This window comes from Hippocampus comes, unplaced genomic scaffold (genome assembly GCF_001891065.2).
Source record: "Hippocampus comes isolate QL1 unplaced genomic scaffold, H_comes_QL1_v1.1 scaffold164, whole genome shotgun sequence".
NCBI classification, from domain to species: domain Eukaryota; kingdom Metazoa; phylum Chordata; class Actinopteri; order Syngnathiformes; family Syngnathidae; genus Hippocampus; species Hippocampus comes.
In genome coordinates this window covers 5,515-77,014 of record NW_017805005.1, presented here as the reverse complement: position 1 = coordinate 77,014, position 71,500 = coordinate 5,515, and the positions used below count along the sequence as shown (strand labels likewise).

Genomic DNA, 71,500 nt, shown 5'->3' with positions numbered 1-71,500 from the left:
ATGACAGATTGCTGACACGCACGAGGAAAATGTTACCTTGGCAGGGGCGAGAGCTACGGAAGAGGCTTTGGACGCGGAGGTGCGAATACATCATCTGGACCGCTCGGAAGTCCGACAGGTGATTCTATTGGAATGTAGCAAGTTGCTGCAAAGAGCCCAGCGTGTTTTTCTGACTACTGAGGCTTAACGAATTAAATTAATTAAAGGTGCTGTAAACAAGTCGTGACTTGCAAAAGACTTTTCGCCTTGAGTCATAAAGGCGTTTTCTTCTACACTGGAGAAACCAAGCAGGTGAATGGCGCAACATCAGTGAGCAGCTTCTTCAGTTTGTTGGCTATGAAAGAAGGGACATTCCTTTGCCGACATCTCCATTCAAATTCTAGATAGGGAGGCGGAGCCTATCAATCGGCCAGCTGATTTTATCGGCTGATATTAGCTCTTTTAAAGTTGATGAAAATTGACCAGTTTTTGCCCCTTTTTTTTTTTACTGCATAACACGCTATTGACATTCAAACATCCCTTACCCTCCAAAAATGCAAAAAATAAAAGTACATTTGTCAATATTTCTCTAAAAAAAAAAAAAAAAGTACATTTGTCAATATTTCTCTCTGTTGTGAAGTTAAAGAAATCATATCTTTTAAGTGATAACATACCAATTATAATAATTAAACATATTCTAATTATTCATCGGTTATCTGTATTTTGTTGAATAAATCGGCATCGGCCGAAAAAAATCGTCCTGGCAATATTTTTTAAATGATTTTTTTTTTGTAAGATGCGTTGTATTTTTAATGAATTTATATCATTTTTTTTCTTCATTTTCCCCCCCGGACAGCCATGCAATGTAATAATTCCAGCAAGACCCATAAAATGCCACTGTGACCATGGTGCTCCGCTTTCCATCATGAGGCGGCTTCAAAAGGGTGAGTAGTTTGACTTTATTTTAGTTTTCATATGACAGTGGTTCACTTAGTTTCATGCTCATTTAGCAGTTCAGTGTGTTAGTTACTCAAAACGACATAGTTCCACTTGGACATTACATGTCGGTTCCGGATTTTTTTGAAAGACACACTGTAACATTTGGATGACGTCCCGCTTTCCGAAACCTCCCTTTCAAAGTTAGTGCACCCCTAAAAATTTTTTTTTTAAATCAAGGCCAAAGTTGTCAACTCTACATCAATGAGTGCTCGTTACAGAATGAAAGTGGTGGAGCATATGAAGGGCTGTTTGTTGGTACTTGATGAATCATTCACATGATGATGTCTGTGACTCCACCCGTTGACTTTGTTGCCACGCTGAGGACGAGCTGCCTTTTGCTCCGTGTAAGTGCGAAAAGGGGAAGGATTGCTATTTATTTCCATGATTAATGCAAGTTAAACTTTGCACGGCTGAGGTCATTTCAGTAGTTGAGGTGACCACTTTTTGACAGTTTTGTCTCGTAAATACACCTCTTCTGTGTTCTTGTTTTCCTTCAATATGAGTGAAGTTTTATGTACCCTATGCCAAATGTGATGGTTACACCTGAGTAACTTTGGGTTCAGAGGATGTGCAAAAACCTGGAGGTGAGTATTCTTTCCAGCAGGGGGCAGTGGTTTACATGCTACTCTGAAAGGCTTTGCTGCAATTCTTTCCCTACGTCAAGTGAAGGCCGTGCCTTTAATTTTTAGTCCCCCCCGCGTCCCCCACCCCCATTTGATTCATAATAATTGTAGAGGACAGTGAAATAATTGACAAGCCATTGTTATACTCATTTATGATGACGTGTACTACTTTATTCCAACTCTGAGCAAAGAATTATCAATATTATGCATTTTTACTTGAAAAATGCAGCTTTATACTCTTGATATGCATTTTTGCTCGAAAACTTTAGCTTTATTCCCATTGTATTGTATTTAATTGCGCGTAAAAACAAATTTTCCTCCAGACTTTAATCCTTTGACATCACACACTGGCTCACAACTTTATTCTCATTGTGTACCTGATGTGTGACTTTGCCACCAGGAGGCAGTAAGATGTATACGGACAGAATGCGAGTAGGGTTGATGACGAAACATGGAACACCTTTGCAACAAAGCTGGAATAAGATTAGTTGGCGTTTTTTTTTTCGCGCAGGAAGTTTCTGAGTATTTTTATGTCGTCTCTTTGTGTGTGTTGCCGCCATTTGCGACCAATTAAGTTATTTATAGCTTTATAAATACCGCAATATCGATGCTAGTTGCTTGAGCTCTCCTAAGGCATTCCCCCATTATGCGTTAGCATTAGGCTAAGACTTAAGTCTCACAAGATTACCACTTTTCCTTCCTCAAAAAAGCTTACGAGGGTATTCTGTTAGGTGCATTTTCTCTCTCTCATTCTTCCAATGAATCAGGGTTGTATTACTTTGAATGTTGTTGTACCTGCATCCTCGGAATTCCTCGCGGCAGTCCAGGAATGCCAACTTTGACTTAAAAAATATTTTCACTGTCGTGCACTCATTTTTCCCCCCCCCCCCAGAAGAAATATTTGCTCATAAATAATGATGAGCTACAGCTGGCAGTGGCGGCGTGTACACAAAGTTGGTCATTGATGGCTCGCACTGGACGGCAGAAGCTTTGTGGCTTCTCCCTTTGCGCTTCAGAGGCTTCTGCTCATCCTATTTGGGCAAATATTGATGTTTTCTTCAATAGGAAGTAGCCCACTAGGTAGCGATGTGTGTGACGGAATGTTCAGGCCACTTCAAAGTGACACCTTTGCGCCAAAATACACCTGTGTGTACTTGCTTATGACACAGAACATCAGTCCGTTTCGAGAGGATCAAAGGATGGACGATGCATGTGTACATGGTTGTGTTCTTCATTTTATTTATTCATTAATCTTTTTTTCAAAGAATATATGCAGCAAATTCCGGGAAACTGGCAGTAAACCTGCAGCGCCACTGTACACATCATTGAAGTTCAACTGTACTGGGAGTAGTTGTTAGCTTATTTGATTGATTCAAATCCGATCCCAAATTCTCCATTTGGGTAAATGTTAGGGCTATCCTGTAGCTTTGGACCCCAACTGCTAACTTTTGACTCTTTCACTGCCATTGACGGCTTAAGGCGTCAAAGATTCATATTTACTGGGCTGGCATCGAATGAGTTGCAGTATTTTAACACTTATAGGCCCAAATCAATGTTCACCTTGTAGTTTATACCACCACCTGTAATCCTGCACTCTGTCATTCACACAAACCCTGACACCTAAACCTTAATGCCACAATCTACAACATACACCCTGACCTTCCAAAACATCCCAGAGGCTCCTCCAGGCTGGAAAACAGAGCGCCTTTGTTCTGGTTCGATAATCTACCTTCGCCCCTGTAATCTCCTCCAGTCCCCTCACTTCCTGCTCACCTTTGCGCCCCAACCTATTGTCCTTGATTTTGCATTAACAACTATGAGACCACACATGTTCTTTGGTACTGCTAGGCCAGCGTTTTTTATGGGGCGCCAAAAGGTGAAAGTCGTCTTCAAACAAACCGTTTTGAAGTTTAAATGTCGTCTGGGTTAAAACGGCCCTCGTATGTTTGCAGAGAATGTCGTAACCATGGAGGAGAATTGCGGGGAGACCAACGTGACCTCACGTGATGCCACGCATGTCGTAACCTTTGCGACCAACCCTCGCCGTTGGTGGGAAAGAACGATGGCGATGACTCCAAGGTGGCCGTGTTGTTCCTGCGCAGGGAAAAAAAAACAAAGAAAAAGGATGCGGTCAGACCACACATACAGGTACGTGCGCGCACACACACACACACACACACACACACACACACACACACACACACACACACACACCAAATTTCAGCTCTTGCTATTGTGTTGGGCTTCTCTCGGCCTGTCACCATAATTATTACGTCGAGTTATATTTTGATAAACACGATAATTGCCATATCAACTGATTTTTTTTTCTTTCGGACTCGATAAATTGTCATTTACATGCGTGTTTGTTTACATACATCATCAACATTCAGTCTCTTCGCTTCGTTCCTGCTCCTGTCAATCAACTTCCTGGCTGCTGTGTTGTGAGAGGCAGGCCTCACACACAGACAGCATTGGAGCACAGAGAATGAATGAGCCCTCTTGAAGTTTTCCTGACAACTGTCGGTGTACAATCAGCGAACGTTCAGCGGCACGAATGGAATTGGTTCCAAATTCTTAAGGCCGCGCCAGAGTCAGAATCACATTTATTTGCCATTTATGCAAGGAAGACACAAGCAATTTACTTCCCAGTGACGCCCCCGTTGAGAGGAACATAGACAAGACAGCAATAACCAACATGGGGGAGACAGAACGGGAAGCCTGCCGGGTCGCTGTTAAGCGCTCCGATATCTTAGATGTGAAAGGAAAACAGTTGGGAAGAGGAGGGGGGGAAAAAACTGAGAGACTCCAAACATTCTCCTCAATGGGTGGATGGTTTGAGCAAGAGAAAAAAAAACTTACCACACTTAGCGTACATTTAAAAACACAGCACAGTAGTTCTCAAGACTTAAACGGCGAAGACTTTGACATTACGCCTGCGGCTGTCTGAATAGTTTGGATTCAAGCTCAATGAACGCAAAGTGGCTTGCTAACATCTACGCCGCCTTGATCCGAAGAAAAGTTATAACACAGCAAAATACAACCATCTTGTTTTTTGTCCTCGCAATGACGTGTAGCACTTTCCTATCATCGCAAAGGGCTCATTTACAGCTGGCGGCCTCTTGAGTCCAAGGGTGGATTATTTGCATTCATTGAAGGCAGTTTGACGTCCGAAGTGGACAAAGCTAACAGGACGTACTGGCGAAAGAGCGCCCTGGAATGCACGGGCCGGCCCGTCTGGGTCAGAGGCTAAGAGGGGAGGGCCAGAGGTTGGCGAAGATCCGCTGGGCAAACAGGACGCTGGAAGGCAGGGTGAGGAAGCAGCGTTTACTCGCAGCGGTGTGAGATGTTCGTCACACCAGCTGGAAGCTCAGATGACATTTTCCCCCCCTCCCTTTCTCAGGCAAGAGTGTGCTGTCAGGATGCGGAAGGGCCGCAGGTACATTAGGAAACGGAAAAATAAGCAGTGGAATTTTTCAAAATAACATCAAAGTGTAGTCCAACCGTAAAAGTACTTCTTTCTCAGAAATTGAGTACGTAGCTGCTTTTCAGCTCTTACCCGCTTTGTGAAGTGATGTCAGAGTGGAAATGAACTGACGTTGGCCATGCTAGTTCGTTGGACATCTGCCTGGGAGTGAGTCTAAAGTATTTCGTTAACCGGTTTTAGATATGCTAGTTCACATAGCTGGTAGAAAACGTTCACTTCAAGGTAGCGTTATAGGAATGTATTTATGTTGACTTGAGTCTCTTAAGAGTGGTTGCTATCAAAGGAGGTGGCTTTTTCAATGGTAAAAGTTATTAGCCTTACTGACTGCTCGCACCAGCAATGAGTGGGGTTGTGTTACTTTGCCCGCCCGATTCCACACAAAAAAAGAAAACAAAAGAAAACAAAAAAAACCCAAAAACGATACATTGAATCCAGTTACCTGTCACCAATGGGAGCCCTTCAGTTTATATAAAAAAAAAAAAAAGTTCAAAACCTTACTCCATATTAAATAACAAAAAAATATTCATCTATATTTTTACTTAAATATGTATTTTGAAAAAAATAATGCACTTACAGTCATCATTTAACAAATAAGTACAGGAGTATTTATTTTTTTCCCCCAAACTAATAATTACCAAAAGACGTCGGGTTTATCTATTTGCTTAAACATTACCTCTGGTTAGACTTGATGAATGCACAGTATTTGTGCAAACATAACTTTTGGTAAGGATTAGTGAGTGTTAGTATTTTGTGTTTTCCAGTAAAATTAAAAAAAAAAAAATAGTCTCCTCAGTTTAAGCAGGAACTGGTCCCAGGCCATTTGCGTTTTTTTTTTTCCTCCACATTTTGTACTGTGACCTGTTCAGTTTGACCCTCAGTTATAAATCATTTCACCAGATCAAACAAAGCTCTTAATATGGACTCCTCTTTTTACGGTGGCCTTAATATATCCCGATCCTATTTACCAGACTCACATGCCTTTCGTTTAGCAACACAAACTTTCACACATTCCTGACTGGCTTTAACAAAAAAAAAAAAACAACCCCAAACCCTCTTTTAGGTTAATACGTTGGCTTGAACGTTGTCTTATCTCCATTTTGATGTTTTGCTCCTTCAGCACTGCGCGAGACGAGCTTTTTAAAGTTTGTTTTTTCGCTCACATTGGCCTTGGCCGAGGTATGCAGCGCCTCGCGCGAATGTGAATGGACTGGTTTAAATGTTATTTTATGTCTGATTCTACCTTCCGTTTGACTCAGTCAAGAAACCAAACAAATAGCCTTCTTTCCCGCCGGAAAAAAAAAAAAAAAGCCACAAACACCCGCCAACATCTGTTTTTTGTCTGCACTGGGAAAAATGGTACACCCTGCATTACAGACGATGAAGTAGTAAAGTTAATTTATTGGCTGGTGTACTGCATGTTGGAAACGGTACCTGACAGAGCAAACCATATCTTGTGGTCCCACAAAAACGTGCTGAAAAGTGCAAAGGTACCGTTTGGACGTCGTTTGGACACTTGTGTGTTGCGGGCCTTACTGTGGAAACACTGAAGAACGCTTTTAAAAGATTTCAAATTGTCTGCTAGGGATGTGCGAGTACCGATAACAGGTATCGAATCAGGACAATATGGTCTTAATTTAAGTTTTCTGGTACTCATGGAGGCTGCCGAAAACAGAAAGTACTTCTTCGGCCGTAGTTGATGCTATACTGTGGCAGTTTACTATCTAGTCAGAAAGAAAGGTCTGTTCATATTTTTGGACTCATTCATTGCGTTGAAGTACTAGAAGTTTTGGCTCTCGGTATTATCAATGAGTGAATACGCTTACTGATATTGGTCTGGAAAGAAGTGGGATCGAACTTCCACCCCTATTGCCTATCGATGCCATAGAACAGCATAGCACCACTTTTCTGTTTGACAGGCCTAAGTGGAGCTCCTCCCGTTACCTCTACATAGTTCCTCGGTGCCAAGATGCCACCAGATGGAGCCAGAGCAGTACTTTTATATTAGTCGATTCCCCCCAAAAAATCAGCGAAACAGGTGGTTTCGCGAACATGTCAGGGGAACGTTTGTGCCGCTTGGTGGAAAACCGGGCATTACGCAATGCAGATTGAAAAAAATCAGTGTAATTCTCTTGGACACCGTGATGGTTTTCGGTTATGCTGACAGACAGTTCACATCACAGTAATGGAAGAGGAAATGTTTGGTCGCCAGAATATGGAAATTGGGAAACATGAACATGTCTTCAGGCGATCCATCCACAAGAGTTGAGATGTTTTTGTCTGGAGCAAATGTTGCATTGACTGACCGGTGTTTCCATCCGCTGATGACATGCTGGAATACTGTTGGCACATTGAGCGGTGTGACATTTCGCAGCTTCGATTATATAATTAAAAAAGTGAAAGCGGGACATCAGCCCTCAATCGTTTGACTGTGGCTCCCTTTTCCACGTTGATGAGAGGCCATGTTGTTCATGTGGCTCTCGCTCAGACCGGTCTGAACTGCCCCTCGCTAAGGGCACGGGGCATCAAACGATATTTTTAATCAAGCGGTCAAGAAAGCTATTGCACAAACATTCTAAAGTAGCTTAGGTCAACAGAGTGGCAGAGCCCCTGTTCTGTTCGCTGGAACGGCGGAACTCCACGCCAAACAGGCCCCTCTTTGTGTCGGCGTCCAGCGGCCTCACGCCACAGCGCAGCGCTCAGGAATCCTGTTTGTTTTCTTTCAAATTTCTCAGCCCGGTCCTTCGCTTACGAGCGCGTTTTAAGGCGCGCATCTGTGTTTGCGTCCCCAGCGCTGAAACAGTGCGGCTCATTGAGCGTTTGCTCATTTGGAGGGCGAGGGCCAAAGTTGACAAGCTTTTAAAGTGGCGCATGCAAGAGCGCCCCGTCGACTTTTAGCTTATGTACCTCTCGGGCCCACTTGCAGCTTGTTTGTATGGACACTGACACACGGCAAAAAAAAAAAGAAAAAGCAAATACGACTAAGATTAAAGATCAAGGCAAAATATATGTGCTTGTTTTTTTTTTTTGTCCACCATTATATTTTCTCTTACGCGGGAGGCTTGAAGGTCATCTTTAGGCGTGTCATGAAAACCGGTTTTGATTTCACCAAACAGAATCAAATAGTTTGATTTTAAAACGTGCCGTCCTGCACAGCAGGTATACATCGGGTTGATGTTGCGGATGCTTTGTTGTTTCTTCGAATTGAAATCACTGGAATAGTTTGGGCTTGTACCGCCATTGAGTGGCATCGTATGGAGATACAAATCAAATCATCTTTTATTGCAGAGATGTGTCCATAATAATGACCTCTTCTCCATATACTCACATTTTTACTGACTCAGTGTAAAACCGAGCTATTGCGTAACGGAGGTTGGAAAGAATTCCACACCCAGGCCCTCAGTTGGATACTGAGCCTTTATTTATGGGACACTCTCGAATTTTTTTTTTTTTTTTGGCCACTTAAAATGATCATTAAACCTTGATGCTATGCTCCATCCACATTTAATGACATAGGCAAAAAAAAAAAAATCATCCATCTGTGTTTCACAACCTTTATTGAGCATTTGCAATTATTTTACATTGGAATGTCTCACAGCACCCCCCCAAAAAAAACAAAAAAAAAACCAAAAACAAAATCCAAACAACTCAAAATAATGATCGTGTAACTCGGTGAGGGCGGCCCGGTGGTCGAGTAGTTAGCGCGTCGACCTCACAGTGCAGAGGTTCGATTCCAGCTCCGGCCTTCCTGTGTGGCGTTTGCATGTTCTCCCCGTGCCTGTGTGGGTTTTCTCCGGGTACTCCGGTTTCCTCCCACATTCCAAAAACATGCATGGCAGTTTGATTGGACACTCAAAAATTGTCCCTGGGTGTGGATGTGAGTGCGAATGGTTGTTCATCTCTGTGTGCCCTGCGATTGGCTGGCAACCGGTTCAGGGTGTCCCCCGCCTACTGCCCGAAGACAGCTGTGATAGGCTGCGGCACGCCCCGCGACCCTTGTGAGGACAAAGCGGATCAGAAATTGGATGGGTGGATGGTAACTCGGTGTGAAATCTAGTTGAACACAAAGCTCTTAATCTGTGGTGTGAATAGCAACTAGTGCCATCTAGTGGACGGGCATTTAATTGTTCTGCCTTTTCACAAAACTGACATGGATGGATGGATGGATGGATGTGTTGCATTTGTCTTTGTACCCTCGTGCAGTAACAGGGTGGCTCATTCAGCGTTATTTATGTTCCAGACTCCCCCTGGCTTCGTTTTGAGTAAATCGGCTTATTGGACATTTCACAAAGCTCACTAACACCATTGTTGCTGACTGGACAAGGTCCTCAGACTTTATTGTTCTATGCCTGATGCACACAAGTGCACCAACATGTTTGGCAAATCACCATCACGCCTCTGTCATAGTTTCTTACACATGTACAAAGAATGATGACACAACATTTCCAGAAATTGCCTCATCCATCCATGACTCTTGTGCATATTTTTGAGATGAGTGATCCCTCTGACAACATTGTAACGGCGGCCAATGAAAAGCATGTGGTCCACACTTAGACCGCTTGCAATAAGTCCTCCGATAATTACAGATTCTCACATTAACAAACGTGTGTATTAAAACAAAGCATGCTTAAAGAATATATAATGGCTTTTCTGTTTTGGGAAAGTGCAGCTTCAATAATTTGTCATATATTTTTTAGGAAACGAACAATGAAATGTAACCGCTGTGATTAGGATTTCAATAAATATATTAATTTTATGCTACATAAACACAATGGCGTTTATTATTGCATTGCGTCGATTTGAAAGTCCCGGAAAAATGAAAGTTGCGTGATATTTATGTTGTTTCATGTTTCACTTGATCGATACAGTTGTACCAATCAAAGTGTCGTAAGCATGCTGTGTTGGGAAGCGTACCTTGGCTCAAGCACCCCAAATTTAAAAAAATGAAACAACCTCTGCACAAAGTTAACAAAAATATTAAAAAAAAAAAAAAAAACATGCTCAGTAACACCATGTCCGTGTGTCCATCTCGTGCTTGACGCTTAAATATTTCTTTCCCTAGCGTGACATGTTTCTAACCCTTTACCGCTCCATTTCCAGTAAGCTGAGGAAATGCCTTCTCTGGGCCCGGCCCAGTAAAATGCCACATATAAAGGCGTCCCCTTTTCCAATTGGGCCGCTGTGAAAAGCAAGCCCTCGCGTCCCGAACGTCCAGCACCTGCATAAACACGGGCAGGCCGAGGAGCGCTGAATGACCGCCCTGCCAGGCGCAATAAAGCAAACATACCTGCGAACGCTTGCCGTGAAAAGAACGCGAATACGGTCGACCGCAAGAGGCGTGCGCTCAAGAGACGCCTTTTCAATTTGGATGGTCAACGCGAATCAAAGTCGGTGTGAAAAGTAGATGAGGCTATTAGAGCTGTCAAAACTTCGGGAGTAACACAATACAAGATCAGTGCGGGGCAGGGGGATGCCCCAGCCGATGGGGCAATTATTATTCTTTCGAATTCCAATGACCCTGAGATTTTGGCGCCTGGCATTAGAACAAAATAAGTATAAATCGAGCAATTTCAGTTCCCTACTCTGTATTAACTCATTCACTACCAGCCAAATCGTTTGGCACACTGCCACCACTCGTTTTAGGACATTTTATCAGCCTCGCAATTCCGTTTGGCATTTCAAAATGTCGTACATCTGGACTTTTGTAAACCAAGGTCCCTGCTGGCTCTGATACGCAACGTAGATGATGGCATTATTTGTAACAATGTACAGTGGTACCTCTACTTACGAACGTCACATGAAATTTTCAAGTTGCGAAATGCCTCAACAGGAAAATATTGCCTCTTGTTATGAAAGAAATTTCAAGATACAAAAGGTAAAAATACAGTATGGGCTGCGACTCGCAGCTCCGAGTTTCCTGAACGCAACATACTTCTAGCTGCTCTGCCATTGGCTATTACCTAGCCTATTCCTGGCTTCCCATTGGCTAAGAGATAAATCTACCCTATGTATCTGTGTGTAGATAGATGAAGCGTTCCTTAAATGTGAATCACCCAAAAAAAGTGTTCACCACTCGGGCGATCGCTCACTATGCTAATGTTTGCCTTGAATATTTTCGAAGAATTGTTAAAAGCTGACAAAAGCAAACATCCTCTGATCAGTTCTTGACAAAACGCCAGGAAAAACCCCCATCTGAGAGAGAACATGAACTTAAGAGGGCAAAAAAACGATGAGGACGCAGTTAAAATTTAAATGACCATCATTTTTATTCTGTACTCTATTCATTGTTTTTTCCATTATGCATAACTCCTTTATTGTGCAATAATCTAATTGTAACATGTATTTGTTACATATTTGGATGCAGTTTTATGCATACATTTATGTCTGAATTTTGGGAGGCCTTGGAACGGATTAGGGCATTTACATGGAAAACGCGTCTCCACTTACAAACTTTTTTAATTAAGGAATTTCTTCCAGAACCAATTAATTTCGTAAGTAGAGGTACTAATTTTCGGGTGAGGAAAAGTAGATCCCTCAAAATTCACAATCGTGTGTTTTCCCACCAAACTACTCTCTGTGTAACATGTTGGTTACACTTGTAATATACAGGTCAATCCAGTTTATTCACTGAGTGCTGTGCATTGGGACTGTCAGATTTTGTGAGTTTCTAGTGAGGAAAAGCAGTTAGGACTCTTGTGGGGGAATTGGCTACTGTAAATTATTTAAGTGTACAAGTTTAAGAACAGGTCCGCCGGAGGACAGGCTATGTTGTGACAGAACACCTCGCGGTTCAAACCAGCCGCACCAACAGAGGCAGACAAGTCCTCGTATTCACATGGCGTCACACAACACCTCCGCGTTCCGTAACCCTCGGGGCCGCACTTTTCCATCATTGTATACCATGAACGTGATATTTTTGATGTTGGGGACTTCGGGCTTATACCGCAGCGGCTAAAACGTAGCTTGAGCTATACGGCAACGATGGAGAATTGATATAATATCCGGAGGTTTTAATGCAGGCATGTCCAGCTCCGAGCCTGGAGGCCCGCCTTCTATATTTGACTCAGGTGTGTTGCAGCCGGGAGAGATGGAAAACTGTCAGGACAGCCGAGTTTTAGACACCCGTTTGAATGTGTGAACTCACTGGAACTAGCATTGAAGCTAGCAGACGTCAGGTTTTTCTGTGATGGTGAACGATATCCAATAGATCATTTTTTAACGCCACCTTTTTATGGGTATGTGGTTAGTGGACGAGCCTAAGTGCTCTGTACGTCAGCAAAAAATTTTTGGCTAGATGTTATCACCATAGTTGAACTTAATCTAGCAGAGCAAGTTTAGCATCTTTCGATATGTGGCAAATGTAAGTAATCGTAACGGAGGTGTGTGGCTATTTTGGTGATGATCCAAATTAGGATTGTTTGTCCTCGGTGGAGGTCTGTGCTGCGCAAACATCGCCAAATGGACAAAACGGGTCACCCGCCGCTCGTTTACCACCTCCGTTCGACATATTAGCTCATGTTGTGAGCACCCTCGAGGTCGGAGAGGCGTGTGAAACTTTTGACAGCGAGATGAGCGACGGCGCCGTCCTGCGTCATCACTTCCTCCTCACCTTGCCGAGGAATCCGCCATCACCCCCCACCTCACCCCCTCTCTGTCTCGTTCCGTGTTGTTGCGAAGACCGCTGTGATGGCTGTATTATTTTTATTTTTTTTCCACTGTCTAGCTCCAGCTGACTGTTCGGAAGCAGAAAGAACACTTTACCATGAGTCATGTTGAATTTATATACATAGTTTGATATTCATGAGCAGGAAGTAGACCGCTTTTCACTCTACCGGCCATATTGTTTAAAATAATTAGTCAATGGAGGTTTCGTGGAACCTCATTGTAATGCAGTGTCAAACAGTTGCTAACGTCATGTTTGAGAGAGTAAAATCCTGGCAGAGGCTTTTTGAGGATCAGAAAAGAGGATGTGTGGTCGCTATATGCCTTTTGTTAATAGCGTGCATGATGTGTGTGTGTGTATATATATATATAAAACTAAATAAATAATAACAATAATAATGCCATCCGAAATGAGAACTCGGGGCCACTCTAGGCTTTTTGTTGACGCGAGTGAACAATGTCAAGAATTGGGTAGAGACGCGCGTCTAGGCCCCAAAACGACCCGCCGTGACCTTCCCCCGGCTAGCTGACGCAGGCACGGACGAACGAGGGCGGTAGCTTGGACGGCACGAGGTGGCGGTTCAGGTTGAGCGTTAGTGTTTGGCCTTGTAGCTCACACTTACATGAGGGAAAAGCCCAGACAGGGAGGGGTCCTTTTGTAGGCACTATGCAGGAGAAAAAAAAAAAAACCAAAAAACGTCATCCTGTTTCTGGAACCAATTATAACCTTGCATGGGAACGCTGGTCAGGTGGTTACAGGTTGATTCCGTGTACAAATATATATGAATGACTTCCACAACAATGAATTAAAAACGTTTTTTTTTTTTTTTTTTATGCAAACATTATATTCAGTGCTGCCTTATCTTATTCGAATGCAATTAATCTGTTCTGGCCTAGCCCTTAAAAACAAATAAAATAAAATAATACAATCCAGAAAATGGCACTCGATAATATTGTGACCATGTTTTTGTTCACCCAAAACAGGATTTGTTCGAGCAGCGTATTTTTTTTAATTCAAACGATATATTCAGTGGTGTCTTTGCCTATTCGAATGCAATTAATCTGTTCTGGCTTACCCCTAAAAAAAAACGTAAAAACAAAACAAAAAAAACATCCTCTGAAAAGAGGTCATCCGGTCACTTTCCATTCCTTCTCGCAATCGGGCAACGTAATTACAAGCTTCAAGAGCAACGTTGGACCTTGGACGTAAAAATCTAAACATTTTAACCTTGAGTGTACCCTTGCCCATCTTTGGCAGGATCTCATAATAACACATCCTGACTTGCGGCCGCAACTTCCTCTGTGCGCAGCACGGGTCGAATCGCGCACAAACCAGCTTGTCAGTAATTTGCACGTCCACATTGAGGTCGACGTTAACGGCAATTTGGCCCAGCGCCGCCGGTATGAGTGCCGACACTCGATGCGGGCTAAGGCGACATGAAAGCTGCGATGAAAAAAACATTTGATATTTGAGGAATGTTAAAGTGAAAGTGTTGGCACGTCACGGACAGAAAACACCTGCGAGAAAACATCAGGTTTGAGCGTCAACATTGACTTTGGAAGCGGCTGAGACAAAAGGAGTGGCGAGTGATTAAAGGCCGTGTTTTCATCCAAGGCGCTTACAGGAAGCTAATTAGGCCCAACTATGCTGTTGTGCGCCAGGCTAATAGAGGCGAGGGGAGGAGGGAGGCCGGTGGGGGGGACTCGACGTTCCTGCTGGGAAGCGGCCGCCTCAAAAAGCAGGAATACGTATTTGCTTCAAACGGCGGTGCGCTAGGATGTGGTTCAGATCGCCGCAAGCTGAGTAAATTTGCCGCCGCTGCCAAGGCTGCGAACCGGCGGGCCAGTCGATTCGCTTTGAAGCGCTCGGATAAGTCTGAACTGCAAATATTCGCTACGCGTTTTTGCGGTCCTCGGTCTGGCACTGGGGCAAAGTGTTTTAAAAGTACCACCGCCAAGGCCAGACAATCTGAATTCGGATCAGCGGTAAATAGTTACACATCTCCTGTATTTGTTGAGTTATGTTTGAATCAAAGAGAAATGAAGGAAAGCGGTTGAAACTCTCGCTTATGAAGTCAAAGCTGGCGTTGGGAACTTGGTTCTCACTGGGTACCAGTTCGGAATGGTTGCCCACCAATGGCTAGATCGTCTGTACAGTCAACCGACCATTGACTGCTATGAATAATTCAGCCTTCGGTTCACCTAAAGATGACTTGACATCTTCCCAAATGCTTTCTCAACAATCTTAGCGCCATGTGATGCTATGGATAATTTAAAAAAAAAAACACGAGTGAGCTAACTAAACAATTGAACTCATTCACTCCCAAAGACGTTTTTAAACGTCTTTTCAGACTTGGTCCAAAATTGGCTGGTACTGAATGAGTTTTAATCGGTGGAAATGAATGCGGATACGCTTACCTTCGTGGCTGACCAATTCCTTGTGCACCGAAGCATTCCGGCGGAGCCGTTTAGAACAAAACAGACCGGCTGAAATGCATCCAACTATTTTTCACGATTTATTGACTAAATCCGTGATTTTCAATTTACAAGACATGAATGTGGATCACGGGCCCATTTTTGGTGTTGTGGACATGAACTAAATGAAGAAATTAATGTATTTGTATTCAAATTTTTCACTTCCGGCATACACTATCGGACAAAGATCGGGAAACGTTACTCACTTGTGCTGTCGTTACGAGGTACTCTGGAAATACAGACAGCGCAGCTCAGCCTTTGGCTAGTAGGCATCAGAGCTAGCAAGATACTTTTGGCGGCTCATCAAACCCATTTGAAACTGTGTTTACAAATGGAACACACTGGCCAGGTTTTTTTAAACAAGAATCACGCTTGATTGTTCTTCTATAAATTGGGTCACAACTTTGCAATAATAGCAAGATGCCAGTTCCAGAGTGACAACAGTTGAGAATCTTGAGGCGACATAATGCAGCAACAGGGATATTTTGGGCACTTTTCAAGTTATTTTAACCACTTAATTTCATTAGTATTGCAGAAAAAATAACACGACGACGCAGTGACAGACCAATCTGATCTATTTGTGAAAAATATGAAACCAACCTTATTTGGACATATGTGGCTTCTACTTGACAATGACGATTATTTAAAAAAAAAAATTAAAAAATCGCACACGCATGTGACGTCTGCAAGTTTTCCTGTGAGTGTCTGAGGCAGACAGCAGCCCCGGCATGAGAATGCTCCCTTTTTGCTGTTTACTTTAACTGTGGCTCTCCTTTCCCACATACCTGGGCATTACTTTAAGTATACTGTAAAAATGTTTGGAGAAAAAAAAAATACAAAATGTGAACCGCAGTAGACCACGGTATTTCTATTTCCATTATTCCATATGGAGGAAATGCCATCGCTGAAGGGAATGCGTCAGCCCTTGGGAGATTACAGCGCATCTGTGCATGGCGACGTGGGTGGGATCGACCCTTGACTATATTTAGAAAAACCCACTCGGGGTCACCGACACAGAGTGACCTCGCTTTGCGCGTTGGAAGTTTGAAAACAGCGGGATGTTCCGACAGTTTTGTGCCTCGTGTGAGGTCCGGAAGAGGAAGTAGCCCGCGCTTTACACGGCGTCGAACTTGCGAAACCCGAAAGAGGTCAGTGGAACAGGCAGCGAGTCCATCCGGGACCCACACGACGGAGACCACCTGACAACGGGTGCGTGCATGTGCGCAGCAGCTGAGGCGTTATGTTGAAAGTGGAAGCGATTGTCGTCCCGCTGTCTGCACTGGGAACACGAAAGCAGAAGTTTCCAGCGGGGCCTTAGTAGCTAATCCCCCACCCCGCTCGTGTTGTGGCTACATGTGTTGCCATGCCTTCTGCGTCTATTGCGAGTGTCCACCTGCGCGCCGCCTTCACGGGGTGTCACACTTCATTGCTTGTCGTGACATATTTAGCGGTGAAACCGCAGAAACGTCAAGTCGTACGTGTGAAAAATTAGATTGGTGACTGTGGCTCTCCTTTCCCATATGCAAGGGCATTGCAGTGAGTGAATAAAATCGTTTGGTGACTAGCGAACAGCGATCCAACGAGGGTCCATCGCGTTCGTTGAAATCATCATGACTCGCTTTTATAAAAATTTTGGCCGATCGAGAGCTTGGTCTCTTGTTATCTGGCAACCAAAAAAAATCACACCCCCTCTTAAAATGTACCTCATGAAATGATTAATGAGGAAAGCTTTACACCCAAAAAATGCGACCAAGCTTCCAAGTATGTGCCGGCCAGAATGGAGATGCTGGGGTGTATAATATATCGCCGCCCATTAAAGTGCCGTAATTCTAAACGCGGCCCGAAGAAGGGGGGAGGAAAAAAAAAAAAAGACGGCGGCTGGGGTCTCATGCATGTTTCCAGTCTGGATGTTTTTCCAGCCGGCCAGCCTTTAAATAGACACCGTTTCCATCTTGACAATTCATCTGCCCACCAACACCCCCTGAGCATCCCTCAACATTATTATAACCCGAACCAATCACTCAATGCTCTACTCCCCCTTACCCGCCTAACTCCCCTCCTCTGTTATTACTCCCCATCCTTCCAACTTTCCATCACCGACTGTTCGACTTTCACCCGTCAACTCTCAACGGAAGCGTTTAGAATTAATAGTTAGCCTCAAGATACGAATGACATATCTCGATCAATTCATTTCATGCCACTTCCGGGTGAAGTTTATGGTCAAACTAAACATATAACTAAGAGGATAACACCCCATGCGTTTGAAACAACTGCATAGTGGCGCCTTGGGGGGGGGAGAAATTGCTTAAAATTAAGAAACGATGTCGTTGGTGATTGTGATTGCTCTTAAAAGAGACGGGTCTTGGGTTTCCCGTTGTCGAACTCATCCAAGTGAGTGAATATTTGCAATGTGTACAATCATTACCCCCAGTTGACCAGTGTGTCTCGATAAGACATTCGCGGTGAAAAATGTCTCCGTTTGGGGATGATTGACCGCGTAATGGTTGAGAAATTTCAAGATGATGAACTCAATGAAACCCCAAATAGCTGCTGTCCGTATTCACAACACGCGGGGCGTGCAAAAATTTGCCAATGCCAGGCGAAACGTTCTATTTTTTACTATTTCAGCACTAGAACGTGTTTCTTCGGGTTCTGCTGTGTCATAACTTGCCCTCTGTTCTTCATCGGGTCTTTATTTTGAGCCTGCAGCCATTACAAAGGCCACCTAGCAACAAGTGGCACAGTTAGAGTAATATTATGTAGCCAAGTGTTTGGTGTCATCATATTAAAAAAAAAAAAAAAAAAGCCCCCGGGCACATTTCAGCATCTTGTTTACAACTTTGAAGGTTCAAAGCCGCGGAAAAAATATCAGGGAAAGCCATTTGGAGAACGTGCCGTTGAAACAGCGGAAACATTCCTCCGAGGGCCTCGCCAACCGCCGCTAATGTAATATATAGCTCAAAGCGTAGCCGGGAGCTGATAAAACGAGACGCGTTGGCACGGGCGTGTGTCAGACTCTAGACTTACACAGTGGAACCTCTCAGGGCCAGCGCGGTTCGTTCCAGGATAACCGGACTTGTTTTGATGTCGCAACATTTTTTTTCTTTTTTTTTTTTTGCCTGTAGGGAGGAATGGAAATAACGCCTCATTAATGCTCTTCTTGACTGCACGTGTCAAATATTTAAGTTGATGTTGCCGTGACGTCATACGAGTGTAATTGTGAGGCAAGTCTCCGCACGTAAACGTTGATGACTTTCTGGTGTTCTTTTCGGAGTGGCGGAGGACATGTGGCCAGCCGTCCACATCAAAGCGTATGGTCACATCGACCCCCCCTTTCCCCACCCGACCGATCAAAAAACATTTAACACTTCACAAATTGTGGTGACTTCATCTTCCTCAACTCTCACACACTTACCTTCGTGTCTGACCAGTTCCTTCTGCACCGAAAAGCATTACAGTGATGCATTTTTCAGAAAACCGGCTTGCCTAAATCGATCTCACCTCACTATTTTCACTTGCTAGCCTAAAAAACACATCCAGACGTTCAATCTTGTGGTCACATAATGTTCCACAGCTGTATACTTCAATCACTTGAGTGTCCAAGAGAGCCGTTTGATTTGTAATGAAGCTATTTCCAATTGAATAGCTCATAAAAAACATAACAATGCAGGGACAGACCGAAACGAGCATTTTATGATTAAAATACGACTAATATGGTTTCCGCCGGACAGCAACAATTTATGCGATGTGTGGAAAAAAAAATTCTAAGATACAGAAACATGAGTTCAACAAAAAAAAAGGAAAGATATAAATGCAGTATAAATGTATAAATAAATACAGATTAAATATTGATTCAATATTTTGTGCTTAAAAAAAGGCTTATTTTTATCCAATTTTGTTGATTTTTTTCGTGTCTAACGAAAAGCATGAAATCTGGGTTGAAATCTGATTGGCGAATTAAAACCAAATGAAATTAAACAAATTTAACTAAAAGTGACTTGAGCCTGCATTATTGATTGCGAAGACCCCCGACTGATTAGTTTCACATAGGATCACATTGACGCTGAAATCTAATTGGACAAAAAAAAAAAAAAAGACCTCTACACGGCCCTACTTGAAGCAGAGCCGCTATGAAATGAAGAGAATAGACTGTTGAATTCAGTTTGTAAAAATGTAGGTCAGCGCTTCTGCCCGCCCACTGCGTTTACATATAGCCCACCTCACGAAACTAAAGGCCCCAGTTTTGTTGCGTTCATGATAGCCCGAGACCAAACTCAAACACGCTGATCTGAAAAGTGTGCATGTTGTGGTGGGAAGGCGTGACTTCAACACTTTGAAATGTGCAGGCCATTACACAGGGGGCTCTCTGTCGCGGCGACGTCACCGATGACATCAGCGAGCGTGGCGTGATGGAAGCACCCGCTCTGGGAACAAGAGGTGCACTTTCCACGAGTGCGTCACGCACTTCCTTCGGCCGCCCCCCCCCCCCCCCCCCTCCCGACCCTTTCAACTGCCTGGCATGACACCACCTGTCGACTTCACAGGTGCCGGCTACATTTAGACGGCGCGGTGATGTCACAGGGGGCCAGCTCATGACCCAATCCAGACTCGGGGAACAACTTTTTGCGGTAATTGTTAGCTGCCATCGGCAATTTGACCGGGACTGCCGCCATTTACGTATTATTACTCCGACAGACTTGACTCACCCATTTCTGAATTTGGTCGGAATTTTAATACTACAGTGGTACCTCTACTTACGAAATTAAGAGGTTCTGGAAGAAATTTCTTAACTAGAAAAGTTTGTAAGTAGAGACGCGTTTTCCATGTAAATGCCGTAATTCGTTCCAAGCCCCCCAAAAAATGTTTCCTAAATCATAAAAATGCATCAAAATATGTAACAAAGACATGTTACAAAAAACCGAAAAAAAAACCCCATTAAAATTTAGGGCATACGAAACCTTGTATCGACAGTACAGTATATTTAACCCTTTCATGCACCGATAATGAGAACCTGATCACATGATAAGCTGCCCACTGTAGTAACCCCCGTCCTCGAAAGGGTTAAACAAAAAAAATGTTCAACAATATTTCGTCTGCTAAGCGTAATGTGAAACCTCGCATGCCCCAAAAATTTACATAGATGTTAGCGATGATTATAAAACCTTCAAATTTCCATACATGGGGCAGGAACACAATGTTCACAGTATTTCTAGCATAGGGTTCAGCGTACTGTATCTTCCAAGTCGGATCTGTTATTCTAAGGGGAGAAGATTATCACATGCTGAACTTTGCACGTAACAGCTGACATGTTTTTCGACGGAATCGGCTCCCCAGTCAAGCTGCTTCCGCCCGATATCCTCGGGTTGAAGTTCAGGCGGGGAGCCCTGCGGCCGCGACGATTGACAGGGCGCACGCTTTTGTGTTGCTTCCTACTGTGCCAATCCAGCGTAGAAAGGGAGAATTCGTCCTTATTAGGAAAAGAGCAGGCGCCCTTATATGGCATGCTTCCTGTAAATAGTAACAAGCCTGTCTGCTGGCTCTCTTCGCACATTCCTGCAGCTCCAGGTTTGTTCTTTTCTCCCCCCCTTCTCATTTCCGATGTGCTAGCTGGCTGGCCGGACGGCTGGCTGGCTGGCCGTGGAGCAGGCCTGCCTTTCATAAGAGTCTAGCCCGGTGTGTGATCCCTGCCACCCGGAAAAAAAAAATACACAAACTTCTGTCTAGCCTTTTTCCTCAAGTACTACTTAAGCCTGGCCCGGGTACATGTTGCACCTGGTCTTTCGGCCTTTTTTCATGTCACACCAAAAGCTCATTAGGCAGGTGAGCGGAGAACAAGGAGAGTTATTCCCGGCAATATGGCCGCACATTACTGTACGTGCTTGCCGCGCCGCGGCTGCGTTTTCGCTTAAATGGGTCCCTGGCCGCCATTTGTCCTGACTCGGGCGAGCTGAAAAACAGAACGTCTAAAGGTTCGCCTTGTACCAAACATACTTCTTTTATGTCAGACTTTGACGGCACTTTTGAAGTGGACCGCACGTTTGAAAAAGAAAAAAAAAAAAAAAGACATCCACATGCTGGAACGTTAATGCGATTTTTTTTTTTTTTTTTTTTAATGCTAGTTCACTCATTAGTGGCGGCAAGTCCATAAAAAGATGTGATCAGGGTTTGACTATTTTTGCAGATTTTAAAGTAGGACAAAGGGACATCATTAGCCAGCTATTAGTAGTCGTAGAAAGTTTCAACTTCATAACTTCATCGCGTTTTTTGAAGCGAATGTTTTTAATGGCTTTTGACTTGCCGTGATGCATTCACGTGGAGAAAAAGTTCGCCGCAGTCACCGATACGCATAAACACACTGGTGCAGAAGCTGCTGTCGGCCCCAGCTCACACCCAGACACTCACGCACACACCGCTGACATCACACGGCCCCGCCTCTTCACTCATTAACCACCTTGGACCTTTATTTCCGTTGTTGGAATCCAACCGTTTGTTGCCACCGATCGATACATTTGTCTGGTGCGTTCGTTCAGCTTGTCTGTGAAATTCCGATTTGTAAACCAGTGTAATGCCTCACACATCTCTGTAGATGGCGCCGTTTTCATCCCAATATTCTGTGGGTCTTGAAAGATAAAAAAATGCAGTAGCCTTGGGTGCCAGTGCCAACAGTGCCTTTTATTTTTTTATGGGCTACCAACACCGACAAATACCTTCGAGTGTTTTTCGGCGGGCCGCACGGTGGCCAACCGTCCGTCACATCTGCCTCACAGTTCGCAGGTTCCGGGTTCAAACCCTACCCCCTGTTCTCCCCTGTCTGTGACCAGTCCAGGGCCTACCCTCCCTCTCGCCTCAAACTGTTGATCGGCTCCAGCTCACCCAGCAACATAATGAGACCAAACGTTGTAGAAAATGGATAAACAGATGATTCCCCCCCCCCCTCCCCCCACGCCCTTTCAGATTCGCTCATCACAGACTTCAAAGGTGCTCATTTGTCACATTCTCCGATTGATGGGACCGCGGAGCGATAACGCAGACGTTCTAAACCGCCCGTCAGTACGTCGGAATGATGGAACGCTGTGATTCACGCGTCAGCGATCTTACAATGACGCCGCCTGACAAAAACCCCCTCCAGACGCGACCACACCATCAACCGAGTCCAAGCCCACCTTTTTTGATGTCTCTCCAAGCACCCAGCTAATGATTTTCCTTTCCTCCCTTCTTGTTCATTCATCCATTTCTCATTTATTCCTTTTCATGTGGCCGCCCCTTTTGAAATTTCATATTTATAGGCTTTGTGTTTGTGAAGTCAGACTTGAGGAATTCCCAGTGTGGGGTCCTGGGCCTCCTCTGAGCAGACTTCCTGTTCCAGATGAGCGAGAGTTAGAGAGAGTGAGCTTGCTGTTGTTTGGCCAGCCCAGCCTCCTCCTCCTCCTCCTCCTCGTCTTCCTCCTCCTCCTCCTCCTTCTTCAGACGGCAGGAATGTGGGATGTCTGGAGTGGGGGTCAGGAAGCCAGGAAAGAATGCCAAGTATGTCCATGTTTGTCCAGGGCTGCCCCCCCTTCCACACCCCTCAGCCTCCCGCCCTCCACCAAGGTGACGCCCCCCCCCCCGCCCCGAGGGCCAAGCTCTATAAAAGCGGCGGCCCTTCGCCTCCAGAACTCAGAGCGAGATCGACTCGAGCTAAACTCTAGCTTTCACCTCAAGAAGCGAAGGAGACACTCTACTCCGCCATCGACAAGAGATCAACTCGATCAAGGAAAACGAAGATTTACTCCCCCGCTGAAGGAAGAATCTTTTTTTTTTAATGCCCTTCAAGATGCCCGCTGTGAAGAAAATGATTTTGCTGCCGTTTGTGTGCGCCATCTTCTGGACCTTGGTAAGACTTTGTTTCTCTCACTCGCCCTTTTCCGTATGTTTGACGGAGGCGTCCGCTAAGTTGATTGTGGTCGCGTTTAGGCTGCCGGTCAGGAGTGCAGCGGCCAGTGCTCTTGCCCCTCCACGCCTCCCGAGTGTGCCCCCGGCGTGAGCCTGGTGCCCGACGGCTGCGGCTGCTGCCGGGTGTGTGCCAAGCAGATGGGAGAGCTGTGCACCGAGAGGGACCCCTGCGACACCCACAAGGGCCTCTACTGTGACTTTGGCTCGCCCATCAACAGACGAATCGGAGTGTGCACAGGTGAGGCGGCAGTCGCCATTTTAGGTCGATAACCTGCATCGTGACTGTCAGAGTTGATGGACAAGAAGCTAGACTTTCTTAAATAGAAGACAAACCATCAGTGTTGAAGTGTACCCTAAAAACCATCATTCTTATACTTTGCTAGAAAAAAAAAAATCTTGTTTTGTTAATCCCCCAAAAGATAAAAAAAAAAGAGACAAACTATTGGTGTTTACCGAAAAACTTGCACTTTCAGGCGTTAAAAAAAACAATATTGCCCTTTGCCAAAAACAGATGTCCTTTCCTAAAAAAAAAAAAAAAAAAAGTATTGATATTTACACTTTGCACGACTATTAAAACTCATTCAGTACCAGCCAATACTGGACCAAGTCTGAAAAGACGTTTAAAAACGTCTTTGGGAGTGAATGAGTTAAATGATGACATTTCTCGAAAAAGTTTTGATGGTGTTCCTTTCCTTGTACAACAAACAACAAACTCTTGATGTTTGCCGTTTGCTGGAAAGAAGACAAACTGTTGGTGTAGCACTTACTTAAAAAAAGAAGAGAAAACAACTGATGTCTATGCGTCGATACTGTAAATCATATCTTGACCAAGCCGCACTAAAATAAGTCAAAATGTGGCAGTCACAATGACCCAGGAACATTTTTTTTTTTTTTTTGCTCTATGTGACAGGTCAAAATGACCAATTTTAAGTTCACAAATAAGCCCAGCTGACATGTTTGACTTCCTTGAGTGTTTTATTTTTGCACATTCATCCCCACATTGACTTGCCTTTATGAATGCTTCATTTCCTGTGCGCCACCCCTCGCAAAAATAAATAAATGAACATTTTGATTTTTGTGTTTGCAGCGCGAGAGGGCGCCACCTGCGTGTTCGGAGGAATGGTGTACAAGAGCGGCGAGAGCTTCCAGAGCAGCTGCAAGTACCAGTGCACCTGCCTGGATGGGGCGGTGGGCTGCGTGCCCCTGTGCTCCATGGACGTGCGTTTGCCCAGCCCCGACTGCCCTGCGCCCCGACGCGTCAAGGTGCCCGGCAAGTGCTGCGAGGAGTGGGTGTGCGACGCCCCGCAACACACAAACAGCTTCATGGGCTCAGTCTTACCCGGTGAGTTATCGCTAATCGGATCCCGCCTGAGCCGCTTCCCCTCCGGAAAGGTCGACTAATCGGGCTGTTTTCTTCCTGTTTGCGTTGCGAGCAGCTTACCGCCAAGAGGAGACCTATGGCCCCGATCCGTCCATGATGCGAGAGAACTGCTTGGTGCAGACCACCGAGTGGAGCGCCTGCTCCAAAACGTGCGGGCTGGGCGTCTCCACCCGGGTCACCAACGACAACCGCGAGTGCCGCCTTGAGAAGCAGAGCCGCCTGTGCATGGTGCGCCCCTGCGAGTCCCATCTGGAGCAGAGCATCCGGGTCAGTACTCCAGTCCAAAGGCACCACCGTGTTCAGATACGCAGGCGAAACCTTTTACAATCAAATAGATTTTTATTGATTTATTTTTTTTATTTTTTTGCAAGCTAAAATATTATACAATATCATGGATTTAAATAATAGTTATATTATTTGTAATCTCAGTCATTTTTTTTCTTGTAATATTAATAAAAATACATTTTTTTAAAAGTAAAACAATAAAATTAAATTAAAATTAAATACAATTGTGATTATTACAACCTAAAAGACAAAAAAAAAATACTTGAGAAAATACCTTTGTAATTTTATTCAGAGTCTGAAATACTCATCAAAGAAAAGTAAGACAAGATGAATGCGTGTTTTTTTCTGCATTTAAAAATAAAATTAAAACAAAATATCCAACCGAAAATACCTTTTTTTCATCGTAAAATAAAATACCAAAAAAAGGAAAATAAAACAATCATGTGATATTTGAAACAAACTGAAAATGTGAAAGATTTGTTCCTCCAATCAAAAATAAAAACAACAAAAAATGAAAATACTAAATGTAAACAATGATTTTACATTTTAAAATCAAAATATAATACAACAAAATAATAATACAATCATGTGATTTATTTTTAGCTGCCACAAAGAGGGAAAAAAAAATTGTCATCATTTTGCAACTTAAAATCCAATCAAATTCAGCCGGCAATCAATGAAAACACAAACCATTAAATATCGATTGAAAATGAAAACAATTTTTCTTGCTTCTTATGCCAGAAAGGGAAAAAGTGCATCCGCACGCCTCGCCTGTCCAAGCCCATGAAGTTCGAGATCTCAGGCTGCACCACCACCAAGTCGTACCGCCCCAAGTTCTGCGGCGTGTGCCTGGACGGCCGCTGCTGCACCCCGCACAGAACCACCACGCTGCCCATGGAGTTCAAGTGCCCCGACGGGCAGGTGATGAAGAAGCACATGATGTTCATCAAATCGTGCGCCTGCCACCACAATTGCCCCGGCGAAAACGACATCTTCGAGTCTGTTTACTACAAGAAGATGATGGGCGACATGGCGTAAAGGAAGGGCCGACGGCTGCTTTGTCACTTGAAAACAGAACTCATCTCGCAGCTCCCGTCCGAATATACACAAGCCTCCTTTTTTGTGCTTGCTTTTGTCAGACTAGCCACACGCGCACTGCGTGTGTCGCATCTATTTGTGCGTTGCGGCTCTGTGCACTTTTCAGACAGAGGGAGAGATTCCTGCACTAATAATATTGTGGACAACATGCCCCGTCCTTTTTTTTTTTTTTTGAACGTCAAAATCTTGACCTGCCCTCTTAATGGGGTGTATAATGCCCCCCCCCCCCCCTACCGAGACGGGCAAATGCATCGCAACCACAGCGGGCCACTGCTCCTCTTTGTGTGTCCATGTATGAATGTATCTGTGTGTGTGTGTATGTGAGCAGAGGCCTCAACATGGGTCTTGTGTAAAGGTCAGCGTTTCCGTCCGGACACAAGTGGGCGTAAGCGACCACGGCACTGAGATCTAAGAAAGATGACTAGAAGAAGAGGAAGAAGAAGACTGGAAGGATTTTGAGTTCATTCCGAGCAGAAACGTGTAAATGGTGTATATATTTGTACAGTGTAAGTTAATTTAAAAGCCGTCATTGTTCTGTGCTTTTTTTTGTTTTGTTTTGTTTTTTTTTTCCAAAATGTATCAATAGTTTTCATTTGGATGACAGTATTTTGTACTATTTTATTGAACAGTGTGACAGGTTGTTACATGTGTCGCTTTGTAGCTGGAAATAAAAACGTTATATTTTTTTAGACAAACTTTCTTTCTTGAGACTCAAGACATCCAAGTGATCAAGCAAAGAATCTCATAACTCATACTTAGTTTTACACACACACACACACACACACACACACACACACACACACACACAAACAGTATTAAAATGCAAAAATATCTTGTTCAAAAGCAGTTTATAAAACCGAAACTGCAGTACACAGTCCAGGTGTATGAACAAAATACAGTATAACAAAAGACTAGTTACAAAATGCAAAAACAAGGTCCAAATACTGTTTATAAAAAACACTAATTACAGTATACTGTATTTAACTACAGTGTACTGTATTGTATTTTAATGTTGTTTTTTTTCCATCTTGGGGGGGAAAAAAAAATCTGTATTTTGAGTTGTTGTATTGGCTTCATTCTTTACTGAATATTCTTCAACCAGGGAGCTTTTCTTGACGCTCGCTCACTGTCTCTCACTTGACCTCCCCTCCCCACACATGACAGCATTGCTCAGCTGATGTCATGCAACGAACTTTTGAAACCTGGCACGGGACGCTTCCAAGTCCTCTGTACCCATTTACATACGCTGTGGTGCGAGCCTTCACTCTAATTAGCGGTCCAGTTAGATTTTTCGCATGTCAATAGTTCGACAATTCCACGAGACGTTTATTTCCTCCACTGTACTTCGTCCGTCGAGCCACAAGCAATTTTCTGTGAGTGGGTAAATTGCCAGAATCGTACAAAGCAAGAATCGATTTCTTGTTTTTCAAAGTCTCGTAGATTTATGTCTTTCCGACTCCCAAGTGTCTCTTGAATGTTTTTTACTTTGTATCCCGCTTCGCTTAATCGGATGCATTTCACTCTCTCTTCCACAGGACGTAAATGTATCCACCCATCCATCTACTTTTTGATCCGCTTGATCCTTACAAGGGTGGCGGGGGGTGCTGGAGCCGATCCCAGCTGTCTACGGGCAAGGAGGCGGGGGACACCCTGAACCGGTTACCGGCCAACCTCAGGGCACACAGAGACGAGCAACCGTCCGCGCTCACACTTGGACCTCGGGGACAATCGTGAGTGTTCCGTTAACCTGCCATGCATGTTTTTTGAATGTGGAAGGAAACCGGAGTACCCGGAGAAAACCCACGCAGGCACGGGGAGAGAACATGCCAACTCCACACTGGGAGACCAGAGGCGGAATCGAACCCGACACCTCTGTACGGTGAGTTCCACCACTCGTCCACCAGACCGCGAAGTAAATGTAAATGAATAACAAAAGTTTTCGCAATTATAGTCAAACTCATGCCATTAAAGAGTCAATTACATGTCGCCGTTTTGGATCAGATGCTAGAAAATAACGCAGCGGAAACAGTTATTCCGTAGTATCGAGCGAGAACTGCTTGAGTTTGCGCAACTGCCGTCTTCCGTATGGCTTCCGGGTGTAGGAACTTCCATTGTAAGGAATCGATCGGCAAAAAAAAAAAAAAAAAAAGAAAATGTAATGCCTACGTTTTTTTTTTCCCCCTGAGTAAAGGAATTTCCGGCTCTCTCTCTTTCTCTCTCTCTCTCTCTCTCTCTCTCTACATATATATATACACACACACACACACACACACACACACAAATATATCCGTCCATTTTCTAATCCGCTTATACTCAGGCATGTTTTTGGAATGCCGGGGGAAACTGGAGTACTCCTGATGGCTGACATGGTGGCGACCGGCACACGTGTCGTAAACAAGCAGTGCGGTTGTAAAGCATGAATTCAACGGCCTTGGAATAACTCTCGATAAACCTTTGCCCTTTTCTATGGCTCCTGTACCGGGACCATGACGAGGGGATGGCCATGACAGGGATGGGGAAAATTTATTCACATCTTTATCATTGGATTTTTTTTCCAAATGAGTCACTCTCAACTCAACACCATTTTATTTTTGTGGGAATGGGAGGACAACAAAATCACCAAATTCACCCCAAGTGAGTGTATCTTTAACAGTAAAATCAAAACCTATTGTGCAGGACATTTAAAATCTGAACTTATTCAGATTTTTCATAATTGGTCTCATTTGAAATGGTTGTGAAGTTTAAAATGTGGAACACGTGAGAAACACAGCAAAGTGTCGTATGTAACACGTGAGAAATTCAATGCCATTTTGTTTTTGTAGCAATGGGAGAATGTGATTTTTTTTTTTTTTTTTAAACTCTAGACAAGTGAAAAAACACCGGCGTCTTCACTCATGCAAAACAGTGAACAACATTGCTACCTGAGGTGAGAAACCGCAATTACGTTCTTTCCAGGTGGAATGAAAAGCTGAATTAACAGGAGCGCGATCTCGGCGCCAACTGTAACGTCGTCGTGCTGCTTATCTTCAATTGTTTGTCCGCTTGATCGTTAAATGTAGGCCTGGTGCGCTCGTGCTAGTTTACTGGATATTGACGTTATTGGTGTTTTTTTAAATGTCAAGCGGAAGTCAAGTTAAAAATGTCTTTACAATAACATGGCATTCAAATTATCACTATGTTTGTGGTTGATGAATTAAGCAGTAAGCCCCGCCCATTTTAAAATCTATCTCAGCGGCGGCTGCCATTTTTGTCCGAGACTGCCACCTGCCACCATTCGGTTCCAATGTCAAATTTCCGGCCTGAATTTGGGGCCCAGTGCGTTGCCGCAAATCCGACTACTCGTCTTTCCGTTTCAAGCCAATCTTACCCCTCCGTGATTTGGATCGCCAACATGGCGGATGAACAAATACAGATGACGTGAAAACTGTCTTGGGAGTGATTTTCCACCACGCCCAAGATATGTTGTGTGTCAGTGTCATCCACCATGAGAAGAGTGAATTCCTGATATCGGTAATGATAAAACAGTGCTCATCACAAACTTTGTGATGCATCATATTGTCTAATATAGATATGAGGAAGGAGCCGGCTTTGTGTGTGTGTGTGTGTGTGTGTGTATGTATGACATAACACAAAAGTTAAACTTGTCTTCATCACAAACTTTTTAATGGATCATACTGTAAAATATTGATATGAGACCCAAAGATAAGTACGGGTGTGTGTGTGTGTGTGTGTGTGCGCGTGCGTGTGCGTGTGCGTGTGTGCACCTGTGTGTACTTTGGTCTTGCTCATAAAAGAGTATTTATCTGAGAGGTTCGTCGATTCAGTCGCGGTCAAGTTTCTCGAAGGCGTCACCGCCACAAGCAAATCAGTCTTATGTTTGTCAGTTACGATTATTATTATTATTATTATTTTTAAGATTGTCAATTTGTTTTTTTTCTCTGGTTCGGACATTGGAAGAGCAGCCATGATTAGCCGGAACTTTAAGAACGTGCTGGTGGTGTCGCTGGGCTTTCTGTCTCTCTTCACAGCGTACGGCGGACTCCAAAGCCTGCAGGTTCAATACAAACTTGTTCTGATTTTTATTTTATTTATTTTTTTAAATTGTTTGGACACATTCATATTCTTTTATAAAATGTAAAATGATGAATGAGTTTGGGGAATTGTATGAGCCTGTTTTTTTTTTTTTTTTTTTTTAAGGTATTTTGCCTAAATGGACATAAGCAAAACAGATAATCTCCAATTATTCGCCATTTTTTTCTCTCATTAAATCTTGAGGATTTTTTTTTTTAATCACTATTTTTACGATGCGGTAAATTTAGTTTTGATCTCATTCACTTCAATCTGTTTTTTTAATTTCAATGATTTAAAATAATGGTGTTGAAGCTACGGGACAAGAAAAAAAATGATCAATGTTTCTTTTGTTCTTCGTTTAAATAATTTTGATCTGGCTTTATTTTCGCAGTAAGTATTAATATGAAAATGTTGATCAAATCATGCATGAGGTGTCTGTGTTACAAGCAGCTTAACTTACTGTAAGCACGGCTTAAAAGACCCCTTATGATCACACACACACACACACACCCCCTACACCCATGGGGCCCAGTCGGGTGAAGACCACCTCTGGGAGGGGCCAAAGGGGTCGGGTGCAAAATGATCTGGAAGAAGTAACTGCGGACTGGGCTTCTCTGCTAAAGCTGTTGCCCCCGCGACCAAACCACGGATAACCGGTTGAAAATGGATGAATGGATTAAAAAAAAAAAAAATGCTTTTTAATCATTCTTTTACTTTGAATCACCTTGGCATTTTTATTGTACTTCTTGGTTACCATTATATAATCCTGTCAACTTTTACGAGTCATGATTAAAGTAACGTTTTGGTTGAGTCAGACGTACTGCCCGCCAAATGTTTCCAACAATTTCTTTTTAAAGTCTACTCCCAAATCAAGGGTGGGGGGAATGTTTGTGGTCAAGGGCCACATTTGATTTTTAAAACACACACACACACACACACACACACACACACACGTTTATGTATGGCGCTTCCCTATTCAGAGCAGCCTGAATGCGGAGGAGGGCATGGGCGTGGCGTCTCTGAGTGTCATCTACGCGTCCATCATCCTCTCGTCCATGTTCCTGCCTCCCCTCATGATCAAAAACCTGGGCTGCAAGTGGACCATCGTGGCCGGCATGGCCTGCTACGTCTCCTACTCCTTCGGGAATCTCTACCCGGGATGGTAAGAACCTTACGTATGCAGTACATACGGTTGTTCATGTTCTCCACTGGTTTTATCCCAAATAGAACATTCTTTGGGAAGGACTCTTTTCCTCAGTTCGACATGTCCATTTCTCAGGTACACGCTCATTCCCACCTCTGTGATTCTGGGTTTGGGAGGCTCCCCTCTGTGGTCGGCTAAATGCACATACCTGACCATCTCCGGCAACATGCAGGCGGCCAAAGAGTCCAAGAAGGCTCCGGATGTCATCAATCAGTACTTTGGCATCTTCTTCTTCATCTTTCAGTCGTCCGCCGTGTGGGGCAACCTCATGTCCTCGCTCATCTTTGGACAGGACACCAACATAAGTAACAATCGCCGAAACTGCGCCTACTCGGAGCATATTGATGCAAATGAACTGACTTGTCGTCCCCATGGGACTTAAATCCAAATTATGATGAAAAAAAATGTGACCAAAATTCAGTTAAAATGTATTGATGAAGAAAATGCAAATACATATAAAGTAATAATTGGACAAATATAAAATGGGGAAAAAAACACAAACATGTCAAGTGGCAATATTTTTCAAAAGAAATGTAAAACTATTCAATAAAATGTGAAACAAAATGTAAGCAAAAATGTCAAAAAAAGAGATTTGAAGAAAGTTGAAATGCAAGAAATATCTGTAAAATTATTCAAAAACAAAAATTGTACAAATTAAATACAGACAAAATATTAAGGAAGAATGGCTAAATTATCAACAACATAAAAACTATTAAAGCAAAAAAAAAGTGAACAAATATTGAATAAAAATACCACAAAATATTAATGGATACACAAAAAACATTAAGAATGTAAATTTTGGGAAGGAGGGACATAAGACACAATTTCGCAAGAATGCAGAGCATTCAAATAATCTAGATGAAAACAAGTCAAATTGAAACAGTTCTTTCATAAAAATATAGAATTTAAGTACAAGTAAAAAAAAAAAAAAGAAAAAGTAAAAGCATTCATAAAATCAAAGAAACACATTGAATCAAACCGGAAAAATGACAACAAATTCCACCATGTTGATGTCGCTAACATGCCACGTGACGTCATGTGTTGCCAGCGGTCATTTCGGACGAGCAGCTGCAGACTTGCGGGGCTGGAGACTGCGGCCTGACGATCACCTCCAACAGCACCACAAGCAGGCCGGCACAGGAACTAGTGTGGACCCTGGTCGGATGCTACATTGGTAAGATCAACGCTAATCCATTTTGGACCACGCGTCGTACGTAGCTAATAAGATGATTACGAACGACGCGTATGCGGACGGAAAGATTATTTATTTTTTTTTTTTTTTGGGATAGAAAGCAAAAAAAAAAAAAAAAAAAAAACCCACATTTGTCGACATTTCAAACCGTAGCATTCGGAATCGATTAGAGATTTTCCGGATGTGTTTTCCGGTTCTTCAACAAAAACAACAACGTCATGCTTCTTATCCGATTAGAAAAATAAAGATGTTTCTCTGTTTTTTTACAATAAAAATACTTTCAATAATATCTTTGTTGTGTTGAAAAAAGCAGTGGACGCTTTTTTTTTTTTTTTCTTCCCCCCCCATTCGATCCTAAACTTCTTCGTTGTTATCCAGGTGGGAAAAAAAATCGTACAATTCTGAATCGGTAGAAAGTAGAAACATCGTCACAGCTTCTGATTCGGTCCCGAAGACCACTTTGCGGTCAACATTCTCGTAAAAAATATGTCAAATGTTAAGACGGGCGACTAGCGTGTTTGTTGTTCTACTTCCTGGACAGGCGTTGGTTTGTTGGCCATGCTGATCGTGGCCGTGTTCCTGGACAACATCGACCACGAGCAGACCAGCCGTTTCCGTGGCAACCGCGAGCCCTTCTGCCACACCTTCCTGGCCACCTTCCGTCTTCTGAGGGACTGGAGGTTGCTCCCCCTCATCCCGCTCACCATGTACAGCGGCTTTGAGCAGAGCTTCCTGTCTGGAGAGTACACCAAGGTGAGGTGTACGTCACAGATTTTTTTTTTAAAAGTCTTTGAATGATCATTTCGCGTTGCGTACCTTCAGTGGAGTAATCACATTGTAAGCGTTTACCGCTCTGCCGCTATCTTGTTGCATCTCGGTGCCAATCAACTATGTTGAAGTGAGTTGAGGAGCTTCGTTTCAACCAAATGAATGCTTTGACGGCACTTTGTGGCAAGTAAAGGCAAAACCTTTTGGGGGCGGGGCATCAATCGCGCTGGGATTTTTTTTCACTGTTTGCGCCAGGACTTTTTGTTTTTTATTTATTTATTTATTTTCCCACCCCCGCCGCCTCTCTCTTACTTCTTACTTTATTTTCACAATTCAGCAACAATATTTTACGTTTGTGCCATTTATTTTTGCTTTTTTAGCGGCCTTGGCTAACTTCTCGTGCATTATCGCAATGTTGTACTGGAGGCCTCATCCTGACCAGTTGGGTGTGTTCTTTGTGTTTCCCGCCTTGTGGGGAATGGCCGACGCCATCTGGCAGACGCAGACGAACGGTCAGGAGACACAACAAAAATCGTTTACCTGTTTTTTTTTTTTTTTTTGGATACAGTAATCCCTCCTCCATTGAGTTACAAAGAAAAAAAAAAAAAAAAAACCCACATTTGTCGACATTTCAAACCGTAGCATTCGGAATCGATTAGAGTTTTTCCGGATGTGTTTTCCAATTCATCAACAAAAACAACAACGTCATGCTTCTTATCCGATTAGAAAAATAAAGATGTTTCTCTGTTGTTTTACAATAAAAATACTTTCAATAATATCTTTGTTGTGTTGAAAAAAGCAGTGGACGCTTTCTACTTCCTGGACAGGCGTTGGTTTGTTGGCCATGCTGATCGTGGCCGTGTTCCTGGACAACATCGACCACGAGCAGACCAGCCGTTTCCGTGGCAACCGCGAGCCCTTCTGCCACACCTTCCTGGCCACCTTCCGTCTTCTGAGGGACTGGAGGTTGCTCACCCTCATCCCGCTCACCATGTACAGCGGCTTTGAGCAGAGCTTCCTGTCTGGAGAGTACACCAAGGTGAGGTGTACGTCACAGATTTTTTTTTTAAAAGTCTTTGAATGATCATTTCGCGTTGCGTACCTTCAGTGGAGTAATCACATTGTAAGCGTTTACCGCTCTGCCGCTATCTTGTTGCATCTCGGTGCCAATCAACTATGTTGAAGTGAGTTGAGGAGCTTCGTTTCAACCAAATGAATGCTTTGACGGCACTTTGTGGCAAGTAAAGGCAAAACCTTTTGGGGGCGGGGCATCAATCGCGCTGGGATTTTTTTTCACTGTTTGCGCCAGGACTTTTTGTTTTTTATTTATTTATTTATTTTTGTCACGTTGTTATCCTCTGACGTTAAAAGAAGCTAATTTTGACAAAGTGAGGAAAAGAAATTCAAAGTACAGATACCTCAAATGTTCAAAGTGTTTGGACTTTGCTGCCCACAGCTGAGAGTGAAGTGAGTGTTTTGTTGGTTTCAGAACTACGTGACGTGCGCGCTGGGTATTCACTACGTGGGCTTCGTGATGATGTGTTTCGGGGCATCCAATTCCGTTTGCTCCTTCCTCTTTGGGCGATTGGCACGCTACACTGGCAGAGGGGCGCTATTCTTTTTTTTTTTTTTTTTGGATACAGTAATCCCTCCTCCATTGAGTTACCCCGAAAAATCAGTTGTGAAACTGTAAATAGATAAATAAATGAAGGAAAAATAACTGCGTTGTGATACTGGAATTCTCAATGGAGAGGGGTTTACTGTATTTATCATATCTGTAGAATTTGTTGTCTTCGTTGTGATATCAATTCAACAAATACAGTCAAACCTCGCTTTTCGAATGTCTCTGTTATCGACCAAATCGGATTTCGACCAGAAAATTCAAGATTTTTACGCCTCGGATTACTACTGAAAACTGGTTTTCGACCAAAGTGAGCAAACCCGAATACGCCAATTGACTCCTCTCGGCTTCCTTACACAAGGAAGTGTCACACAAGCAACTGACGCTTCCTCGTGTAGTGTTCATTGTGAGCAGACGTGTTTGTTGTGATTTACGCAAATCTGACTGTTTTTTTTTTTTTTTTGTTATTTCTGCATAGTGTATTAGCCCCTAATCATAGGCTAATGAAATAGTTTCGGATTTCGAACAAATCGCTTTTCGAACAGCCTCATGGAACGGATTATGGTCGAAAACTGAGGTATGACTGTACTTTGTATTTTATTCATTTTTGTCATTGTTGTGGCAGCTCTGTACGGCATCTTGTTTCCCGCCGAGAAGGAGGCTGCCTTCGCCAACTACCGCATGTGGGAGTCTTTGGGCTTCGTGATTGCGTTCGCGTACAGCACCTTCCTGTGTCTGGAGTACAAACTGTACATCCTACTGGCCGTGCTACTGCTGACCATGGTCACCTACCCGGTGGTAGAGTATCACGAGTACAAGAATCCCACGAAAGCCGAGGACGGCGGAGACTACAAAGAAGCCATCGCCATGGACAACAGCAAAGTTTACTGTCAGACTCAACTCTGAACGAACAATGACTAATGTAAGATGCTGCCATCATCCCAACACTCGCCGAACTCTAGAATAGAAGAGCAAACTGCTCACATGGTCCAAGATGGGAAGATGCTTGGCTGAAGAAGTCAACAGTTCTCTTAAAAATAGATTTTTTTATCTCTGCACAATCAGAATGTCATTCTCCGTATTTGTTCAGATCAACTCTGATTTTATTTCCAAAATCAAGTCGATTTTTTATTCTGAATATAAAGGCAGTACAATTGCAGTGAAAAATATATATTTTTTGTAAAACTGAATACAACTTTATTCTTATTTATATATCATAAGCAGTTTCCCTTATCCCGATCTGCTCTCCATATTCTCTCTCATGCTGCAGTCTGACAGTGTGTTATTTGGCAACATAAGCCATTTTATGAAACCCTAAATGTTGGTTGGTTAGGATTTTCTGCCTCCTAAAAATGTCCTACAATGGATCAAATGTGTGTGTGTTTAATTGAACTGCCACAAGCGTCACCTGAACGAATTTCATCTTATACTTTTGTAAAGTGAAAACTGCATCATAAACCCATTTTAAATTATTGTATTACATACAGACCCCTGTTATGGAATACATAACCTTATTCATAATCAAGCAATAGACCGTCGTCAGGGTGAAGTCAACTCTTAAAAATACTTTGCTGCCCTCTTGTGGACAACTACTGCACTACACTTCAAGAGGCGGAGTTCAGTACAGGTATTGAAAAAAAATAGAGCAGCGTTTAGCTTGGTCTAATTAACACAGGTGTCAAACTCCGGTCCTGGTGGGCGACTGTGCTGCATGTTTGTATCTGTGTCTCTGGTAACGATATGTGTGATGTGGATTCCCTGAATAATGAGCACTACCTTTGACATTTAAAATGTTTGCTTGTAATTCATGTTTCAAGTGTCTTTTAATATGTGGCGAAATTGTTTGAAAGTTACATATTCGTTTTATCCAGTCTTGTGGATACCGTTAAAGAGACACCAAGAACCACCGGATTAATTGCTCTGAAAGCACTGTAAGAGAATAAAATCTCGCGAGATCACGAAACTTTATTTTCTACCTGCCCCCCCCCCCCCAATAAATCACAAATGATTTGCGTGGCTGTGTACAAGTGAATTTGAGCCATTAACTTTGTGCATTTCGTTGGTTGTCGATTCAAAAAAATCAATTTGCGCACGTTGTTTTAATGTTTACCCACCACATCCAACATGGCTGACGTGTTGACGTCTCACAGCCACGGAACAAGACGCTCAAAAAGAAGGCAACGTTGTGACCGTGATGTACTTCAAATCTCGCGACACTCGGCCTCGCTCCTTGTCTACCTGCGCCTCAGCTCCCGCCCCCTGTCCAACCTCCCTCCCTCCCCTCTCGTCTTGATTGGCCGCGTTCAAAGTCCAATGTTTGGCCGAGGACGGAGGAAGGAGGGGGGCCTACAATCACCGCCGCTAATTCCAGCCGCTCCTCTGAGGCTTCAATCCCGCTAAAGAGGCTTACCAGCCCGGTGGCAGGAGGGCATTCAACGGCGCGAACGCAAAGTAGGACTCTTGTTTCCGGCTATACGGCTGGAATATTCGAGCAAAACCAACCTGGCTCTTCACCTCTCGTTCCGGTGTCTCGCTTGTTGCGCTCCGCGTTTCCTTTCGCTTTGGTTCAGGGTGATGTCCGGCGTGGGCTCGATGACACCGCTCAGGTCTTAACCACTCGATGAGTGTCAGCGACGGAATGTGTGCGTGATTTCACGGCTTCCCGTCTTTTTTCGTTACTTTGGACATTTTGCTACCTCTACGATGTGTTTTAACACCATCCCTCAAATGAGGCTTGGTTGAGCGTTCTCCCCTCCTTCGAAGTAATTTTCCAGACATATCGAGCCATGGCCAAGAACCAGTCTGAGACGGCGGGCGACGACCTGGGCCAGCTGACCGACGACGAACTCCTTCGCGGTGGGAAGGAGGAACTCCTCCGCTTGCTGCGCCGCGTCGATGGCGAGAAGATGAACCTGATGATCGAGCACGGCAACCTGATGAAGGACATCAACCGGCGGCTCCAGGTGCACCTCCACGAGATCCGCAGCCTGAAGGAGGTCAACCAGAAACTCCAGGACGACAACCAGGAGCTCCGCGAGCTCTGCTGCTTCCTAGACGATGACCGGCAGAAGGGCAAGAAGCTGTCCCGGGAATGGCAGCGCTTTGGTCGCTACACTGCAAGCGCCATGTGGAAGGAGGTTGGCGCCTACATGCTGAAGCTCAAAGAGCTGGAGGCCAACCAGGAGACGGTTCTGCGGGAGAACACCGAGCTCAAGGAGATCATCCTCATGCTGGATGAGGAGAGGAACGGTCCGGGCTCCAGGAGCTCCATAGACAGTCAGTCCAGCCTAAGCAACCTCAACGGGGGCACCGGCATCATCCGGGACGTTGGGGACGGGAGCAGCACCTCCAGCGCTGGAAGCGCCGGGAGTCCGGACCACCACCACCACCACAATCACAACCATAACCACCAGCACAACCACGTGAACAAGACTGTCCCGGAGGCCGCCAAGTTGGGCCAACCCATGCGGAGGTCCATGGACGACATGTCGGTGCCGCACCATCACAGGAGCATCCCCAATGGACTCAATGGTGAGTGGATAAATACACAAATGTTTTCATGTACATGTTTGCCAGGCTTAAAGTGCTTTTAAATCAGCAGTTCTCAAATTAGGTGCTTGGGGTCTGCTAGTTGTTCGTTACATGTCCATGAAATTGTTATCTATCCATTTTCCATACCACTTATTCGTGTCGCTGGAGCATATCCCAGTTATTTTTTTTTTTTTAGGCGTGAACACACACAACTTTTTTGTCTATTTAGTAAACAGCCCTTCTCAAACTGGGGTCCCCGGGGGCTGTTGCCTGGTGGTCCTTAACAATAGATTATTATTATTATTATGTACGATATTTTAGAAAAAAAATAATGGACACCTAAACAAAAATGCAAAAGTTGACTGGTGCTGGTAAGAGAGAGCACATAACTTCTGGCATGAGATCCAATTAATTGTTTTCAAATCATTAAATGGCATCGCCCCACCTTACCTCTCAGAGCTCCTCCGCCCCTATGCACCTGCCTGCTGGCTCAGGTTTACGCACCAGACACTATTAGAGGCACCGAGAATTACGTGGAGGCCCAGAGGGGGATCGAGCCTTTTCCGTTACTGGTCCCTCTCTTTGGAATGACTTCCCACTTGTTAATGTTCATGTTTGCAAGGCTTGAAGCGGCGTTAAAGTAGTGAGTCTCAACTGGGGTCCCCATGGAGGTCCGCAAGTCAACTTGGGGGTCTCAGATATGATGAGCAATAAGTTTTTATGTTGCACGAGTTTTGAAAGTGCAAATTGGGGACGTGTCGCGCCAATAAAAGCAACAGGAGAAATCATTAACACCTATGCTTTGGGATAATTAAGTTTTGATTTGATTGTGATCCTCCATGAGTACCCAATACCCACACCTGATTTCGATACTCGCCCATTCCCAATTTTAAATTACGAGAACATAAAATGTTTCTTCAAGGTCCGTATTATGATAGTCTCCCGTGATTTGCGATTTAAAAAACAAAACACCCACAACCGGTTAATGCGTAGCTAGCATGTGTGCGACGATGGCAGTGCCATATGCTGATCAAAATTGCTTTTAAAGGATTATGGTGGTGGTTGGCGGGAGGCTACTTTGATTAACCCCACCACCAAATCTTGATTGGGGAGATTAAATCGGCATCCCGAAATGGGAATTGTCGGTGAAGGTAGCAACAAATAGGAAAAAAAAAAAAAGCATGCAAGCTTGCACCAGGGAAACCTTAATCCCCATAGACACGCATGCACGCACACACACACATGCACACGCATATTTTTAACGCTGTTTAGCTGTCTTTACGTAACATCGGTATTATATACCCCCCCACCCCCACCCCTAAGCTGCTGTATGGCTCACAGTGCTGTACATCGCTTGAAGTGTGAATTGCTTTGTTTGGATCGGCTGTAATTGCATCTCCAGCCATGTCGCCGATTTTTTAAAAATTTTTCATTCATTTTTATTTTTGCCACTTAGAAGACAACTAAACTCCACCCCAAAAAAAGTCATTGTCAGAGATCAGTTACAATATATGCCTGTGAGTGTTGTTGTGTGCTTCTCCTTTGTTAAAGTAGCAGTTGTTTGAAGGTTGTTACCGTAATGTCGATGCAAATATATATATTATATATTGTAATACATTGCTGCCCAGTGGCTAAGTCGCATACAAACGATGAACCGTGATGTGGTGATGGGGGCGGGGGGAACTCTATGAACTTTAATTCATAACTTATATTGGTAGAGGACAGTGAGAAAGAAAGATACCCCAGCCTCATTGTAGCTTGCTGGGTCGGTGGAGTCATTGGAAGTGTGGGGGGGGGGTTCTTGCCTGGGAAACCTTAAAGGGGGGCTGGGTTGTCTCAAAAGAGGTTTCAGGGAGGAGGTCGGGGGGGAAGGGGGCTGCTGTCCACGTAATTGAATTTCTGTCGAGACCCCGTCCCAACCCTTTCTTTAGGCGTCCAGCTTGTGTGTTTTTATTGCACAGTGTGTGTGTGTGTGTGTGTGTGTGCGTGCGTGCGTGCGTGCTGTGGTTCAGGCATCTGTTGTGAGATGACAAAAAGAGCAGAACTTTGTCGGTTATAACTTCAAATTACAGCCAGTGAGCCCCCCCCCCCCCCCCGATTCTTGACTTGGATTTGGACAGCTTTTGTGTCTTTGTTTTAGTCCAGTCTCAATTGACAACTTAATTACCCTCTCAAATGGATGAATTTGTTATTGATTATTGTTCTGAATGTTTTTCTTGACTGGTTTGAACTTGTTTCTACTGGTTCTTGACTTGGTTTGGAGCATTCAAAACACCCGAGACCGGACAGTAGTTGTTCTTAGTTTTTCGTCTTGGTGGAGTCACGGTTAACCCGCCTGATACACAAGCCAGGTTGAAATGAGTCCCTAATCAAGTGACTGGGGAATCGCCCGTTTTTCAAACAGACTTCCTGAGCAGCCAGCAAGTGACGTATGAGGTGCCTCCCACCCTTGGGAGAATTCTCTGCCTCCTTGATTTCCACTTTGCTTCTCTCCTTCGCCCTCGGGGAGAGACGTGACCTAAAAGCTCTCAATGAAACCGTAGAAGCAGCTCTCCCGGTCGGCCACCAACGTGGCCGCTTTTGCGGCGCTGGTAACCAATTAGTCCTTCATGTTTCTGGGTCGTTGCGGTCGGGGAGACTTCGGAGCATTTTGCCGGCGTTTGTTCATATCTGCTGTGAGTTCGCCGTCAATTTAACAACAAAGGGGACCGGAGACCTAAGACCCGTCACACATGTTCTACCAGCCGGAAGCAGCATGTTGCTTCCAAACTTTATGAACAGGTCGACAGGTTGCTGAAGGGCTAATGACACAATCGCTTTGGTTTCCTCGTGAATGCGCTTTCAGTTCATTGTGCGTCTAAATGTTGTCTAGCCGGAATTGGATGTTTGTGTCGCTCATATCCTGCGCCCGGTCTCGTAACCTGTCGTTGACAAAGCGAGAGCGCGGGGGACAGATAGGGTTTCGCTTGAGGACTCTCTGGCTTGCGTCGAACCGGCGGCCCACCGTGGCTAGCTGATAATGTGGATTAAAAAAAAAACAAGAGTACACACACACACACTCGTTCACACGCGCACACACAAAAAGCCCTGCGGGGGAAACTCTCAGCTGTGTACTGTCAATGAAAAGCTAGCCCGTCAGGATGTCCCACATTCCTGCACCAACAAAAGAGGGCGGCGTGTCATCCTGGTGGCGCGGCAGACTCCACAGAAACAGGAAAGTGGAAAAACCAAAGGAAAAAATGGATTTGAGTCGCGTTTCCGTGCATATTCGCTATTTGCATTTTTGCCTATACAGTGGTACCTCTACTTAAGCAATAAATTGGTTCTGGAAGAAATTTATCGAGAAAATGTTCTAAGTAGAGGCGCGTTTTCCATGTAAATGCCCTAATCCGTTCCAAATTCAGACATGAATGTTTTCTAAAGCATAAAAAGGCATCAAAAATATGTAACAAATACATGTTACGATTAGATGATTGCACAATAAATAAGAGTTGTGCATAATGTAAAAAATAAAGAATAAAAATGGTCATTTAACTTTTAACTGCGTCCTCATCGTTTTTTGCCCTCTTTAGTTCATGTTCTCTCTCAAAAGTGCTTTTTGCCTGGACGTTTGCTTTTGTCGGCTTTTAACAACCCTTCAAAAATGTCCAAGGCAAACATCGGCCAAGTGAGCGACCGCCCGACTGGTGAACACTTTTTCTGGGTGATTCACATTTACGTAAAACTATCGGAACGCCTCCTGGGCGAATGACATGGACGCTGCATCAACACCTTTCTATCTATCGTCACACATACGGTAGAGGTCCGTCTTAGCCAATGAGATGCCAGGATGATGCTCGCGAATAGCCAGTGGCAGAGCAGCTAGAAGTATTTTGCGTTCAGGAAACTCTGAGCTGCGAATAGCAGGCCATACTGTATTTTTATCTTTGCTATCTTGAAATTTCTTTCGTAACAAGAGGCAATATTTTCCTGTTGAGGCGTTTCGTAACTTGAACATTTCGTATGAAGAGACGTTCGTAAGTATAGGTACCACTGTATGTATATAATAAATAAAATAGAGACCCTCTTAGCCACAATGTCGCACCATCACTCCCTTGTATTTACTTGCCACCAGTTCCTTTTCAGACGGTGCTTTAATGGGATAGGACATTTAGTTTCTGAAAGCCCGGAAAAACCCCTAACCCATGAATTTGTGAATTGTAAACTGCGAATCATGAGGGCGGGGATTACTCTCTCCCCAATCTTTTCCCTCCCAGTCTGCATTCATCTGTCTGGATTCCCGTCAACCTGCTGTCTGAGCCGCCTCATTCCCCCCCAAAAAAACTCAGCGTCAGCCGGCAGAATGCGGCGGGAGATTTGGCTCCGCCGTTTGATGTTATTCCAGGACTTCTATCGGGAAAATGCGTTCCGCAATCCCGCATGCTTTGTCTGGTGTGTCGGGATACGTCAAAAATTTCCCACTCTGCTTCAAATCAATTCCTGTGGCCTTGTTGCGGGCGGCTGGAGGGCCCGCTCAGTCGCCAGGGCAACGGCAATGATCATTGGGGCGAGGGGACGAGAGGCCCGGCTGGCCTCGGAATCACTGAAGCGGGAGTAAGGCTCGGCCGGGGGAGTTGGGCTGGTGGGGTGGGAGTGTCGACCCGCACGGAATGATGCCAGGCTCACTTAGGTCAGCTCTTTGTTTTGATGAAACCGCTAAAAACAAACACGAGGGGGTTCGGTCATTTTCACCAGTCGTCTGATGCGGAACTTTTCTCCTCATTAGTTGGTGACTGTAAATAAAGCCTTGTCACTTCTTTTATGTGGACAATAGATCGCTCTTTTGACATGTTCCAAGATAAGACTTCCCGGGAAGCATTCACGAAGCTTTCTCTTCGGAGAATGTTTTCACACTGACAGCATTTGACTACTTTTCGGGGCGGGGTTTATAGATGACTTTGGCTGTGTGTAACCAGAGATTAGGTCACAAATCCCTAATAGGCCGAATGGTAGCAACCAGTTGGTTGCCTTGGCGAGACCCTTAACCGCTATTCGCCAGGGCATATGCCGACTCTCGCCCAAGGTCACTTGCGATAGACTCCAGGTACCTGCTACGCTAATGTAATGAACAAGCAGTATAGAAAATTGATGCATACACTATTTCCTGACCGTGGACTTGTCCGGTTGACTCAAATGGTTGAGTATTGCCTGCCTTGTATTTGTCCTTGACTGCTCTTATCGCAAGGTGCTCCGTTGCCCTCCAGCACGTATTGATTTATGTGGCCCATTTCTAAAAAAAAAAAAAAATCTGATTAAGATGCAAACCTGACATGTGGGATCAGGTTGGGAACGCTAAGCAGCTGCTGTGACATTAAGAGCAAAGAGGGGGGAAAAAAATACACCTGGGGGTACACTATCAGCACTTCAGTTCTGTCTATGCAACAGATCCCGCGACCTTGGACGGTCCCAAGCTGCTAAAAGTCAGCAACTCGGCGACAGGGCAATTCCTCATCAGCAATCCGGGAGTCATTTGACATTCGTCTGGATTTTCTGCCTGTCAGCTCTTGGACTTTGTCACTTCGGAGTCAGCAAATGTCTTCAGCTTGCTTACCTGTCTACTAGTTAAGTGGTCCCCAACTTTTTTTGTTGTTGTTGCGGGTGTCTGTGCAGCCTGGTTCCCAAATGGACCCTCCGATTAGTACCACGGCTAGGAACCGCTGCACTAGTTGGAAAAGTGTGTGTGTTGTTCAGGTAAAGTAACTTCACAATGGGAACGGGCACTTGATGTAACCGGCGGCAAGCGACTCGGTGATGGATGTGATGCGTTTGTAGGCTCGTCTGAAGCATCTGGATCGAATTGTTGACAAGAAAGGTTTCTGGAACGGTTTCAGGTAACCTCGCCGCACTCCTCCTGAGGCTAATTTCCTCCTTCGGGCCAAGTGCCAAAGACTGGACTGAGTTAGCCAAGGAAACATTGTTTCTGTTTTGCTTTGGGCGTGCCAGCGAAGAGAGCGAGAGAGAGGTGCGCCTTTAGAAACAATCGCTCAGGACGCTCATCCTCGAAGTTCAATAAACTCCAGCATCTTGTTGGCTACCTGGCCTCAATAAACTGGCAAATTTTCCGGCTTTCGAGGTATAAAAGGGCCGAACGATAGATTAGGGGTTTGATCGACTAGTCGACTATTTGACTGTACTGTATATGTTTCCAAGAAGCTGCGTCGACCGCGTTCAAAATACCCCGACACTTCTTTCCCCGAAACAATTGTTGCTGTTGGACAAGTACTCTATAGGTGCAGTATTGAATGAGTATACATATTTACTTAGAGGTTGTGGGAAGCCGCATTGGCTTAACTGCGTTAGCAAAGGAAATAAGTCTCAGTTTTGCTGTGGGGAAGAAGACGATTTAAAAATACCAAATGAGAAGCAATTTCTCCGGAAAATAAGGTGCTTTGAGTGTCGCTCACTTGTTGAATGTGAGCTGATTGTGGGGATATGAGTGGAGGTATTTTCCCATGCAGTGGGGGTCTGCGGGGTGGGGGTTTTACCAGTGACCTCCCTGTCTTCCTACCCCCACCGTGCCCTACATTAAGCCAAGCAATGGACCATCTGCCGCGAGGCCTATTGTCCTGACTGTTTCCAGTCTTCCTCTTGTTTGGAGGCCTCTGTGGCGTGCCTAAATTGGGCTAATCTCGGCATTTTGGTTGAACCAAAGAAAGAGGACTTTTGTACCGGGTCACCCCCATGAGACACATGGAAAATTATTTTTAGAAGTCGATCTGTCCCAAAAGTTAGCATCTTGATCGTCGTCTTTTCCCACATGCTCGTAGGGCAGCTCGGGACAGGACAGTCGTTTTGGCCGCAATCCGTCGGCCGATGAAATTCCATCCCCAAAACGTATTAAGACCTCGCCACTTAACCGAGCCCCAGATTACGCGCGGGGGAGGGCGGAAGTCGATCAGAGTTGTTATTTGGAATCCGACGTCAATGCGACAATCGTAAAGCGCTTAGTTGAAAACGCAGCTAAAGACGAGGTTGGCTCAATCGATGCCTGGCACAGGAGCGTTTGATCTTCTCAGCTGTTTGCATTTATTTCCGCATTCACGCCACAGAGCTGACCACCGGCCATGACAGTGCGATTATCTGCAACTCTGGAGATGTTCCTGGGTCTTCCTCCGATCCTCTTTGACGAGTTGGCTGTGGGTTGGGCAGATGTTCAGATCATGTCTGTTTACTCTCAGGCCGCTTTAAGCCAGAATCCTTCTGTTTGCCGGAAAGTGGACTGGAAATTGCGAGTGAGGTCAGTTGATGGCTCTTGAAAATTGAAACGCTGTGCTTTGGCAACCCACGAAAATATAATTACAAATATTTGCAGGGATCCACGGGTTCTGTGAGAGTTCCATTCCTGCGAAGTCGGTGCGATGGTAAGTCAATATATATATGTAATAAATGTGATTTCCTTATTTGGGAATACACAAAGGAATAAATAACAAACACTTCTGAGACAGTCCAGTCTCCTACATTTTACTGACATCTTATCGTTCTGTTCGAGCTACGCTCAAGGAAATGCCAAAATAAATTCTGCAGGGGGGCTATAGAATTTATTTTGAGATTTCTGCGATTTTCTGTTTTGATGCATGATTTTCAATTTTCGTAGTTTCATTGAAGTAATCGTTAATTTACGTTTTTCTGAGGCGGTCATGAACGCCTCTCGAGTCGAACGAAAGGAACGTAGCTCCATCTAGTGTATGGATTGTAGATTGCGTCTTATAATCCAGTGCGTCCAATGTATGAAAAAATTTACAAAATAGTCCATTCATTGAAGTTGCGCCTCACAATCCAGTGCGCCTTTTAGTGTGGAAAATACTAAAAAACTTTAAAACTCACCTCAAAACTCACTTGTATTCTTTGGCATTTGACTTAGCATGACTCTGATTTGATCTTAGCTTTACTGTTTGGTGCCTTCTACCATCTTTGTTCGTGATTTATTGCTTTATTGTTGTATATATGTTAGTTGCTCCATGTACAGCACTTTGTATGCAGCGATGGCTGTTTGAAAGTGCTCTATAAATACAGTTGAGTTGAGTTGCGGCGTCACGATTACGGTAAATATGTGCATGAAAAACTCTTTCGGGCTATAAATGTTAAAACAATGAGCCGAAAAACGAAATGTGTCGTGGATCGTCGATTTACGAACGCCACAGGTTTATGAGCGAAATCTTTGAAGAAAAATGACCTCGTTCATGCATGTTTTTCGGTTTTTGAACAGTTTTGGAATGGATGCGCGGGAGGCTCAGCTGTGTGTGTTTTTTTTTTTTTCTCGCGCCGAGTAAACATCATTGGCCCCGTGCGTCACACATTGCAAGTATCTGTTTATTTGCTCTAAATTCGCTCTCAGTATGGATCGAAAGAAAGTGAAAACTGTTGAAAAAAAGAAGGAATAATAGTTAAATATTAGGGTTTAGTTTAGTTTGCCAAAATCTACCATTTGGTACTACTCTAAAAATATTAAGAATGAGCTGTTTTCGCTTGTAAAAACAAGTTCAGGGTTGAAACAAGGTCCCCTCTGTATATCGTGATCAAATTTAACACCCGACAATGTGTCCATGAATGTTTTCAACGGAGACTATCTCAAAGCGATTCGATTCGACTGGCGCATGAACTCCACACGCCAACGCTTGGCACGATCCGAATCTCAGCCCGTTTCTTTTGATGACTCCTCGGCAAATGTACGCGACGCCTTGGCGGTATTTGATCTGGATCTGAAATTAATTAACGGAGCAAAATGTCAAGCCAAGAGGGGTGTTTTTTTTTTTTTTTTTAAATTGTACAGTGCGATCCTCGCCGTCTTTGCATGGCTCGCCGACAAAAGGGAATCAAAGCGGGGATGTGGTCGCTCTTCAACGTGCCATAGAGCTTGTGTGTGTGTTTTTTTTGTTTTTTTTCCCTCCCCTTCCCAGTGTGAGGGCTTCAACGTTAAAAGGATTTCAAGAGTGCGATTGGTATCTCTGCCCAGAGTGCACTCACTTAAACCCCTTAAGGAGATAGAACAGCGTTAAAGGGCACATTGATAAAAGTGCCCTTGTCGGGGGCGGGGGGTTCCGGTCTCCTCGGAGAGGTGATGGGAAGATCCAAAGGCGCTACAAAGCAAGAAGCCCCCCTCCCCCTTCCCAAACCCCGTCTTTTTTTTTTTTTGCTTGTTGCTAGGATACGGTGCCCGTCTATTCAGTATTATGGGGTGCACTTCATTGGCCCCTGTCTTCCCAGGCGATATTGTGAAGAGTCTATTTGGCAACATTATGAAACCGAGGGTGTCCAAAACTGGCCCGTGGGCCATTTGTCGAGACTTAGGCTAAAATTGAACACAAAGCTATCAAAATAAATAAATTTTTTTCATGTTGAAAGGTTGTTTGCGACACCCCTGACAACTACTACCACGACTCCCAAAAATTATTTTACTCTTATACCATGAACTGCCGCAGGTTTGCCAGTCAGGATTCATAAATTTGCCTATTTGTGGACTTGTGTCGACGTAAGAGGAATAATCTAGACAGGCCAAAGCACAGGTGTCAAAGTCAAGGCCCGGGGCCCAGATCTGGCCCGCCACATCATTTTATGTGGCCCGCGAAAGAAAACATGCGTGTCAACTTGCATGATCCTTGCGAAAATCTGTACTGAAATGTGAAATTCTCATGTGTAATCAATGTCGTTGAGATTTTGCAATAATTTTGTTACCCTGTTTACGACAAACAACAAAACCAATAGCTGTTTTTAAGACACGTCACAAGGAAGCAGTGACAGCTCCGATGAAGGCTGAAGTGACAGCCGAAACTCTCAGCCAGGTAAGAGTTGAAGAGAAACTTCACCAAAAAAGAAACTTTAAACCTAATTTAACAAATAGTAGACTTGAGTGATTTCAAAACTAGTCATCCATCAATTGGTTATGTACAAGTAATGCGAAGATGTGATTTATTCGGTTTCACTGTCTTAACGGCCCGCCGAGGGAAAACGTAACTCCAAAGTGGCCCGCGACAGAAATGAGTTTGACACCCCTGGGCTAAAGCCTTGTCTAATTGGAGGGGGGGGGTGCTTTGCTGCTGTCTTGTGACATTTACAGAAAGTGGCAAATATTTTGCCGTGCGCGTCAATTATTAATATTCGCAGGGCAACATGAGCTTTTTTTTTTTTTTAAGATATGCCAAGACATTTTCTTCACAATGCTCTGGTTTAAAGATTTTGTGAACGTGAAGATGTGCCTTGGCTGTTCCTCATATTAGGGCGGATAAGTTCTAGTTGGATACGGGGCCGCCGACTGCCCCAAAATCCTGAAAATGACTTGCCTTATTATCATCAGTAACAAAAAGCAGCTTTTAAATAATGACGTTTAAAACAAAAAAAAAAGTGACTTGATGGTATTTGTTTTAGCACGTATAATGAATAAAAATTGAAGAACGTAATTGTTTAATATTTCTGTCCTCCACAACGGGGAGAGTTTGGACACCCTCGTACTAAACGGATTTTGAAGCCGCCATGTGCTAACGCTTAGCGGCTCTCCCAGGCCCGTAGAGATGACAAACGTTTAAATGTGGACTTAAACGCTAGCCGGCTGGAAACTTCTGGAGTTGCATCACAAAGAAAAAAAAAAAAATCCACCAAGTTCAGTGACGGACAACACCCCCCCCTTCCCCAACCCGCTTCGGTTATATTCAACACAGATGTGGCAAATAATGGAAAAGCTGACTGAGACAGGTTTTTGCCAAACCCGCATCAGCGTTCTATCGTGTACCAGTGTAGAAGAAATGCATACAGAATGATGTAGAAGTGGCAGGGGCAGGGGGGGGCGGGTCGAATTCTGGCACTTCTGTGGCTTTGACATTTGTTTTACTTCCAAGCTTGATCACAGAACAAATTAAATCCACAAATCACAGTACTAGCATAATTCAGTATCGTTGTTAGCGGGGCTGTGCATAAATCGCTGATGACTCGAACTGAGATGTGAATTGGCCCGAAAAAAAAAAAAAAATTAATGCCCAATCAGCATTTTCAGATTAGAGTGAGAATGAATCAAAGCATATTGTCGCATGTTCTAGTGTCATAGAAATGTTTTTTTAAAGTTATTGTAATGAGGGGTTTGGTGACAAGAAAATGCATACAACATCCTTCTTATTTATGAAATATGAGAATTTTAAAATTTGGTCCAGATTTTAGCAAGCATCATAGAAGTTGACCTGATTTACTCCTGCGGGCCACTTGAAATGATGTAGCGGGCCAGATGTGGCCCGCGGGCCTTGAGTTGGACACCCGTGATCAAGTCAGTGTATCAACATCTTTGTCTGTAGTTCGCTGTTGGCCTCTGACGCTGTACCTAACACGAAGAAAGTTTGCAAACCTGAACGTTGGTTAGTTTAGTTTAGCGCTACCTAGCTGGTACGACAGAATACGGATAGATTTAAAACTTTTCCAAATCCGGACAAAAAAACCCCACCCTGAGTTATTATGCCGTTGGCCAGGGTACTGCGACAGATCCTGGAAGTTTAAGTTGAAACGGAGGACCTTTCCATAGGTTGTTGTGGTTGCGTTAGCGTGTGACCATTCTAATCTGTTTTCAAAAAAAGTCTTGGTAAATCGCTTTGGACAACATACGGTGGAGATAAAACACTACATAAGTGCACTCAGTTTAACATTTATTAGGATTAAAATTGATTTTTCATTTTTTTGGGACGAAGACCCATCCGAGAGGATTCTGCGCTCGCTGTTTCAACGGTAAATGAAAAGCAAACACAGATTTTAGGTGCGCGTCTGAGCTCGAGTTGCCCGTCTCCTGCACGGAGCTTCGTTTCATCTTGGTTTTAAGTTTTTGGATTTTCTTTGTCCTCAATGCCTCAAAACACACAAAAGCAATTTCGGAAAATAGCAGTGCACCTGCAGAAGGCTAAAAAAAAAAAAAAGCAAACTGCAGAGGCTTCATACTCCCCCTCTCCCCCTCTGCACCCCACTTCCTGTTTTCATAAGAAGTAAATATTTCAATAGAACCATGCGTTTTATCTCAGGCCTTTCCTGTATTTTTTTTAACATCATTGCCTCTGCGAGGCGCGTATGCATTTTTTATCAGGCAGCGGCGCTCACGCACGTCGTACCAGCGATCGTCATGTCAAGCCCAAAATAGAAAGCCGACGAATGACTTCACGGGGACCGACAGTGTCGAGTCGTGCAGTGATTGCGCAATAGGACAAACGGGTCACATTCCAGTCCGATTCTTTTTTTTTTTTTTTTTTTTTTTTTTCTCTTTTTCTTTAAACAGACGCCACGCCTGATCCGAGGCCCCGGCGTTTTCTCGTCGGCGGACTGATTTACAGCGTGTAGTTGAGTTATAAGCCGCCACTCCTAGCCAAGTCATTATCGCAAGGCCTCGCTTGTTTTCAATGTTCTGGTCGGAACCTTTTAAATTATCCCGGAAGCAAGTTGACAGGCAATCTTGAGGAAAGCGAACACAACGCCTTGTCGTTTTATGGCATTGTAAAAAAAAAAAGCCGTTGTTAGGCAAGTCACTTGCTGTTGGTTCAGTGAACTGTGTCGCTGCTTTATTCAATACATTTTTGTTGCAGCTCCAAAAAAAGGAGAGCTGTGGTGTGTGTGTTTTTTTTAAACGCACACTTTATTCATGGTTTTCACAGTCTCAACAAATACAGGTACGTTTTTGTCCATCTCTTCTTCCGTTCGACTCAAGAGGCGTTCATGACCGCGTCCGAAAAACGTAAATTAACGATTCCTTCAATGAAACTACAAAAATTTAAAATAATGCATCAAAACAGAAAATCAAGCGAGGAAATCACAAAATAAATTCTGTAGCCCCCCCTACAGAATTTATTTTGTGAGTTCCTCATTTTTGAATACACAACAAAGGAATAAAACACTCTGAGACAGTGCAGTCTCCTACATTTTACTGACATCTGATCGTTCTGTTGGAGCTACGCTCAAGGAAATGCCAAAATAAATTCTATAGGGGGGCTATAGAATTTATTTTGAGATTTCCTCGCTTGATTTTCTGTTTTGATGCATTGTTTTCAATTTTCGTAGTTTCATTGAAGTAATCGTTAATTTACTTTTTTCGGAGGTCGTCATGAACTCCTCGAGTCGAACGGAAAGAGCATAGCTCCATCTAGTGGATGCATTGTAGATTGCGTCTTATAATCCGGTGCGTCCAATATATGAAATAAATTACAAAATAGTCCATTCATTGAAGGTGCACCTCATAATCCAGTGCGCATTTTAGTGCGGAAAATACGGTAAGCAGTAACTTAAACAACAGTTGAATATTTATATTCTTGACTTCTTAATATGGTTTCAGTCATAATGGCCCTCCAAGGGACACGGTAACTAAAACCTGGCGCGTGACAAAAATGGGTTTGACACCCCAGGTCTACATGCACCTTTTTGATTGGCTCGTCACCAGTCCAGAGTCCCCCCCCCCCCATCACGCAATGTAAGCTAGTATAGCCATATTGCATGACACACAAGCAATATAGAAACAAACAAAACGTGCGCACGACCCGATGGGGAGAACACGCAAACTCCGCCCTGAATCTCAGCCAGTGGGAAGCTAGGCAAACTAGCATATGTTCCCCCCCCTCCTCCCCCGTGCTAATCTGCAGCTTTTATCGTAAGACGATTAGAGGATTGATAACCCTGCATTAAATGAAAAAAATACAAATAATAATGTATTGCCTGGAGCCGGTACTGGTCCATTTAGCCATCTTTAATCTTCTACTTTATTCTAAACAAGCATGAATTCATGTCAAAGGTCAGGTAGGAATAATGCCGAGGAGTAGTCGCAGGTTCCGCATTGGTACAATCCACTGAGTCCCGAGTGGGACCACCTGCTATCCCCGGGTTCTTGCTATCCTTTGCCGCTAATGCAAGCTGACGCAGCGTCTCGCCAAGGGCATCTGGCAGACAACGGAGGCCACCAAGTGTCTGAATCCCACCATGCTGAGTTTTATTTGGTGTTACCCCAATTGTGCCTTTTGACGTCTGAAGGCCTCGTTGAAGGCAATAAACGGTTTTGTACTGCACCATAACTTCGGCCCGCGATGATTTTAATGAAGTAATCTGTCAATTGTTTTGTCGATACATTTTGGATACAAAATTTTAACGTCCATAAAAAACAGGAAAGTGAAAGCAGATGTTTGCAAATTCTCCATCAGCACAGAGATAATAAGTCTGGCTTTTATGCAGAGTGACAGAAATTTGAGCGGTGTGAGGCTTTGCGCAATTGTAAATCAAAGTATCTCAACAATGCGAGAATTTATTGAAGCGTGATATCGCTGAGCCCTTGTCGTGTCTCAGCCTTGAGAGACATTTTTGTGTCCTTATTCTTCGCTCATCGTGTAAAATATATCCCTTGGCTCAGCAAAGATCTCAAAACATTCCGCCATCCTTGCCACATGTGTGAGGTTTCATGTAAAACAAATGCGCGCGTACGCTGCGGTTTGAGGATCCAGCTGCGGCGTCTCGCCCTCCTGCAGAATTTCCAAGGCAAAGTAACATTTGCTCATCTGGGGGTGGGAGGGGGGGGGGTAACTTGAACATTGTGCTCGCGTTGGTGCAAAGCTCTTGAAAAGTCTCCAAATTGTCGAGGGCCCACCTCTTCGGTTGGGAGGATGCGTGCAAACCCAAGTGCCTCCGTACATAAGTGCCCCCACCGTGTAAGTCGTAAAACGAACCCCCCCACCCCCGTCCCAACAATCTGACGACCGCGTGATGGGGTATCACTCAGGTCTGCAGTAATGAAATTAGCACTTGATGAGTTTCCATTAGGGTTTATGAGGTGTCTGCGTGCGTTCATGTGTGTTTGTGAAGGAGAGACAGCGTCCTGCTGGTGTCTTCCATTGCGGTGATTCAGGGTGGGCTAACCATCTGGCGGTAAACCTTTAGTCCCACTCGCTAATGGAATTTGTCCCCCCCTTTAGTGATGTGTGTATATGAACTGTACGTGTGTGTGTGTGTGCGTGTGCGGGTACCAGCTATGCTAATAAAACTAATGGCTACGGGTCTGAGGTCTGACATGTCTAATTAGAGGAGAGAGTTCAGATTAGATTGTATGGTGAGTTTTTTGAAAGGTTTCTCATTACCGTAACATCAAGGCTAATTTCCATCAGACCGTCGCATTATGTTAGCATGAAGCTGAGGGACTTTTGCGCCGCAAAAATGTACAGCAATAAATCTTCAGATGTGGTCTCCTAGGATGTGTGCGGCGCTTGCGTCTCCGGTGTTAAATTCAATTGTGTGGAATGTGTTAGTTTCGTTGTAAACGTCAGTTTAAATATTTGAATGCGTTTAAAGCCGGCGGGAGGGGTCAAACTTGATATATAAAAATTTGCAAGCTGGTTAGTTGTGAAAATTTATCCCCTGTAAAGAGTCCCTGGACCCAACGTTTAGACAACACACACATTATGCTACAGCAGGGGTGTCATACTCGTTTTTGTCACGGGCCACATTATATTTACCGGTTCCCCTGGGGAGTCGATATGACTGCGAAACCGTATAAAGAAGTCAAGAATGATGGTTTATTCAACTATAGTTTAAGTTACTGCCATGAGGGTTTTGGTAACAAGAAAACTTACACTAGCTCTCTTATAAATTACATACGAGAATTTGAAATTTTGGTTCAGATTTTAGCAAGCGTCATCGAAGTTGACATGTTTGATTTGCTTTCGCGGACCACATCAAATGATGTGGCGGGCCAGATCTGGCCCCCGGGCCTTGAGTTTGACATTTTGCTTGCGTAATATTTGAACAATGAGTGCAAAATGGGATGTGTGTCATATTTATTTAGAGTTATATCCAATGACATCCTGATGAATTTTAATGCACCGCAGTGCGGCGGCCATGTTATCGTAGAGCGACGTTGAAAATCTCGGCTGGGCGTAAACTATCCCAATCCTGTCATCAGATCAAAGGCGCTGCCCTAAATTTTCCTAAAATGTCTCCAAATGTCACCGTGGCCTCCAGGCTGCTTGATGAGGCCTGTTTTGTTTCGTTCGCGAACATCCTGTGATATGTCACTCTCCGCTCTGGATTGTTTTGGGGCCGTTAGCGAAACAGTGAACCCTAGTTTAAAACTGACCCACAAAACAATGAAACATCGTATGTTTTAAACACAAAGACGGTCAACCAAACTAGAGCATTCACAAATCTTGCAACACCAGCGACAGGCTAATGAAATTAGCATCCATGTTAGAGTGATAATCAATCTTGTAACAACTGTCACGTCAACACACAAAATTACCGTATTTTCCAAACTATAAGTCAGTTTTTTTCATAGTTTGGCCGTGGGTGCGATTTATACTCTGGAGCGAATTGTGTGAAATTATGAAAACATTATTAACTGCATATCATTTCACATCTTATCTTCACATGAAGCCGCAAGAGGGCGCTCTAGGCCCGTGTTGATAAGTCGACAATGAGTCTGATGTAATTAACGTAGAAGAGGAAGCGCCGCATCTTCTACCTCCGGAGTTGGCGGTGTTGTTTGAAAGTGACGCGGAGGGTGACTATTTCATTGGATTTCCTGATTTGGAGTGACACTGATGGTTTGGTTAACTTGTTAGCATGTTCTTCATGCTCTAGTTATCGGAATAACTCTTAATGTTACGTGAAGATACCAGGCACGTTGGCCTCGTTGTTTCTGCGTCATGTAACATTAGCATATCGTACACTTATTCAGCGCGTTGTTCTCTATTTTAAATTGCCTTTCACGATGACATGTCTGTTCTTTGTGTTGGATTTTATCCAATAAATTTCCCGTAAAAATGCGACTTGTACTCCAGTGCGACTGACAAGTTTTTGTCTTCATTTTTTTATGGCGAGTGCGACTTAAACTCTGGAGTGATTTATAATCCTGAAAATACGGTACTCAACAAGCATCGGAGCAAAATGACTATCACTGGACCAAAAGTTTGCCCGCCCCTGGTTTAGTTGGTAAACGCGCCAATCAGTGAAATATTTTCCTCCAGTCTGATCTTTTAAGTCCCGCCGCTCACTTGGGGTCTATTTCAAGGGAAAAGGGTCAGACAAGATCAGACAATGTCAGGAATGCTCGGCAGCTCCGATCAAAGTGTGGGAAGAAGGAAAGAAAAGAAAGAAAACAAGTCGTCCTGGATGCAGCTCTCGTGTGTCTTGGCTCATGACGGCGTTAAAGCAACAGTGGCAGCAGCGTTTGAGGCCCCCCCGATTTGGCCTGTCAGGTCACGTATGTTCCCCAACCACCGGGAAGTCGGCGGCGTTTATGTAACTTGACTTTTCTTGTCTTTGATCTTTCGCGCACATACACGCTAGATGTTTCGTAAGTATTCCGGTCCGGTGAAATCGGCCATCCAGAGACAATTATGAAAAATATTGTTTGTGTTCCTTCCCACACTCTTAAAACACATTTTACAATTTCGAAAACACTTTTTAAAAAGTGTTCCGTAGTGCGTGTTCTCATTTATTTCACTCTCAAGAAAGGGAGACTGTTGTGTAACATCGCTTTGAGGAGCACGGTTGCTCAGTTAATTATCACGTTCAGAGGTTGAGCGTGTTAGCTTCAAGTTAGTTTCTCACTCACAGTTTAGCTTCCGCGTCAAACTGACGTGTAAAATAGAACAGAACTAAACTAATTGACGGTTGAAAAGCATTCACCCCAAACATATTGTGTCTAAAAGAAAGTCCGCTAGCTTAAAGCTAACCTTTTAATGTGAAACACTGTAGACGGGCTAACAGAAATTAACATTAGTGTCAGGGTAATTCAAAACCTTCAGTCAACGACTACTGTGATATATATGGAGCAGTAAAACATACAAACTGAGCATACAAGAATATTTATAGGCATATACATTATTACTTAGTCAACATCCATGACGTTGTTGGATTACGGTAACGACACACAGTTCTGTTGATTTACTCTTGTTGGTACTTGTTTCCGACAAGCTTCTGCTCAGTTTCATGTTACAGCAAAAAAAAAAAAACTTAACATAACATTAAATAATAAAATGTTTTCAATCGGCCTACAAAACTGATCAAAGGTTCTATAATGGGTAGCCATTAGCATATAGCGCTACATGCATGCTACAACAGTCTTTCCAGCACGGGGGGGTCAGCGGAAGGCTACGGAACTGGGCCAGCATCCGTCCAATTTGAGCCGAGAGTGACGAGCAGCCGTTACGCAATCTCCTCTCGCTCTCCGGCCGCCAATTAGTGCACTAATAGCGCCGCCGATGCACCGTTTCATCCGTCTCATCGGGGAGGGGCGGGGGGCAGAGCTCCGCGTGACACAAGGGAATTGTTGTTCCATCGGGTCTCATCATTTGGAGACCTTTTTGTCCTTTCTGTCGCGGAAAGAATCTGTCCGCCGGGGGAAATGTAATCAAATGTGCTGATGAGAAACCGTTTTCATTTCAGCGATAGGGAATGAGCCTCTATTCATAGTTTCAACCCAAAGTAATCACAAACTGTAATCCCAAAGCAGACAGAAACCTTTTTGTTGGCCGAGTTGTACCACATACTTCCTTGTCACAAATGTACTACTTTTCCACTAGGTAGCGATTAATATATTCGTTTTTATTTGATGTGGCTGGAACGAAAAATGTCACAGAGCAATTGTCAGGGGTCCCACGCGGCCAACGGGATGCTGGGAGCGGGATACTAAAAAAAAGGCTTTGAGTGCTTGTACTTAGCCGGCAGTGTTTTCGCCACCTTAACCGTGCGCTCTTTGACTCTGCTTACATAAGCATGACCTCTGCCAGCTCAGCGCCGCTCTCTTACAAAAACGCAAGCGGCCCACTATGCAGATTTATGCAAATGAAAGGGGGAGGGCGGGGACCTCTGGGCGCTGACGCCATGGCAACACGTGCTGGAATGAGGCTGCTGGAAATTGAAGCTTTTGTTTATCGCGACGTTCGCTGGCTGAAAGTGGCGACCTCTGTGATCATAAATATCACTTGAGCGCTAACGCGGTGAGTCGCAATCATTTTGCCAGAGATCATTCGAAGCTGACTGAAATTTCATTCAATCGCGCTAAAAAAATATCCAACAGTGACATCTTTGTTCACCTATTTACGCCGGTGACATATACTGTTTCCCCCGCCGCCTCTTTGCGTTTTTTTTGTAACGCTCTCAAATGCAACAAAATGGCGCCGCAGCCCTGGCTCATAGGAAAGTAGTAATTGGTGTCAAGGCAGTATTTTGTGTTAAGTCCCGAATGCTCACACAACAGATAAAAATGAGCAAAAGTGTTTTATTATTCATATATATTTGAAAGTGAACAAAAACATGCATGTGAGGTGCAGGTCTTATTTTTGTCCATTTGGGTTTGCCATCCATCTGTGACTTTAAATGCATGTAATGATTGAAAGAGAGACAGAGACTTTGTTTGTTGAGGCGCCGGCAAGTTTAGTGTGTGTTGTTAACGGAAGTACGCTTGTGCATTTTTTTTTTCCTAAATCAAATCTTTGATCAGTTTTGTAGGCCGAGTTTGCAATAATATAACCTCCGATCGATCGGCCATGGAGTTGATTAGCTTCTCTGACGCGGCCGCGTCGGATCACATCCTTCCAACTGACGAGCGTTCCCGCTTCCCGTTTTGTTCCTTCCCCGGCAAGCGCACGTCTGCATCCTGAGAGGAGAAGAGCAAGTGTTGCGGCGTTCCTTTAGTCAAAACAAACAAATAGCTCCGAGCAATCCGTCGCTAATCTATCTCGCTGTGTAAATAGCCAGCCCAAACGTGCACACGGTCACGCACGGACGCACGCACAAGGGCAGTAATTAAGATTGCGGTGCAAATATAATCCCCCCACGGGTTTTGATGTCGCGGGATTAAATCCAAACGGCCTCCATATTGCTGTTCTTCCAGCCTAATCAAAGGATTAAGGCCACATCGCACTCGGGGTCCACTAAATATCCACGCAGCCGGAAGTTGAAGTCGGGCTACTTTGAGTGCTCGCCGATACCAAGCATAGATACTTGATGAGGCCGTTTCTTCTTGTTGTTGTGATGAAATTGGTATATTTTAACCAGGGCCTCATCAATTAATAAACCGGCTGATTACATCGGCTGATTTTAGCTCTTTTGAAATTGGCGAATTTTTAACCGTTGTATTCAACAAAATGAGAACGCTATCTATTTTAGCCTGCGCTATTTTTATTTATCATAAAATAAATTTGGGACATTTCATTTCACTGGGGAATTTTGCAAGTATTGATCCCAAACCGTATCGCTAACGCGTAATAGCTAACGTGGAACGTGAAGCTCCATCGTTGGGCTAACAGAAATTCAAATGGATATTACCAAATTCTAAACAACCAAACAAATGCCGTAGATTCTCGACATGAGACGCATTGCCAAAAAAAAAAAAATTATATATCTCGCATTACCGTGACGCTGTTATTACTGAGTGATTCTGTTTTTTGCATTGTCGGAACATACCGCAAACAAGTCCTGCCATTTTATTCCAACGTGTGCACGTGATCAAAACTGCAGGCGTCATCCATGACGGCAATCGAGGCGACAGGGGGGGTGGACCAGTCACCGCGTGCGATAGCAGCGCGTCTTGCGACGGCTATAAATAAAAATCCCCGCCGCCGCGCTCTTCCCCGCCCGGAGTCGCTTGACAGGCGGCTCGCTCCCAGACGCCAGACGTAAATTCGACTTAATAGGCGGCAACGAGCGTGGCAACATTAGCGCGTTCCCGGGCGACCTCGGTGCAAATTGAGTGAAGGGCGGAGGGGACGGTAATTACATCCTCCGTTTGTGTCAGCGAGTCAGTTGTTTCTCAACATCACTCGAGGGAGTTGCGTTGAGAAAACAAAACGATTCGAGTCATTCCATTCGTTGTATTTTCATTTCGAACCATAAATAAAAAATGACACATTTATTGCGGGTAGAATTGAGTCATTATAATGAATGAGTCATTTTCATGAAACACTTTTCATAAAATATATTTTGAATCATAAAATACAATAATGCACTTAATTAGTAGTTTAACACTAAGTTAAATGTTTTTAAGTTAAGGTAGATCTTTGTGCGTGTGTGTGTGTATTTTTTAAAAATTAAATTGAATTATTTAAATTTCTGATTTTCAACAGCGCTGAATCCCGAACATGGTCGAGGTCATTGTTGACATTTTAATTAAGAGATTCAATATTTTTATTGAGATTTTTTTTCCCCAATAGTTTACTCATTTAAAGAACATAATAACAAACAAGAAAGATGTTTTTTTTTTAAATAATGAAATAAAGGAAACATTTTTTTTCCCAAAAATATTTTAGTAGTTTCAATTTATTTGAATAAACACTTTTTTTTTTAACGGCTGTATGTAATTTGCAATTTGTTTACAGTATGTTCTATAGTGACATCACACTTTTCAATTTAAAAATGTTAATTTTAATAATTGACGAATACGGATTTTGTTTTTTGTTTTTTTTTTTATTAACAAGATGTTTTTCAATTCACAAATATTTTGTCGGTTTAGTCCTTGAATTTAGATAAGTCTAATAACCTTGACATGCTGTTTTAAATTTCGTGCGTATTTTAAAATCACTTATTGTTTTAAGCCTTTCATGTAATTTCACCGTCGAAAACACTTCATTGTAGTATGACTGATACGTCATACAGCTTGTGTCATACAGCTTGTGCTTCGGAATTGTAAAGCGAACAGTTTACCGCTCTGAGTCTGATCAGAGCACTTTGATCGGAGCGCTTTGAGTGCCATTTTTCCCTTGAACATCTTGAGGTAATTGCCCATACCGAGCACACAGTCTGATCACAGGGGAGCCTCCCAAATCTGCCTCGGAGCACATGAAAGTGCATCCCTAAAAGCTCCGGGATCTCCGTTCTCAGCAGGCTACTAAACAGTCTGAAGATTTTGACTTGAAAACATGAAGGAGATGACTCCACCCACCCACAAACCCGGATTGTTTCACCCTAGCGCCTTTGATTACGGCCGCGCTGGCGCACCAACGCTCCGTTCCATGTGGGATTTATTTGTTTTGAAAAGGGCCTGACACGCCGCTCACCTCCCGTCCTCTCCAATCTGCCTCCCGGAGGAACGGCTCACGTTGACCCGCCGTAAACTCCGTCCCGCCCGTCGTCCCGTGGGTTGGGGAGTGGGAAAGAGTGCACGGGTGAAAGGGTGCGTCTCGGGCAACCAGTGGGGGGGAGAGGCGAGATGCAGATGGTGGAAACAAAGTGGACAAGTGGGACTGTGGAGAAACAGATGTTATATTTCACTTTGTTTGCATCAACGCAGCAAATTGACTTCATACTCGAAAAGATTTGACCAAGGCTGGATTTGTGTTATATGCATATATTATTTAAATCAGCGGTCCCCAACCTTTTTTTGCCTCACGGACCGGTTTAATGTCAGACAATATTTTCAGGGACCAGCCTTGAAGGTGTGACGGATAAATACAACAAATTAATTAGAGTTGTCAAATTATCGCATTGGGATTAATTACAGAACTTTTTTTTTTTAATTGCGTTAATCTGAATTTTAATCTCTGCCTTTATTGTTTCTGTAGGTGGGTTGCCTTTTTCTAATAGCCCTTTTTATGTGTTGGCTTCCTGTGTTTGAATTGCTGAGGGTGGAGAAACAACTGTCAGTCACAGCCTGAAGCGGACATTGATTGGCTGCCATTTTGTTGGGGCTTGTTTCGCATTCCAAAAACGCCCTTGACGACACAGTTGATAAAGGTCGAGCGTTGTGCCTAATTTGTAAGAAGGAGTTTGCGTACCACCGAAGCGGCTCAAGTTTAGCCTCCCACATCAATGCAAAGCACCCAGTCGCGAGTGCAGCCACAGCTAACGTTAGCACCGAAAGCGTTAGCAATATAGCGAGCGAGCCATACATAGCAAAGCTCTTCGGCAAACTAAACTCGAGAACACCCCACGTATGAGGCATAGTTGATGTGTCCTCTGTAGACTACTAGAAGTGATTGATTGTTTATCTCAGCACTTTTAGTTTGTCATGATGAACAGTGTTATTTTTGAAGTGCTAATTTACAGCACTGGGATTTAAGGGTCTGTTTTATTTATTGTTTATTATCTGAAGCAAGTTCAGTGTTGAGCAATTGTATTGCTCAGAAAATTGTTCTTACTGTTTTTGGTATGTTAACCTCAGCGCTTTCTAAAGACCTGATGTTCTGTTTTATTTTTATTTTGGAATTCTTTGGAGATTTACAAAAACAAACAGTGATATTCCCCCTCGTGGTTTAAACTAAAGGTTGCAGGTAGGACTTTGACTAGTCTCAAATACAAAAGAAAGTAAATAGCGAGGACTACATCTGTCCAAGTCTGCTGAAAAACAATGAAATACCGTATTTTCCGCACTATAAGGCGCACCAAAAAGTCTTCCATTTCCTTAAAAGCTCACAGCGTGCCTTAAAATCCGGTGCACCTTGTTTATGGTCATTACGATATGTCAACCCCAATATGGCTCCTTGCTGGAGACATGCTTACAATGTTATAACTTGCTGTTGGTTCAGTGAACTGTGTCGCTGCTTTATTAAATACGTCATTGGCTCCTCCTGGCTGGGCCTTTTCCCCTTCCCAAAAAAACTTTCCAAAGACGTTTTTTACTCATTTTGCTAGCTCCCGGTTTTCATTTCAGCGGTAACCTATCGCGTGACCGAGAAGCCCGCCTTGACCTGCGTCAAGAGTGACATACTGTAGATGGATGTAACGCAGAATCCGGTAAATTTTCGAAATAAAACATCTTTCAGATTCCGAAATGAATAAAATGGAACAATTGTAAATTATTTATTCTTTCTGTGCGGCCCGGTACCAAATGACCCACGGACCGGTACCGGTCCGCGGCCCAGGGGTTGGGGACCCCTTATTTAAATGACAAAATTGCTACACCCTACCTAGAGTCAAGCATGGTTGGTCGGCGGCATTATGCTTTGAATGCCTTGTTAAGCTGGAGAGGAATTATGAACAGCTCCCAATACTAGTCAGTGTGAGCAGAAAACCCGTCGGGCTACTCCGAGAAAGCAAAACAAGGTCATGAAAAGCCTCCTAGACAAACTGAGCTTTATATGGAGTCAGATGCACATGAAATTGTGGCCGCCAATCAAGATGAGTTGGAATGTGCTTGGTTAATTCCGAACACAGCCACATCCCTACGTAAAAGGCTCCTGGCATTGAAATCCTGGCATTTCAATGGGTGTGTGTAGACTTTCTCTACCCACCGTACACCCAGAAAGGATGCTGTCCGGGTCAGAGAGGGACGAGATGGGGGGGGCACAGCACGCTAGTACGGCAACAGGGTTGGAAAAGAGAGGCTGCTGGAAGTGGGTCACAGCGGCGCACTGACATGATTGAAAGCGACGTGCGGTTGGGGATGGGGTTCGGGCGCAGGGGAGGGCGGATGGTGCCACTGTCCGCGTCACCGCACGCACACACAAAGACACGTGAGAAAGAGCGCGAGAGAGAGTCGACACGAGGTGTGAATGTTGCTCTACTTTTTGCTCGTGCTAATGCTGAAGTAAAAACGGCCCCTCTTAAAACGGCGGCGAGCGAGCCCACTCCCGCCCCGTCGGCTAATGAGTTTATTTTCGGCCGGACCGCCGTCCTCGGGGGAGCGCGGGGGGGGTTCTTGGACGAGAAGCAGAAAGGGCTCTGATTTGCTGGCCCAGCGAGCGCTTTGAAAGTAATTGGAATGGAGATGAGAGCTTTTATTTAGTAGACAAATATTTTGTTATAAGTACAGTATTAGAAGCATTTTTTTTTTCTTTTTTTTTGCGTGCGAGGAGGACCCTCAGTGAGGGATTAGCGCTCGGACCACTCGGACATGACGCTAAGGTTTAAACGCAGCCCCCCCCACGGTGAGGATTCAAGTCCTGCGTTTGATACCCACGAAACAGGCGATTTGCATGCGGGGGTCGAGCGTGTGTGGCGTTCAAAGCAGATGCTCGATCGGGTTGTCGACGAATAAGTTGTCATTGTCAAAAAAATAAAACAAAATTAATGCTAATCCCTTTAAAAAAAAAGGGGGGGGGAATGAATTGATGCCCCATAAAAATATTTATAACTGCTTCTATTAGAGGTTCACACTATGAATATTAAACACCTACATTTAATTTCAACCTCCTTATACTACATTGTGAATTGAGGCAACGTTTCCCAGTGAAATGAATGCAAATGCAAATAATCGATTCTGTCAAAGCACATTTTAATATGAAGTATAACATGCGGCGTGGTCGCTGACAAATCCCACGAATAAAAGACTGAGGAGGAGGCGGAAAAAGGACTGATTTAGTGTGTATTTCGAAATTGCAGCGGTCACCTGTGATTGGTGGATAACCAGGAAGTGAGCGAATGCTTGCTTGGAGCTCAACCTGTGGGCCGACCACTACGTTTAAATTTTTTTTAAAATTTTAGATTGGTTCAGTTTTATTACAAAATTATTGACTTCTTTTTTTTTAATCATGTGTTCTTTTTAAAACAATGAAAACAAATATTGAGACGAATGATTTGAGTCGACTGTATTTCCTCTGAGAAAAAAACTAGCTCTGAAATGAGAACAACTAGGAAGTGACGGTATCAATACAGTCTGTCCGTTTAACATTTCTGATAGTGGGACAAACGCAATTTGAATAAATCCCACTCGTAGAACCGAATTTCCTGTTGACATTCCGGCGGCCAATAAGATACCAGTTTAAACAAACAAGGATGCACATTCATTGGTCTGTGAAGAACCTTCATCTTAATCGGCTTGAGTGGTAGCCAAAGGTCAGGCCGGCATCAGATGAGTCCAGATTAGCGGGTCACAAGGCCCAACCTGGAGATTAGCGGCGGGCCAGTCTTCATACGTGCACGCCGCCGCTGCTTGTGTGTTACAACACTGCAGTTGTCAAGGTGTATAATGAGACATCGTTCATTTTTCGGGGTATATGCTCCGAAAATGGTATACAGTCTTTTTTAAAAACGTTTTTCAAGATGTTTAATGCCACTCTCAGTTTACTGTCAAGCTACATGTTATATATTTCAAACAACCAGGCACAGGCCAGTATCAGATTCTGACAATATGATTACCCTGAGCAAAAACAATCTCGGTATCAAGGTATTAAAATTACAGCTCTAAAATGACCTATTTAAAAAAATATTTTGGTAATTAAAGATAGCCTTATTTTGCCCATTCAACACATTTTATTTTTCAACAAAATATCAAATATGTAGGACAGAAGAAATATACACCATGTTAAGCGTAAGCTGTGAATGTTGTCCTTGGGGCTAACTAGTAGCCACTGGCACCATTTTTTTTTTTAATTATTTTTTTAAGCACGGTGCACATTGATCAACAGAGCAACAAAATATCAGTGTTTGCATCATGTCTGTTGTCTGTGTTGTGTTGCTCCCGCCTTTTCTGCCATATGTAACTGCTCACCCCTCCCGTTTCTGCTCATCAAGGAGGAGGAAAGTTCATGGTGGAGATTAACTTCGAGGCGCCTTGCGAGCAGACAATCATTTTGTAACTTTCTTAGAAGTCCCCTCAGCTCATTCTCCGTGACAGCTAAGTATTAGCGAGTATTGAAACCACGACTTTTTCAAACCTTGATAAACCGTCAAAACGTAATTGGTAATGGGCCAATATCCATTTACAATATGACAAATTAGCATTGATGTTACACGAATAGGTGGGGGTGTGTGAATGATAAACTATGATAAAAGTCGGGGGGTGCACTGCGTTATGCGATGCCAAAGAAAACTTTTCGAACTTTTATATAAATATATATAAAGTCAAATCTGCCAAAGCGAAGGGTCTTGTCAGGTGTCTTTTTGTCTGTCTTTCCACTTAGCAAACAAAAGCTTGTCCATCCCTCGCGACGCGCCGTCAGACTGCGACGCTGTAAATTAAACGCGGCTTTTTTGGGGAGAACAGGCTCGGTGCCACCTACAGGGACTGGGGGATGACGCGCCTCACTTCTCTGCTCCTGTCCCCGGTTTGAACCCGCCACCGCGAGCAACAGCGGCAAGCGAGGAAATTCTGCCGCGATGCGATGGGTGTGTGATGCTTGTTTGCTGCTTTTTTTTTTTTTTTTTTTTTTTTTTTACCGGAAACATGTGGCGGGAAAAGAATGGGAGAGGGCATCGGGTCAGACGGGGATAATGGCCCAGGGAATGTTTATGCTTTTGAAACAGACATCATTGAACAGCTGGGTTTTTTTGTCCCCTCCTTTTCCAAGTGCAGATATCACATGACCACATGGAGAGATGAAAAGCGGAGTGGCAGGTCGAACACATTTGCATTGACGGGGGTTTGGCCAAGCGTGATTATTTCATTTGCACATTTAAACTTTTTTAAACTGAAAGTGATTTTTTTTTTTATTTTATTTTTTTAGCTTTTTACCAAAACACTTATTTTTTTTCAAAATTCTTTTAAATATTTGCCTCACCAAATTTAATGTCTAACTGAAATAATAATTTCATAAATACATTCTTTTATATGCATCTTTAAAAAAATCTTTTATTTCTTGAGGCTTTTGTAAAAAAAAAAAAAAAAAAAAATTTAAATCACTTTTAGTCACTGTCACTTTTTCTTCATGATTTTTATGAACATCAAATGTTAAAATCTGATTTTATATACTGTATTTTCCGCACTATAAGGCGCACCGAAAAATCTTCCATTTTCTTAAAAGCTCACAGCGCGTCTTAAAATCCGGTGCGCCTTGTGTACGGTCATTAGGGTAATATGTCAACCCCAAGATATGGCTCCTTGCTGGAGACATGCTTACAATGTTATAACTTGCTGTTGGTTCAGTGAACTGTGTCGCTGCTTCATTAAATAAGTTTTTGTTGCAGTTCCGAAGAAAGGAGAGCTGTGGTGTTTTTTTTTTTTAAATGCACACTTACCAAAATGGCAAAATAAATTCTGTGGGGGGGGCTAAAGAATTTATTTTGAGATTTCCTTGCTTGATTTTCTGTTTTGATGCATTATTTTCAATTTTCGGAGTTTCATTGAAGGAATCGTTAATTTATGTTTTTCGGAGGCGGTCATGAACGTCTCTCGAGTCGAACGGAAGGAGCGTAATCCAGTGCGTTCAATTTGTGAAAAAAATTACAAAATAGGCCATTCATTGAAGGTGCACCTCATAATCCAGTGTGCCTTTTAGTGCGGAAAATACGGTAATTATATCAATTTTTAAATGTTTTTTATGCTATTCCCTAATTATTTTAATTCCGTTTTTATTTTATTTTTTTTAACCATATGACCTATCCCAGGTCACAAAATTAAATGGTTGACTTATATAAACGTTTCCGCTCTGAAATAGAAATTCTGAAGATAAAAGCTCACAATTACATTTGGAAAAACTCCCCAAAGTTTGTGAAGGTTCTCATGTGCCAACCGTTGTGGACTCCTGTGGGCCTTCTGGCGCCGTCTGCCGCCTCGTCGTTTTCCGTGTTCTCCGTCTTGACATCTTTTGAAATGCTAATGGTGTCTCCTCCCCTCTTCATCTTCTTCTGCGGCTGCAGATTCCTCCTCCAACTACATCCGGCAGCTAGAGACCAAAGTGCGAATCCTGGAGGACGACAACAATAAGCTCCTGTCGCAGGTGAGGCATCACAGTGACGATTCTCCTCGATTCAATTCGAAATTGCCCAAAACATTCGATTTGAACCGAAACCTTTCCGATTGAGTGAAGTTGGGGGGGAAAAGGTGGGGGGGGGGGTCAATTAAGGTGCTGACTATAATGCCCTCACAAGTGGGCAAGCAGAGCCGCCGTGGTGAGTGTAGCACGTTCAGCTCTTTATTGAACGGGACCAACGTTCAAACACACAAATACAAAATGAAAGCACTCGTAAGGAGCATGGAGCCGATCAACTGAAAAACTGGCACTCGCCAAGTCACACCCTTTAAAAACAGTATAGTGGACCTTAAATTATCCTAACATTTGGTTTTTAACCATTTCAAAAAATGTTTTACAACACAGCGCTATTTATCTTGAATAAAAGCATGGAACAAAAAATGAGTTGTTTTTGAAGGGGCTGGAATTGATTCATGGCCTTTCATTTCAATGGAGCATATTGATTTGATGTACAAGTATCTGAATCATTTTAATTTTGTTTCAACACACAGACAATCTTTACTGTTGAGAAGCTGAAGTTTTGAGGATTTTGACCCAAAAAAGCTATCTAAATGATGAATCGACGACCAAAAATAATTAGCCACTAATTTGATTGCCGATTAGTTGTCGATTAATCATCGCACCCATAGAGCATTTATTTGAATTAATCAGATGATTCATCAGCTGATTAATTTTTTTGCAGCCAAATCCCGGAATCGGCATCAGCAAATAAAACATGTCTTTTTCACGGCGAGTGCTAATCGATCTCATGGCGCATGATGGTTTAAGTATTTTTGATGCAGACTGTGATGTTGCAGAGATGGTCAAACGGCAGCCGACCAAAAGATCCGCCGGCGACCGGTGTTTGAACTCTTCCAGAAGCAGCGTGTTTTTTTTTGTTTTTTTTTTTTGAGCAGCACCCACAACACGAGATGATGAGAGTCGTCGGCGTCTCTCTGCCTGCGTGCGTCTCGGTGTTTAACCATGTTTAATTCATGGCGGAGGGTTCAATGGTGAGCGTCGGTTAGCCCCCTGTGGCAAAAGAGCGAGCAGACGCGAAATGACACGATCCAGCGGTGTTAACCTCCCGATGACTTCGCCCACGTTTTGGAAGATGCCAACGTGGAGGCGGGAGGGGGAAGGGGTCGTTTTGGGAAGTGAAAGGGGTTCACGGCGAGGTCATGTCAGTCTGTGCGGAGACGTAAGGATTGCTCATTAGACGCAAACCGCGGCGCGCTCACAAATGTCTGACAGACGTCACCTCTGTTTTTGTTCTCTTTCATCATAAACGACGATGACGAATTTTGCCGGCAAGTCACTTCTTTCACTTGAAATGCAGACGGAATGTTTCACTGATTCATTTGGATTTCAGTCAATCCATTGCATGTCTTTATTTTTCCTGTTTTTGTTGTTTGTTTTTAAACACATTTGCACGATATTTTTTTCCCCTTGATATTGCTAACATATTTATTGCAGTATCTTTTTGGTTTCACTGGACTGGCTCCAGCTTCATTTTTGGATTTTATTTATTTTTATTGCAAAATTATTTCCCGAGATTGTTACAGCTCTATTCTTCTTACCTACAAAATGTTAATATTTATTTGAAATAAAATGATTGAACACCATTGCCCCTTCAAATTTCACAGGACTGTACACAATTATTATTTAGTATTATTTTTTGTGGTGGACTGTCGCATTTCAGTTTAGAATTTTTACTGCACTTAATTCACCGCACTGTCCCTACTTATTTCTTTTTGGGTTTTTTGTTTTTATTTCTAACCAAATTATGAATGACTTGCTGTTATTCTGTAGTCACTGTACTCAAATCCTTGACAACAGTCTTGCCGTTTTTCCCTCTGCAGGCTCATAGCCGTTATAGTTTATCACAGATACAAATGAAGAAGGTAACTGTTTTCCACTCGCTTCTCTCTCTCTCTCTGGTGGTGGAATTTCAGCTCAGCCTTTCGGTGTTTCACCTGCAAAGGGTGGACACACACACACACACAAAAGTCACACTGAACCTCACATTTGCGGAGAACTTACCAATTGGCTTTCTATCGCCATCATTGTTGTCTTGATGCTAAGATAAACTAGCAGCTAATGGCTTGTGCCTCTCGATTTTTTTCCCCCCAAACTCTGTAATCTGAACAATTTAGTTAGGTTTAAGGTTTGAATACACCTGAAACATTACTCAGTTTCACGTCTGTCTGTGTGTGTGTGGGTCCATGCCGTTTCTTTTGGTTTTTGTTGTCCACAAATGTTTTGCAAGGTGGAGAAGTTGCTCTTGTCCCGGCTTGCCAGGACGTCTTGCCAGCGGCGGCATAAATATTTGGGACTACAAGAGCGACGCAGGTCGAGCCACGCATCAATAATGCATTGAGTGCTTTCTTTACAGCAGTTCTTCTTGGGAATCATTGTTCTTGAATAAAAAAAAGTTTACGAGGGAGGGGAGAGGGGGGCTCTTGGTGATTGTTAAACTTCCTGCTTAAAGCTTGAAGGGAACAAAAGTCTCTTATCACAGGAATGTTGACCTTTCCCTGGATACCGTTCAACGTGTGCATATTAACCCGCAAAGAAGCAAGCGTGAGGAGACCAGGTGTGAATGTTCCCAGACAAGGGCGAAATTGGCTAAACTTGCAACTCTCATGCTCATGTTAGGGCTCTCTAATTTTGAAAAAATGATCGTGTATAGCACAGTGTCTTGAAAAGAAAAAAAAAATGTAAAGAAAGATTACGGTGTTTTTTTCAGAAATAATATATAGTAAGGCATTTTTTTCCCTGAAAGAACCATGTGTCGTAAGGCGTTTTTGAACAACCATGTATCGTAAGACATTTTTTTTTCCTGAAACGACCATGCATAGTAAGGCTATTTAGCTGGAAAAAAACAGAGATGAAAGTCCTCCGGATTTTCCCGGAATTCCGGGTTTTTCAAATTTTTATGAAAATTTCTCCGGAGAATTGAGGAAAATAAAATAAATAATAAAATTAATCCGGATATTAGTTGACAACATTGAACGAAGACGCGTTTGAGTTCGTTGTATTGCTGTCACGAGCGTAGCCAAATTGAGGCACTAACACTAGTAACGGTAAATAGATTTTTGTTTGTGTAATAACGACAGAAGACATGATGGCGTTTGACTAATGGTTTAGTAGAACGAATGGCAACTCGCAACAACAGTAGCAAGCGTCATTTTGCCTCTTGGGTTATACCATCTCAACTAGAACGTGGGGGATAGTCCCCAAACAATTTTCGTCTCTTTATAAACACACCCGCTAAACCCCAGTGTAACGAATAAAAGACGCCGTCAACAAGACAGTTGTAGTAAAAAATATATTTGGCCAAAAAGGGAAAAACACAGATTGGCAGAAAATCGTGTCCGTCCGACTTCGAGTGTCGTCTCTGCTAACTTAGCTTAGCTGTTGTCGTGTGTGACGTCATTTGCGTCGACGCTGATTGGTTGAAATCAAAAAACGCGCTTGCGTACATGTTCGCGCTGACGCACGCGCAGCAGAGAGCAGCGGACTATCGACTACTGAGGCTCGCTGAGCTTGAGTGGCGTCGCCACAACAGTAATACCCTTGCCTCGCATTCTCATGGCCTCGCCATATCTTGGACATTTCGAAATTTCGGCCCGAACGGAAGCCACAAAGGGTACACGTGTGAACACAAAAGGAAGATTAATCATTGAATGTCGAGTATTTGAATAGCGTTTTGTGTAAACTAATTCATGCGTGATTGGCCAAGTGCGCGTGTGTGTGTGTGTATATATACCTTTATTTATTTATTCCGGAATTTTCAGAAAAGTCCACTTTCATCTCTGAAAAAAACGACCACAGTAAGGCGTACTTAGCCCCCCCCCAAAAAAAAAACGACCACGTATATACGTGTATATTGTAAGTAAGGCGTGTTGAGCCCCAAAAAACGACCATGGAAAGTGAGGCGTTTTTAGCGAAAAAAATCATGTGTAGTAAGGCGTTTTAGCTGAAAAAGAAGCCGAAAAAACCCACTATGTATAGTAAGGCGTTTTTAGCCCCCAAAAAACGACCATGTATAGAAAGGCGTTTTTAGCGGAAAAAAACGACCATGTATAGTAAGGCATTTTTAGCCCCAAAAAAACGACCATGTATAGAAAGGCGTTTTTCGCCGAAAAAAAACGACCATGTATAGGAAGGTGTTTTTTGCCGAAAAAAACCGACCATGTATAGTAAGGCGTTTTAAGCCGAAAAAAAAACACCATGAATAGTAAGGTATTTTTAGCCGAAAAAAACGACCATGTATCAGAAGGCGTTTTTAGCCCAAAAAAACGACCATGTATACTAAGACGTTTTTAACTAAAAAAAAAAAAACGACCATGTATAGTAAGGCGTTTTTTGACGAAAAAAACGACCATGTATAGGAAGGCGTTTTTAGCCGAAAAAAACGACCATGTATGGTAAGGCGTTTTTAGCGGAAAAAAAACGACCATGGAAAGTAAGGCGTTTTTAGCCCAAAACAACGACCATGTATAGGAAGGCGTTTTTAAATAAAAAAAAACGACCATGTATAGTAGGGCATTTTTGACCAAAAAAAAGCCATGTATAGTAAGGCGCTTTTAGCCGAAAAAAACGACCATGTATAGTGAGG

At 43.5% G+C, this 71,500-nt stretch overlaps 3 protein-coding genes across 3 annotated transcripts; all 3 read left to right on the top strand.

The window, feature by feature from the left end:
* The first annotated feature begins 22,858 nt into the window (after window positions 1–22,858).
* Window positions 22,859–26,604, top strand: ccn2a (cellular communication network factor 2a). Its single transcript, XM_019859456.1, has 5 exons — window positions 22,859–23,092; window positions 23,173–23,389; window positions 24,239–24,493; window positions 24,588–24,799; window positions 25,559–26,604. The coding sequence occupies exons 1-5, from the start codon at window positions 23,021–23,023 to the stop codon at window positions 25,853–25,855; spliced, it is 1,053 nt and encodes a 350-aa protein (XP_019715015.1). The 5' UTR covers window positions 22,859–23,020; the 3' UTR covers window positions 25,856–26,604.
* A 3,086-nt stretch (window positions 26,605–29,690) lies between these two features.
* On the top strand, window positions 29,691–36,302 carry unc93a (unc-93 homolog A). Its single transcript, XM_019859465.1, has 7 exons — window positions 29,691–29,969; window positions 30,967–31,148; window positions 31,266–31,495; window positions 32,239–32,364; window positions 32,924–33,140; window positions 33,406–33,662; window positions 35,397–36,302. The coding sequence occupies exons 1-7, from the start codon at window positions 29,880–29,882 to the stop codon at window positions 35,675–35,677; spliced, it is 1,383 nt and encodes a 460-aa protein (XP_019715024.1). The 5' UTR covers window positions 29,691–29,879; the 3' UTR covers window positions 35,678–36,302.
* Window positions 36,303–36,815: 513 nt separating this feature from the next.
* On the top strand, window positions 36,816–69,196 carry LOC109509614 (coiled-coil domain-containing protein 85C-B-like). The gene is made up of 3 exons (XM_019859447.1): window positions 36,816–38,302; window positions 66,785–66,864; window positions 68,739–69,196. Exons 1-3 carry the CDS (start codon window positions 37,558–37,560, stop codon window positions 68,952–68,954), a joined length of 1,041 nt encoding a protein of 346 aa, XP_019715006.1. The 5' UTR covers window positions 36,816–37,557; the 3' UTR covers window positions 68,955–69,196.
* The last annotated feature ends 2,304 nt before the right edge of the window (window positions 69,197–71,500 follow it).

Coding starts and splice junctions, on each gene's coding strand:
- ccn2a (XM_019859456.1), top strand. CDS start 23,021: ATGCCCTTCAAGATGCCCGCTGTGAAGAAAATGATTTTGCTGCCGTTT. Junction 23,093..23,172: donor GCGCCATCTTCTGGACCTTG/GTAAGACTTTGT, acceptor GGTCGCGTTTAG/GCTGCCGGTCAGGAGTGCAG. Junction 24,800..25,558: donor ATCTGGAGCAGAGCATCCGG/GTCAGTACTCCA, acceptor TTCTTATGCCAG/AAAGGGAAAAAGTGCATCCG.
- LOC109509614 (XM_019859447.1), top strand. CDS start 37,558: ATGGCCAAGAACCAGTCTGAGACGGCGGGCGACGACCTGGGCCAGCTG. Junction 38,303..66,784: donor CATCCCCAATGGACTCAATG/GTGAGTGGATAA, acceptor CTGCGGCTGCAG/ATTCCTCCTCCAACTACATC. Junction 66,865..68,738: donor ACAATAAGCTCCTGTCGCAG/GTGAGGCATCAC, acceptor TTCCCTCTGCAG/GCTCATAGCCGTTATAGTTT.
- unc93a (XM_019859465.1), top strand. CDS start 29,880: ATGATTAGCCGGAACTTTAAGAACGTGCTGGTGGTGTCGCTGGGCTTT. Junction 29,970..30,966: donor GCGGACTCCAAAGCCTGCAG/GTTCAATACAAA, acceptor TTCCCTATTCAG/AGCAGCCTGAATGCGGAGGA. Junction 32,365..32,923: donor CCTGGTCGGATGCTACATTG/GTAAGATCAACG, acceptor CTTCCTGGACAG/GCGTTGGTTTGTTGGCCATG.